Raw genomic sequence first — 72,089 nt, 5'->3', positions numbered from 1 at the left:
AAACACAGTTTTTGACGCCAATATCAGCCACAACCAACCTGCCATCTGCCTCCCTATAAACAATATCGACTAACAAAGTGTGTTTCACAAGCAGGGAGACACCTTACCCCTGGGGATCCCCATATGCTAAAAAGACATCAAAGTCTCTGGTCAGCACCTGGGTATACCTAAATCAAACAAAATGCATCTCCTGGACCACAGCCACATTCACTCCCAAGGCCAAGAGTTCTGTCCAGACTCATGGCGCCTGACCTGTAGACCTCAAGCCCATCACATTTAGACCAGTCAAGAACAGAGACATGATCTTACCTTATTCAGTGTCGCAACTAGTTCCAAAGTGAAAGGATGCCAATGCTATATGGCATGCTCAAAGTTACCAGAGCCCTTGTGTCCTAGCTGCAGCATACAATAACACTGACGTTTTGGGGAAATGTTAGTTTTAAAGCCCTATACATACTCAAATGGACCAAAACTGGAACCCTTCTCTTGCACTGAGGCAAAATTTCATTCAGGGAAGGGTCATTCTTTTTAACAAGATCTATATCTGGGAATAATCCTCTGCAGCCTCCAGTATATTTCAGATGGAGTTTTTTCCACCAGCTGGAACTCTAATGAAGGTAGTCATGAGAGGGCTATCCAGGAAATTGAATAGTTCTTCTCAATCTGATGGAGGTCTGCTAGGGTTTGTAATTTCCTTCTCTGTCTAAGAGACAGGTCTCTACTGCTAGACAGGAGGTCAACTTTGCAAATGTCAACCCATAAGTTAAAAAGTAGGTATGTAGATTATATAAAATCAAAAGAATGCAATCAACTATAAAAATCAATTATAAAAATGATGCACTGTCTCATTAATGTATTTATATATATATTGTTTAATAAGTTGGAAATTATATATATATATATATATATATATATATATATATATATTATACTATTATATAAAAAGAACTGTGTGTGTGTGTGTATGTGTGTGTGTGTGTGTGTGTGTGTGTCTATGGACTCGGAAACGGTTGGGCCGATTTTTTTTAAATTTCACATAAAGTTACTTGATGTGTTTGGGAGGTTTTGTATTGGAATGCATCTGATAAGTATCGAAAATCAATAATAGAAAAAATATGATTAAAGAAGGAAGTTTGATTTTGACCAGAGTTTACATTTTTTTTAGTAGTTTTATCACCGCACAAGCAGAAAGGCCCAGCCTATAAAATCAACTATACATTCTTTTATAAGACAGGGGTGCGTTTGAAATGAATGTTTCTTTTTAGAGTGCAATTGAACCTTGAAACTTGACTTTTGTACGTTTAACTTCAAGTGATTATTTAAACGTTTAACATTCAAGTGATAATTTAAAAATAATTTCATAAAATCAACAGTTAGTTCTTTGATAAGACAGGGGTGCATTCGAAATAAGTGTTTCTGTTCAGAGCACAACTAAACCATGATACTTGAATTTTGCATTTTAAACAAGTGGTTATAATGTGATGATACTCCAGAGGGCCACACCATGTACCAAAGATAACCTGGATGATGCCCACGAGGTCAATCACTGTTATATGACTTCGTTTTAGGCCTTTTTGATCATGGAATTCTCCAAAAATACTTCACCAGTTATTTTGGTCACCCAGAACAACTCTCACAACAAAATAGCTTGATCTTGATGTCCAAATGGTGTTGATGAGGAATCCTGGTTATTCTGTTTCAACAAGAAAAGACTGCCAATTCAGGGAGAAAGGCGTGGACACATGCTATGTTGTGATTTCTTGTTGATCTACAGCCCTCTCCCAGTGCTGAGGTAGGCACTCCTCTTCTGATAAATAACTCCAGTTGACCGTCCAGTTCGATAGCAATGTTAACAACCTAGCAGAGGGAATAAGTAAAATCTCCGGTCGTTGATTTTCTTTTTTTATAAAAATTATGTTAACAGAAACTATATAACTACAAAGTTCTAATATAATACTGCTGTAGAAAGATGAGTGTATAAGTAGTTAAATCACTTCAGGGTTCACAGGGTTCATCTGTGACTGATAGCGCTTTCACCAGGAAAGAGTGTCGGCCATTATTTCGAAATAAAATTTTAATGTATCATAAATCTTGATAGTGGTGGAATAGTAAATAGTCACAAATAAGTGTTTTCGTCTTTTCTGTTTTTTTTCCCCACCAACAGCATGCTTATACAGGGTAAGAGGGGGGGGGGTCTTTTGTCAGCAATAGCGTCAAATTGATGAATTGTTCTAACAGCAGAGAAGTTTTAGTAAGCCATAAATCTATTTTTGTGTAAGTGCTATATATGACAAAAGTACTCAACCAGGGGTCTTTCAGCTTGCTAGAGGGAAAAGAGTTGACAGCGAAGGCTCAGCATTCAGACACTTTGAGATCTATTCTCTAAAACTCAAACTCAACTCTGATCTCCTCTCAACTCCACTGATCTAAAATCACTCATACATATGCTTATATAATGAGGAAATGGAGTTGGGACTGGAGCTCCCAGGTTCAATTTAGCTAATTGGTGATCGCTGCATCATATCCCTTTCTCTTCTGATTCGTCCAGTGCTAACTGTACATAATCGCTTATCAAAGTAAATTATATATATATATATATATATATATATATATATATATATATATATGAGCAAACAGTTAATAAAACATGTTAAAATACACTTTGAAAAAGAGTTAAAAACATATTTAATCGGAAAAGGAAACACTTGATAAGTGGATAGTCCTTAATCTGTGGAGTTTCAAAGAAATACTTTCCTTCTCATCAGAGGGTAGGAATTAGCAAAATGCAGGATCGGATTTTGCATGCAAAAGTATTTGATGAAACAACAAGTAAGTCAAAGATCTTACTTGATAACAAAAAAGTGAAGCCTATATATATATATATATATATATATAGCGCTTTAAATAAGGTTGGGAAGACTCTAGGAGTTCCTTTCATCAATAAGCTCATCAGGAATCAATCGTTGAATTTCTATCAAGTATAAAACAAATGTAACGCAAGATAATTTTTTTTTTTATTATTTCGTCCATTCGTTATAATTTTATAAGTAATCCCCACTTAAGTCTTCACTCTTGCGTGACATTTGTTTTATACTTGATAGAAATTCAACAATTGACTCCTGATGAGCTTGTTGATGAAAGGGCCCCTTAAAGTCTTCCTGACCTTATTTAAAGCGCTTTATAAGTTTTGTACCATAAAACACTTATTTAAATTCTTTCGGGATTCGGTACAACAATGAACAAATCAAAGAAATGAACAAACTATCTCGTTACAGGAGCAAAGTAAGATCTATAAAATTATCCATTCGTTTTCTTTGCTCATGCCTTGCAGAAAACGTCTCTCCATTTTATATTTACAAAAGAATTATCTCTTCTAAGGTAACACCTAGCCTCAAAATTGAACGATGAAATAAACAAATTATGCAGACAACATGTCTCTTATATTAATTTAAAGACTGTCTCATTTTCTCAAATTAAAAGTTTTTGTAGCTTTTATGACTTGTTTCGATTATCAAAGTCTTTGGCAAACCGAGAGGAATTTTCTGGACAACCTATTTCTATTAAATTAAATAAACAATTGGATTTACTTGTTCAGTCTAGATTTGGACATGACTCTGGTTCTGAAGGCAAGAATATTTTTAATTATTCAAATCTTGTCCTTTCTAAAGTTGAGACTGTAGTGTTGTCTAAAGGGTTGAATTTTTGTGTTCCCCGACTCATATAGATAAAGAAGAAACACTTGCAGCATTTGAAGTTTTATTTTCTCAGCTTAAACACAACGATCCTCTTACACCTAAACATGTAAGCACCGTGAAGGCCAGTTTGAAGGACTTGGCTCTTCGTTACTCAAATTCAAACATTGACTCTGAAGATTTTGTTTGGTCCAGCACACACTTTAAAACCATTAAAACACTTAAATCTAACAAAGATATTTATATTTGTAGACCTGACAAAGGTTCTGATGTGGTTATCTTGGACCGAGTGGACTATGTCCAGAAAATGTCAATTATTTTAAATGATTCTGATAAATTCCTTTGTATTAGTCCTGCCGATATTCACGATAGCACCTATAAAAATGAAGTCAAAATCCAGAAACGCCTTTTATACCTCTAAAACAAAGGTTATTTTACAAAAGATATATATGAAAAAATAAGGCCTTCTGGCTCTCTGAGACCTAGACTGTATGGCCTTCCTAAAATCCACAAAGAAGGTATTCCACTTAGACCTATTTTATCTATGGCAGGGTCTGCCCAGCACTCCTTAGCCCAATGGCTTCTAACCATTATAGAACTGGTTCAGGCTCTATATACTAAACATTATATTAGCGACTCATTTAAATTAGTTGATTACTTACACGAATTGCAACACAGTGTTGAGAACAGCTTTATGTGTTCTTTCGACGTATCCAGTTTATTTACCAATGTCCTGCTACAAGAGACTATAAACCAAGGCCGCCACCTCCAATATTTCCTCCTGTATCAGAAAATACGCTATGTGATATACAAATATCTGTACGTGATGTTACCAAGCCAATCAAAAACCTTGATTCCAGTAAAGCAACCGGCTCTGACGGTATTCCAATTATAGTACTCAAAAGACTTCAACCAGAACTAGCGCCCATACTTACAAAACTGTTTAAACATTGTCTTAAGGAGAATTGCTTCCCATCACACTGGAAAATCTCATCAGTATGCCCGGTATTTAAGAATTCAGGTGATTGCTTATCTCCCTCTCAATACAGACCAATAAGTCTCTTGTGCACCATGAGTAAGTTGCTGGAATCTGTGTTAAATACAGAAGTAATCAACCATCTCAGCAAAAATAACCTTCTTTGTGACACGCAATATGGTTTCCGTTCTGCTAGATCTACAGCAGATGTGCTTACAGTTATATCTCATAGTATTAGCAAATCTCTCGACGGAGGCTACCTTTCTAGGGCAATTGCTCTTGACATATCAAAGGCCTTTGATAGAGTATGGCATAAAGGTTTACTTCACAAGATCTCCAGCTATGGTATAGCTGGAAATGTCTTCTCAATTATTAAATCATTTATCTCTGATTGGTTCATAAGAGTAGTAGTTGATGGGCAGAAATCAGAAGCTCTCAGTATTAATGCTGGAGTCCCTCAGGAGTTCATCCTGGGCCCAACTCTCTTCCTGATCTACATTAATGATCTTCCAAATTACATCCTTACATCATTCGTTGACATTTATGCTGATGACACTACTATCTATGGTAGCACATCTAAGACCGTAAATGACCAAGTTCTTTCTGATTCTTTCTCCTCTGATCTTGAGCAAGTGGTACAATGGGGAAAGAGGTGGCTTGTTACTTTTAATGCATCTAAAACTAAGCTTTTATCTTTACATTATTAACGCTCTGATGCTCATCTGGCATCAACTGAAATGAATGGCTCTCGTCTTGGGGAGGCCTCATGTTTTGACAAGCTTCTGGGCTTGAACTTTACTCCTGATCTTAAATGGAACACATACATTAAATCCGTTGCCAAGGCCACTGGAAAAATGGTGGGATCCTTCTATCGATCCAGTAGATATCTTACTGCTGATGCAATTCTCTATCTATATAAGAGCCAGGTACATTCAAGGATGGAGTACTGTTTAAGTTTTTGACGACCATTCCATGTAAGTTAACAAATTTACCAAATTTCCATTACTTACGATTACTATATTGTCCAATTTCTACTGTACACTCTTAACCCTTATCCTTGAGTTACCTCTTGGCCTTGATAAGTGGTGATGCCTATGTAAAAAAACAAAAAACAAAAAAAACCCCAGGAAACTTCAATTGTAAGAGCATGTTGAAAGAGTAGATGAGAGTTTTCTAATTATTAGATTTAGTAGAATAGCTTAGGTAGCAGGTTCAGTTAGAAAGGAAATGCCAAGCTAAATATGGAAGCAAGTTATTGAATTGAATTGAGAGAAAGATGTATGACAGAGACCTGCAAGCGAGAAGTTAGTTTAAAAATCAATTTCTAAAATCGGTCATGTAAAACGAACATTAAAACAACAATGATGTGTTGTATATTGGTTTATATTGGAGGCGATGATATATTAAAACTTGTCATGTGTTATCTAGTGGATGTAAGATATTGTTCTTTTAACAGACAGATAATAAACGTATAAATCGTATGTATGTTGTTTAGCTAGGAGGACATGATATTGACATGTAAACTGAGTCATGTTGTATCAGACTTATCACACGGGATATTTTTACAGTTCATATGTAAGAAGAATAATATATGCCTCATACCTTTTGTTTTCTTGAAGAGTTCTTCTGTATCTTCCTGCTGCTACGTGATGAACCATGAAGCGATCAGCACCATCAAATTGAGACATCTGTTCTTATTTGCGAAACTATTAAAACAACTCTTTATATTTTTATAATATAAATTTATTACAGTTGTCTCAAATGGTTTTCACAGGATCTGCAGTTTGTCTACATTTTCTGTTCATACAGCTCACTCCCTAGGTGTCTGTCCACCCCTGCCTAGACGTCTGTCTGCTCTGGTGGTCAATCCTCAACTCTCTGAATCTCTCCAAACTACTAACTACATCACGTGTTCTCTTACGTCACCTAATTACGTGTCTCAGACCAACCTAATCCACAACTAGTTATTTGTTTATTCAAAACCCCAAAATAATGTTTACACATATTTTCTATTTTCACATTCCTTTTGGGATTCACACGTCAATCATTTCTTCCACAATTTAATTGTTTATTCTTCTAATCATAATAACTGATCCAGCGATCATCCGTTGCTCAAATCAATTAATAAGAATACAATAACAATAATAATAATGTTTTGACCATTGACCCCGCTTGCCACAGTTAACAGATACTACGCTATGATCACAGCCTAAAGGGTCAGAACATTACAGATGATGATGATGATGATGATGCAGCAGCAGCAGCAGCAGCAGCAGCAGCAGCAGCAGCAACAACAACTATTTCCCCAGGAGGCACTTTTGAAGTTTAGCCTAGATTCTCTGATATTGGTTTATCAGGGGATTGGCAATAAACTAATCTTGCCTTTCAAAAGAAAATGTAATGCTTAAAAGGATGGCCCCCTGAAACAGAACACTAATACTCTGATTTTAAGCTGAAAAACTAATCACAACACCAGTTTCTTTCAATCAATTAGGACAATATTCAAGTCTCCATGAAGAAGTTTTTCTCACATGAAGCCAAAATTATTTTCAGCCACCTTTCACAAGCATAGACCTAGGCATGTGTTTAAGTCTGTAGCCAATAAGTGTAGCTTTCAAAATCATATCGGGTTTACCTATTTCTAACTTACATTTTTCGAGCTAAAACATCATTTGGGTGAAAAATTAGCAAAAAATGGGCCTAAATTTGTGACAAAAACTTTTAAGGCCGTCAGAAAAAAAGTCATATTTCAAATTTCACTTTCCCAAGACAAAAATAAGGCATTAAAGCAAGAAATTACCATATGTAGATTGAATTGAGCAAAAAAAAAAAAAAAAAACTTGACCAAAAACGCTTATTGAGGAATTCCCATGCAAGAATGCACATTTTCTTCTGTGACAATTTTTTTTCAATTTTTTCTAAATTTGACTTTTGTTTTTAGCTTTAAAGGCCCACAGAAGCTCTAATGCATATATGAAGTGTGAAATATGAGTTATTCCAATACAACATACCATCCACTAATCAGAAAATACCAGTCATATCAAAATCTGATGGAAGCAGGTAAAGTGACATCTAATTTTGTAGAGAACGTTGGCTTTTGAAGCCGAAAATAATTTTTTTTGATAAATTAAATAACAGGCTCTAAATAAGTTTAAATAAAAAATCCAACTCATAGCAAAGTTTCTTACCGGCATTTATGACAATATGTACGAGTCATTTTTTTTTTGTATTAGTATTGAAATTCAGACTACACATTAAATCATCGTCCAGGTCAAATTTTCATATTTTCTGAAAAAGTGCACTTTTCATGGCATGTATGCTAGGAAAATGCTGAAACCCCATGAATTATGTCCGAAAGAATGTAGCCAAAGTACACAATCACAGAATTGAAGTTCTGGGAAATTGCCACAGTATATACTACTTTGACATATTCATCATTTTGTTCTAATAATGATGTTAGATTGTTTTACTACATTGAACACAAGAGTTGAATTGTTGTTCCTTTCACTTCATGCTGTTGTTGTGGTACAACATTATCAAAAAGCCATTTTGATGGTAGTTCACATTCAAATATCGTATGAAGTTCAATAGGATCAATTAAGTAGCACTTACAACACTGCTTCTCTGGGAGGAGATATAAACTGATTGTGAAATGGGTTGGTGGGAATAACAACAACCAGGAGCCTGTTCATCATATCCAAGAACTCGGTGAAAACTGAAGTGATGCTGCACTGGCTTCAAAATCGAAGCATATCATTGCCTGAGGGATGAGATTGTCATACATTGCTTGATTAACGGTTTTTCTTTGTAAAGTGACTTATTTTGTTTGCCATCTGTATAATCGTACATGTTATTTCTGAATTTAATAATCAGTAAATCTTCCAGCCTCTTTAAAAAAGTATCTTATTTTCAACTTCAGTTTTAGGTTCCTAGTAAAAAAACAGTAAAAAGACTATGGTTTTATGTTAGGGAAACCGGTCAAAATACTAATTTTCAATTTAGTAATCTGACACACTTTGAAAATGCTAGAATATCTCTAGAACTAGGCCAGATTTTGTATTTTTGACAGTTTTTTTTTAATTCCCCATTAAATTTTGACTCAGAAAAATGGTATGATGAGTCATATAACCTTACTTTGAAAAATGACCTAAATTGGCCTCCATGAGAAAAACATCTTCATGGAGACTTGAATAGCATCTTAAAATGCAAGAAATATTCAGCTGCGAATTCCAGTGTATACTATAAAAACCTAAACACACAGATTTTTTCTTTTTCTTGTTATCTTTCAGACAACAGACATGCATGTCTTATCCAGCCTAGCCCTTCTATGGGGAGACGCGAATGGCCTCTCAACAATAGCACACACATGATAAGAGACATTCAGGAATTACTGCATGACCAGCGAAGGCACACACATACATGCTATTCAATGAATACACATGTACATAAGTTCATAGATATATACATTATCTTACTAAATATATCTTGTTGAATGTATGTACACTTAAATTCATACATACACACTGTTACTAACAAAACATGCATGCTACTATATGTACATATCACCATGTTCATTTACACATACATAAATGCAGATGCTAACCACTTTTATCTCACCAGAACGTTTTTGGGACTCTTTAAACTTTCATATTTTATAAAATCTTATAATATATTTCATTATATTGAGTTGTCAACAAAAATAATTATTTTCTATGGATAGTCTTTGTCATTCTTTTGATGACTTATCCTCAGCAGGAAAATTATAAGGATAGTTTTTATAGGACCCACCAGCATTAGAGTTGATGATTCAATATAATAAATCAATGTATCCTCCAAAAAATGAGTTAACACTTGAAAGACCTATAAGCATTCCCTTGTAAATAAGCTAATGCCTGGGAGAATGTCCTCCTGAGATTGAGCAGGATCTCATTGATTTTTTAAAGTAAAGGCCAATTTTAGTGTGATGGCTATGAACCACAGAGATTCCTCTGAGGTTGAAATGGTATTTACTTTTTCCTACTAAGGAACTTGAATGCGACACAAGGTCAATTGTTTAATGTAAGTAATTCAGCTGCCCTGAGGTGTAATTCTGAAAGGTTATAAAAATAGCCTAGCTCTTAGTTACCATCATTCTTAAGTAGAAACAGTTTAGACAATAAGCAATAAATTAATCATCTCTCCAAAAAGAGTGCATAATACTTGTGAGGGTGACCTCCTAGGATCTAGTTAAACCATATTTAATTTCAACCCAAATTTCAGATCACTGAGCAAGCCTGACCCTTGCGGCAAGGTTCAGTTTCTCAACAATTTTCACTCTTATCATATACTAGCCTGGGTGCCCAGCATCGCCTGGGTGTTTGGAGGTGTGTGTTGAGCAAAAAAAAAAGAAAAGTGGTAGTAGGCAGGCAGTCTCGAACCCGTACCACGAAGGAGGAAAAGAATGTGAAAAAAAAGAAAAAAAGTAATGTCTTTGGTGTTGCGTCCATTGCAAAACCAGAAATGACGAATGTTTAAATTAAGGCTAGTCAATCGAAAAGAGGGGATGACTTTTAAAAATATTGGCGGAAAAAGCGACCCCTCCCTGTAGAAAAGTGCCCAGTTGAGGGTGAAGGAAATAATGCTTTTAACCAATTTTTTGATATTTGTCGCCCAAAGGGTCGAGCTTAAAAACGATACCGATCTCATGAAAACCTGTCGCCTCTGTCGAAAGTTTTGCGAAATATACAAACATACATACAAACATACATGCATACATTTAAAGACAGGTGAGATTTATATTATAGATGTTGATATTTTAAATAATGAAGGGTTAATTTGACTATCAAACTGTTTTTACATTTATTAAAAGTAACAGAAAAGAATTTTGTTAATTTTGTCTGCTACCCTCTTTAATGAGAGTCTACTTTTTTAGACCATTACATGTAAACATCCCGAAAAACTTGGCAGAGAGTAGAAAAACAAACAAACAAACAAAAAACAGCAATTATTTTAGAATTTAGAGCGGGGGTTTAGAGTTAGTTTAATATATAGATGCAATGATGACACATTTCCAAGCTCTTACTTTTCAGGACAAGTAACTAATTTTTTACCATGAACCCTAAGTCCGTGTGGCAAGATCGTAAAACATACGTAAGTGTATATATATATATATATATATATATATATATATATATATATATATATATATATATATATATATATATATATATATATATATATATATAAACACTAAAAAACGAGCAGAATTTAACTCCCTGAAATTGTAAACATTGCTTATCTGCCCTAGTGAATGACTCGGAAATGAGGGAGGGGGTTATTTAACGTTAAATTTATATGCAAATCGCTCACTCTAAATTCTAAAATATTTTTTCGCCAAGTATTTTTCATACGTAATCGCCTAAAAAAGTAAAAGCTCACCTTACTATTTTTCTGAGATGGAGAATTTAAGTGAGAGTGTTAATCTACAATAATACTTTTTTTTTTTTAATAAAAGAAGTTAAGATTTTACATCAACTCTGCATTTTGGCACAATTCATCATCATCATCATCATTGTGATTATTAACAAAAATATTTAATGTCTAACTTTTACTAAATGGTGACGTATTTCTGAAATAAACTAAAATATAAATAATAAAAAAAAGCAAATTGTAGTCCATTAATTGTTTTGCTTCGACAAAAAATATCTAATAATAAAAGAAGAGAGTAGCTGTAAAAAATATACCAATTCTTTTTACTTTTTTAAACAAAGAAATCAGAATTTGTGTCTGCCGTAATTTTGAAATATACATAAACACTACTTTTCTGTTTGTTTTAAAATCTCATAATCTGGTTTTGAACTAAAACTTCATGTAAGTTTATTTTAAAGGTTTTCATGTATGACGTCGAAATAAGCTGGAAAAGGAAAAAAAGGGATAACATTCTTAATGGCAGTTTTTTCCCTTAAAAAATATGCTAAAGGTTTCGGAGAACATATGCACTTTTAGAGGAACCTTAAGTTCTCATGGGAACGCTCTTACAATATCAGTTATTGATTTTGGAATTCAATGTTAAATTATTTATAATAAAATTGCACTAATAATCCAATAGATTCATTATAGAAAGGAGAGGGCGATTTTAATTTAAAATAAAAAAGGTTTCCATATTTATTTATTTATTTATTTATTTTATTGTGTGTGATTATCAATAAGGAAAGAAAAATAATGAATGTACAGAGCTAAGCACAAAAATACGAAACAAATACTAAATCAAAACACAAAGTTTTGCCTATTTCATGAGTAGATATTGACAAATTTAAAATTAAACTTGCGAAAAAGTTATTTTTCTTTATGTTAAAACGATTAAAATTCATATACATTTAAAAATATGACCGATCTCGAATGCGAAACTACCTTTTTTAAAAAAGCGGCCATAACCAACGTCAGAATCGGAGTACGATCTATAATATGGTTACCTCAAACTTGAATAATAAGATATTTATATTCTATTTTCTTTATTATATTAATGTTTTCTTTCTGTGTAAAATTATTATTTAGTTATAAATTTGTAATTTTTGTCTCTTGGATGAGCTAGTTTTTCCCAGGAGAAGAATGATCGAAGGAAATGATGTAGTACGTTGTAGCCCATTTGTAACACCATATCCTTTGTATAGTTCACGTTGAACTCATTCACTGTGGCTAGCTTTCCGTGGTCGGAATAAGCAAGATGGCTAACGAGGTGGTTCACGCTCCCAACAAAACTTGGGAATTAACCCTCTATGAACTCCATCGGACACCCCAAGAGCTCATCACGGACTGTACGGAGATGGCCGTATCTCCAAGGAGTCTACACAACGAGTTAATGTGTCCGATCTGCTTAGATATGCTCAAAACTACGATGACAACGAAGGAGTGTTTACATAGGTTTTGTCAAGAGTGTATAATCACGGCTCTACGTAGCGGTAATAAGGAATGTCCGACCTGTCGCAAAAAGCTCGTCTCCAAGAGGTCCCTCCGCCCGGACCCAAACTTCGATGCCTTGATCTCTAAAATCTACCCGAGTAGGGATGAGTATGAAGCACACCAGCAACGGGTACTCGACAAATTAAACAAACACCATAATCCGACAGCCCTCACCCATAGCATTGAGGAAGGTCTGAGACGTCAGGCCGAAAACCGGGTCCAGAGGGCCCGAAAACTGCCCGTTGAGGGAGGTGGTGGTGGTGGTGGAGGCGGCGGCGGTGGTGGCGTGACCCCGGGTTATGAATACGGTTCCCAAAATCAGACTCCTCCGTTGACGCCGTCCACGACTCACAACAGTAACACAAACAACAGCAACAATAACAGTATCCAAAATAATAACAGTCACCATCATCATCACCATCACGGATCACAACAACAACAGACATCCACCACGTCCAATTGTGACGTGGGGGCCCCGGCCAACAGTAGTGGCACCCCGAGGAAACGACCCAAGACCTACTCGGACGATTCCAGCGCCGAGAATTCAGTCGGAGAGGGAAGTTCCGAACAGCACCAACTCCAAGAGGCCACCGTCAGTGATATCGAGCTCGTGTTCAAACCTCATCCACAGGATGGTGATGTTGTAGTTGATCACACCAACACGAGATACATCAAGACAACAGCCAACGCCACAGGTATACAACTGATATATTTACTTTTATTATTTGGTTTATTTTTAGAAAAATAAAACGTGTTGTCGCTGTTTCCTGGTGTTTATTTGCATGCTAAAAATTTATCTCCCCTCTCTTGTAGCGGAATAGTCATCTGCAGAAATAGTTTAACAGTCGATAACTCGTAAACCCCTAAAATGATAACATATAATGTATATCAAACAGATTAAAATGAAATTTTCTGACTAGTTTTAACGTTTAGAACGTATTTTGGGTTTGGATTATCTGGACTACTGTTTTTAGTTTAATTATATTTACCACGTTTTATCCGATGTCATCTCCGACATTCTTCGGATGCATCTTTTCGAATTTTGGAACCAAACAATCGACTTTCGGAAGTTTTGATTTGGCTTGACAAAGTACAAAGCCGACTTCGAAATTTAGTGGGAATTGTCTTTTCTTCCCTAAAGCCGCTTTCTCACAGATGAAACGTTGCTAGTTTTTCCTACTCTATCATTATTTTTTCATGACGAATTCTCGACTGGTCTCCAATTTATGCCCCCCCCCCAAAAAAAACATTCCCAACAGACCTACAACGATTGTAAATACTTTTCCTTTTCAACCATTTTTAAACTCTCTAACCCTTAGTCTCGAATGGCCTTTAAGTCTTGATATACAATAAATCATTAGTACATAAAAAAGTAGTTATATTAAAAATCTAGAGAATATTTTTAAACACCAAAAATTCATACGAGAATTTTTTTACCTTGACCCATGGCATAACGGATAAAGGCGTTAACAACCAGTTTTAAATTTAATTGACGCTATCATTCGTGCTGGCTTACATAATAAGAACAATCTACCCTCATGAATTAAATGGTGTAGTTTGAAATCCATACAGGTTACCGAATTAGACTTAAATTTCCAAAGTCACTCAAATGGCACTCGAAAATAACCACTTGGAAAACCTCGGAAACATTGCGAATAAATATAACTATTATCATTTATTATGTGAATAAATATAACTATTATGATGTAAATAATAGTTCGGATAATCAATCCTTACCTAAAAAAAAAATTTCTAAAATAAAAAAACATGTTGTAGTCAAGCTGATTTTGTTTCGTATAAAAAGTTAGTGGAAATGCTAGTTATTGTTTTTTCGATTACAAACGCTATAAAAGATTTTATAATTTCAGTTTAAAAAACTTTATAATTTTAAAAGTTTAAAAATATTTGATTGTCAACTCAAATTTGTAATATTTTAATTTTGCTGTTTGTTTTAAATCGTTTTGTTAAAGTGATTGTGTTTTGAAATGGGTTTAACTTTCAAAACGCAATCACTTGGATTTTTTTTTTAGCCCAACACGATTTTAACGATTTTCATTTCCATATACCATAAAATAGTGGGACCAATTCTGGTGTATCTTTGTAATTCTCGTGTCAACGTAAACCGAATATTTATTAAAATCAAAAACGGGTACTTAATCAGAATATAGACTGTGCTAGGAGATTTGGGGGCATTTTTCAGTATAGACAACAAACCGAAAAAGTAGTCAAAAAATAAATAAAAATAACAAATGTTACCAAAGGTAAGATAAATTACCCTTCTATCTACCTGTTTTTTGTGTTTTAACTTATTTTAAAATGTTTATTTACTTTAAAACACTAGTAGTGCTAGTGATCAGTTTTAAATTAGAAAAAAAAAATGCTGACTCAAAAAATCAAAATACTGGTAGAATCCCATTCAAAAAATGTAACGCATTTTAAAGGTAACTTTAATTTTTACGGTATCTTTTGATTATTCAATTGTTAGGTGAAATTACAGAATAGTTGAAAACGACCTTTATCACCATGTTATTGTTAAGAATGGGTTCCTAAATAATGTTATTATTTTAGCACAGCCCGTATTCTACATGATTATCCAAAAATGCGATAGTTTAAAATGAAACGAAAATTTTAAAATCGGATTTAAAAAATAATTACGAATGCATTTTCGTTTCTTCCCTAAATAGCTGACATTTTAATGTTGAAAAAGAAGAAAGGTGAATTACTTTGTGACCCTTTGAAATTTGAAAGATTTTACATTCTTGAATTCTGGCTTTAAAATTCTTCAAGATTGAAAGTTTTGGAATCTATTTGCATGCAATAATTTTATAAAAGGATTAAAACAACATTTATATCTCACAACATTAGTTAGTTTTATAACAAAACGATACTATAATAATTAGGTAATGTCACTAAATCTAGTATTGAGTTGATTGCGAGAAAATTGTGTAAGCATTAAAACGTTTTTTATGTTAAATATTATTGCATGAGAAGTCATTTCGAATATAAATTTATTCTTTAAAAATAAAATAATTTATGAATTATTCAATTTTTCAGTCATCAAAAATGAATATGTAAATAAAATATCCCCAAATCAAAATAATGGGTTCTTTGATATGACGGAGGCACATGAGAAAATGTTTTCTTTGTAAAGCAAAGTTTAAGAATATAAAGCAAATTTCAATACGAACCATCATACTTAACATTTACCTTTAAACTTTAATTCTAAATATAATATCGGCACAGTTGTCTCATCTTGTTTGGTCTTCGGTGAGATGTTATGCCAAAACACTGCCTCTATGGGTGATACGTTGCTTTTTTTCCGCAGCGGCTTTAATGGTGCGATGATTCCTCTCCACTATTCCGTTGCCATTCGGCCGATACGCTGCTCTGAAAAATTGCCTTACTCCCCACTTATCGCACACCCCTTTAAAGGCTTCTGATCGGAAAGCGGGGCCATTGTCCATTAAGAGTTCCTCAACCGGCCCTCTCTCCAAAAATATCTCCTCGATGACCCCTCCGATCGCCCATGCAGCTTCTGCCCTGATCTCTCTCCAGATGGCAAACCTTCCCGGTCCACAGTCGACCATCGACAGATACAATTTGTGGCGATAGTGTGTCACATCAATGGCCAATCGCTTCCAGTCCTCCGCAACGTGTAGCTCTCCTGCTTCATGTCTGGACAGTCCAGGGTCAATTGATTGGCACTCTCGACAGTTCTCCACCACCTCCCTAACCTCCTCCTCGGTGGTCTCCGGGTAAATCTCTCTGGCTAGGAATAACGTTCGTTTTCGACCAAATTGGTGCATTTCGTGTGACTCTTTGACTTCTTCCCCTGCACAGCATACCGAGGAGACCTCCTTTCCCTCCTGCAGCCAGGCCTTCTTCACGCGTGTCATCGAATCCGCCTTGTTTTTTTCTGACGGGACCAACACAACAGATACTCTCAACTGGAATTCCGCTATCAGGTCGGTGAGCGCTCCGAGTCTGCGCTTGATCAGCATTTCCGCAGCACCCCTGGTCTTAACTCTCTTATCGCCAGTTACTGCCGATCGAATCCACGACGCTACCGTTGCCGAATCGGTTTGACTTCAATTATTTTCAATCCCCATTTCAGGGCCAAATTGATTCCTTTTATAGCGGCATCTAGTTCTGCTACGTTGATATGGGAGAAGTCGTTGTTTTTTCTTAGCCATGCCGCATCCTCCACAGTTACACCTCCTATCTCTAGTACGACGCCCAACGCCAGGTTACTGGCATCGCACCAAACCACACCCGCGTCTTCGTCGCTGACATACCATTTCCCTTTCACTGGGTCCTCATTCCTCACTCTTGCAATGACTTCTTGCAGCATGTTCATGACCTCCTTCGTCACACGGCCCTCCCAGCCATCAGTGCCTGTTTGTCGTTTAATAAAGCTGCATGCTATCCTTAGCCAGCCAGCGATAGGATAGTGCCCGACCAGCCTCCCGCAGACTGAGAAGAGTTCTCGCCTCGTCAGCTCAGATCCGACTTCGGGTATTGCATTCCCTCGTTCGAAGACAAGGCTTTCTTTTCCATCTCGCCTTAGTTTCAACCCCAGCACCGCTCCTCCATCTAGGGCCTCCGCCGGTTTTGCAGTTAACCCATACTTCTCGACATGGCTTCTTACTTTCTCTGCTGTCACCTCTGCCTCCTCCACCAGGATGTCGTCAATGTACGAACTAGTGGCCTCCTCCACTGTACAGTCTTTGCTCAACACTGTCTTCAGCACGGCAGTCATAATTTTGGGGGCTGAACTCAGCCCAAAGCCTAACCTCGTCAGACAATACACCCGCCCTTTGTACCGGACCAGTTGGTACTGCCAGAGTTTTTCATCTACATGGATCTGCAGATATGCCGATTTCAGATCGACAATCTTAGTGGCCCGCCCCATTCTTCTCCATTTCCTCATGACCTCCTCACATACGTCGATCCCCGTTCCAGTGTGGCAGGCTACGTGTCTGTTCAATTCCCTAAAATCCAGCACGGGCCTAATCTTGTTTTTGGTAGGCTGAACAACCGCCAGTAGTGGCAACACTCCTTTTTCTTCCCCTGTCCACGGTTTCAGAATTCCTTCTTTTATCCACCTCTCCACTTCTTCCTCGAATCCTCTTCTTATTTCTCCTCGCAGGATGTTTTCGTAGCAGCCCACCTTATTCTGTAGTTCTGGGGGCCCGGAGATCCATTTCCATTCCACCGTCCACCTCACGCCATCAAACTTCGCCAGGAAATCTTTGTCCTCAATGCAGCAAACCTCCGGTTTTGGGGTTCTGACGGTTCTATCACCTTCCACTCCTGCCATCCCCACTGTGCTGAGACGTCCAAACGTCACTTGGCCCCCTCTTAACGTAGCGCCCCCCAGTCGGTTAATTGCACTCATACCTATAATCACGTCGACACCACCGACCAGATGATTCAACACTAGGGCTTGCAGTCCAATGGGCACCCCTTGCACCATTACTTCCGCTGTCGTCTCTCCTAGGCATTTCACATCCCTGCCATCCACGGTCCTAATAATCCTGGTTCCGCTCCATGACCTCGCGACATTCCTCGCTAACAACGTTGTAGTGCAGCCTGTGTCGACAAGGGCTATGGCTCTCTTCCCATTGACTACCACCGGTAACCGAGGCAATGTTCCATCATACGCCATTTCCACACAGAAGGGGTAACCACTGGCGCAATAGCTCCCCTTCACTCGTTTCCCTGGTCCCGTGCAGCAACACAATAGCGGCTAATATGCCCCACTTGTCCACATCGGCAGCACGTGATCCCCGGTCTCGGCTCTTTGCAGTCCTTGATCAGATGAGGACCCTGGCACCGGAAACACTTGATGGCAGGTCTCCCCTCCTGTCACCTCGCCGGCTGCCTCTCATTCAAGTGAGGCCTCATGCACATATTTCCACTCACAGCTGCAGCCACGATTGGGCTTTTAACATTTTTCACTAGGACTCTGGCGTGGACCAAGAGGTCGTCCACTTCCATAGAATGGATCCCCGTGATTCTCTGCATGTTCGCAGAGATTTCCTCTGGGAAGCCGTTCACTAGGTACAGCTTTACCGTCATCTCCAGGCTCCTCCCCACGTAACCAGCCAACCCTGCCAGTCTCCTGATCTCTGCCGCAAAGACGTCAACGGACTCGCCGGTCCACCTCAAACTTGACAGCTTGCCAAGTGCTTCAAATGGGCCCTCAGCGAAGGCCAATTTCAGCCTTTGCTCCACTAAGGCAAGGTCTTCCTTGTCTTCATCTCGCATCTGCTGGTAAATCGTGAGGGCTTCCCCTTCTAAGTATAGCGGCAGCAGGGTGACCACATCTTCTATCTTTTGCAGCTTCGCCACCATTTTTAATTTCTCCAGCCACTTAATCAGGTCACTCTCCCCAGTAATGGATCTCAACATCTGAGTGCTCAGTCTCCACTCAGCCATGTTAATTTGCTCGATGAGCCGAAATAGCTTGTCGTTTGCGTGACACTGCTGTCCCAACTTTCACTTTCTGGTTACCACTTGACGCGTCTTCTCTCCACTCCAAGACGAACTTCTGCAACTTTAGCTTTTCTCTCCCTGAATCCGACTTTTCTCTTCTACAAATACAACTTCTCTGCTCGTAATCTAACTTCAGAATGCCTTCCTTCCCCAAATCACTCCTCTTTTATCTCCAATCAGGAGCATCTCATTTGCATACCTCGTGGTCACCCTGTAGGCATATAAAGAAACAGGGCAGCCATTTTTGTTTCTTTCTTCTTCATTATGAACACGAGGTAAGCCACACAAAAACGCGGTCGGTCGTTCTTGTTTCTTTTTTCTTCATTTACACCACAAATTACAGCCGTTTGAAGGGGAAGATAAGATGCTTTCTAATGAAAGATTCAATTCTCAACTAGAGTCGACATCACAGAAGTTCATAAGGAATGTTCATTTGAAGGAAAAGTCATTAATAACAGGTCAATAATTCTGTCTTTGGGAGACATATATAATAATAACAGCCTAATCAGTTAGGCTTAAAAATAAAGTCTCAAGGAGTTGAAGAGTAGAGGCGCCCAAATGCCTCATATCAAGAGATCTTTTTTCTACGGCTGCTTATCTGGAACTGCCTGAAAAAAGAAAAGGCATTCAAAAATCCACCAAGCCCATTGCTCGGTGGTTAAAATCTCAACCAATCTGATTGATCTAAACAAAGACAGTGGATGGCCACTCAGCCAATGAAGGGCCTGCTTATAATTGTAGAATTTCTCACAGATCTTGTTGAGCTGTCTTCTTAAATAATCAAACCACATAAGTTTCACAGTTATCGATCATTATGGCGCTGTCTCACAGTTTACTTTACACTCATCACCCTTTATCCTCAAATAGTTCTTTGGCTTCGATAAGCGATAACCCTCTAGTAAAATAATCTGAGTTAACATAACATTTATTTTAATTGTGAACGTTTCAGTTTTTAATTAGTTTTTGACCTTAAAAGTATTTTTTCTTTATTTCACATTTTCCCACTTCAATCTTTTTGTAATATTTACAAGCCATTTACTAGTCAAACGAAAATTTATTTTTATTATTTATAAAATCTTTTAATTTGGCGAAATCGATCTTTGCAAAACATAAACAATGATACCAAATTTATTTTGGTAGTTTGATTAGCCACCAAATTATGACTATTTACAGAAATTATTAAAAAAAATCGCTGTCTCTGGCTATTGGTCGAGAAACTAATTTTCAGTGTGTAACTTAAAATACAAACTTTGAAAAAGTGAAAAATCTTTGAAAATTTAAGGTCATCTTGAGGTAAATAAAATTTAATTATAATGGAAGCAATAATTATTAGACAAAAACAATGTAAATATTGGGTAAAGTTCCATTATCTTCCTGAAAAAAAAAACAAAACAAAAAAACAATGTGCAAACTGATATTAAAGCAGAACTTTATTTATAAAAGTTTCATTTCAACAGCTAATACATCAAATATTGAATTTTCTTAATATCATTCAAAGTCTATTAGAGATCAAGATAGGTTTTAATGGATGATGTCATCACTTTTTTGACATCATCCAGTGTGCACAGACACAAACATACAAGATATCAAACAACATTCATAGAGTAATAGTAATATATATATACACACCTTATTTGCTTTATGTGTTTGTGTTGCTTGATTAAAAAAGTGATATTTGTATCTCTTCTCTAAATAATGGGCTACTGCATATATATACAATTTGAGTGTAGAATAAAATACATATATATATATATGATATATATAATTTTAGATATATTCAATTTGAGTATAGAATAAAATACATATATATATATATGATATATATAATTTTAGATATATTCAATTTGAGTATAGAATAAAATACATATATATATGATATATATAATTTGAGATATATTCAATTTGAGTGTAGAATAAAATACATATATATGATATATATAATTTGAGATATATTCAATTTGAGTGTAGAATAAAATACATATATATATGATATATATAATTTGAGATATATTCAATTTGAGTGTAGAATAAAATACATATATATGATATATATAATTTGAGATATATTCAATTTGAGTGTAGAATAAAATACATATATATATGATATATATAATTTGAGATATATTCAATTTGAGTGTAGAATAAAATACATATATATATGATATATATAATTTGAGATATATTCAATTTGAGTGTAGAATAAAATACATATATATATGATATATATAATTTGAGATATATACAATTTGAGTGTAGAATAAAATACATATATATGATATATATAATTTGAGATATATTCAATTTGAGTGTAGAATAAAATACATATATATGATATATATAATTTGAGATATATTCAATTTGAGTGTAGAATAAAATACATATATATGATATATATAATTTGAGATATATACAATTTGAGTATAGAATAAAATACATATATATGATATATATAATTTGAGATAAGAATAAAATACACATATATATATGATATATATAATTTGAGATATATTCAATTTGAGTATAGAATAAAAAAGAACATACGTTTTGACATAATAATTCCAAGTTCTATAAAAATTGCCCTAAAAATAAAGAAACAGTAAAGAAAGTACTGAAATTATATTTCAATATGATGTAAATTCCTATAAGTTTTGAACAACTAGGGATATTTGCATAATCCAAACAGTTTGAATTCACAGAACTCTTTATAGCACATCACAATAGGCCTCGTGCTTGACATACAGATCGAGCTACTAATAAAAAAAAATTTGTCTTTTTTTTTTTATTAGTACTAACCTTCAAATGGCACATATGAAAATTTGAACCCAATTGGATTATTAGTTAACAAATTAGTTATTCAAGTGAAGCTACTGTGGTAAATTTTCAAAACATTGGAAAAAGTCTTGCTTAATAATGGTGAAAAATTTGTTTTAAGCAAAGCAATGTTTGATAAGAGTTATTCAGATGCTGCTCTGTCAGAAACAATGGTCAAAATGGATGATTTTAATGTAGTTGTATGGACACAAATGATACTAAACACTCACGTTATCCAAATTCAGTAATTGTCCCTGAAATCATTAAAAAGTACACAAACTTGTTTTAACTAGCAATACCACAATATTTTTTTCTTTGCTTATCTCAAATCAATCGTTATTGAAAAGGTGATAAAAAACAAGGACATTATCTTTAGATTTTTAAAATCAGTCCATTAGAACTGGAGTTAGGACCATTCAAAGTATAAAAAAATGCATGGTTCACTGGACATTTTGTCTTAAGTCAGTCCTATTCAAATGCATATACACTTGTGACTGAGAATGGTAGGAAATTTGCACAATTTACAGACTAACCCATATTTAAAAAGCTGTATCTTCAGATTTTTTAAGATATTATGATAGAATTTTGAACATATTATCATGATACCATGAAGGTTCATTCAGATGGCTGTATTTATGACCATTTCACTTGGTAACTTATGGACTCATTGGCATACTAGTTAGCATATTTTAGTTTCATTTTAACAGTTAAGTAAAAAAAATAATAAAAACAGCTAAGAAAAATAGTAAGGCTTTATTATCATAATATGAAGTATTATTCTGATGGACGTTATCATTTGTCATTATCACATCATGAAATATCCAGGATAGCAACCAGGAAATCCAAGATGGTGACCACAACATGATTCAAAGAAATTATTAACAAAATATGGCTTGGAGCATATCAAATTAAAGTAAATTTGGTACAGATCAGAATTAAAATGTTTTCAAGTACATTAAACTAATTGGTATAATTAAGTTTAGTTTTAACGGCTTTATGTTGCTGTGACAATTATTAAGTGGGTTTCTACCACTATTTTGTGTAATTTTTTATTTTTAAGTTATTGATTTTAAGAGACATCACGGCCATTTTTTATTGTTCTCAAGTAACACTCGGCACTACTTGTTTTTCGAACAGAATAAACATTTACAACACTAAATATTTATTGTGATAGGTAGAAAAGTAACTTGCCTTTTTTAACATTTATTTGTTATATATTAGTTTTTTGACCACTTTTTCATACCTCTGTGAATTGTAAAACAAACCTTATAAATATTATTTGTATAGATTGGACAATTGTCCTCATCTTGAGTGTAATTAGTGCAACGTTTCGGTCTGATTTTCCTTTGAAAGAAAGGAGAAAAGTTTCTGGCTCTGTATAATAATTGACAGGAATACAAGATGAGGGTCAAGGACTCAAGAAGGCAGCACATATGCAAAAAAAATGAAAATAAAAATTACTAAGCAGACCAAGCCTAGAATTCAGTAACATTTGGGAGCCTCTAATTATAGAAAAAAACAGATATTGTACACCCTTAAAATTTCGGTGATGGAAAGGAGATAATCCTTCTGTCGATCTTTGTAAGAGTTACCTCCACTTTGCTAACCAATTTTTTTTCTCACAAATTCGAAATAATTACCAAAAAATACAGACTGACTCACAAAAATGCAAAAATATCTATGGAGCCAGTAACTTTTCTTCTTTTTTTCCAAACAACATCCGTCATGCCTGATGATGGTCGAAGGACATTCCGACCAAAACATTGCACTAATAACACTCAAGATGAGAACAATAGTCCAATCAATACAAGTAATATAAACAATCAGCCCTCATCTCAAAAATTCAGAATTTTAAAACCTTATACATGTTATCATAGGCAAGATAAGTTATTCTTTTACTGGATAAGTGGTTTGTTTATTTTAACTCATTTAAAGGCGGTTTTTACATAAGTAAAAAAAAGTTGTGTCGAGTGAAGCCATTTGAATTAAAATTCAACAAAAACAATTTTTTAACGAAATAAAACAAAATTACAGCATTATTTTTGTAAAATTATTTTCAAGTTAAAATCCGTTTTTACAGTATTCTTTTTTATTACATTGCTAGGTACAGAATGATTACAAAACACCTTATCCCTGTGCTGAGAATGGGTTTTTGAATAAAGCGTTTCAAAAGTTTGGAGGACTCTGTTTTAGAGTCGCAGACCCCACCCCTTCACTTGAAAATTTACCAAAATTTAGGAAATCAACTAATTTTAATGAATTTTTCAGTATTAATTAACAGTAACAGTAAATATATTTAAAAATGATAGCTACTTTTGGATGTCTTATTTGTTGTATTTAAGCATTCTTATTCCATTCAACATGTTTTTCATTTATCAATTCTTTTCAAATTTTATAACAAAAGAAATAAATGTATATTGGCTATTATATACTATTTGAACAGATTTTCTTGATTTATTTTTGTACTAGAAAGCCTCAACTTCAAGATGTTTTGACTGGAAAGTCGCACGTGTTTTGTTCAAATTCCATAATAAAAACAATTCTTTTCTCTTAGTTAAAAATATGAAGTGTCATTGACTAGTAGAACTTTTGTGTCGAGAATTTATATTAACAGACCTTAAATGTGGCGGCGTGTTTCGAATAGGTGGAATTATATTGCAATTTATTTGAATATACAAATGACAACAAAAATATAAAATTACCGTTTTAAAGAAAATTTTATTTTGAATTCAGTCATATGAGTTTTATATTGATTGACAAAGGAGAAATCTATTAATTACTGATTTAAAAACTGTCAGATCAAGTAGCAGAATGTGTGTTATCCAGTACTAAAGGGTACGTCGTTTAGTATTACTATTTTAATCTTCAAGGAATAAATCCTAATCTACAAAAAGATATCATAGGCCTGGAACATGTTCAATCATTGGTGACAGTGTGACAATGTTGATGGATTAAAAAGGGTTGACATGCCATGCAGGCAGATGTTGGAATTCAGATGGTGGAAAGTGAGAGAAAAAGAAAAGAAAGAAAAGGTTTGAACTGTGTTAAATTAGCAATGCACATGAAAAAATTGAAATAGCTTAAAATATTTCAATATTGATACCTATAGAAAGAGCTTGATGAGCTAAGAAAGAATCTTTTTAAATTTTTAAAATCCAATTAAAATTAAGAAAATGACTATTTTTGTGCCTAACGCGTTTGGATATTTTAAGACTATGCGTTTTGTCACATTTTTTACACTACTTTTTCAGTAAAAATGTCATATCTTTGTTAAAACAGAAGATTAAGCAATGAAATTTACCATATAAGTGTATTTTTGTGCTAGGAATTAGACTATGCTACAGAAAATCTCCAAAAATTAATGGTTTCCAAATAATCTGCAGTAAATGCACATAAATATGCTGCAATTCCTTAAAAATGCTATGTATTCATTAAAAGAAAAGAAGTTAAAGAACTCAAAGCTGAATTGTAATGCATTATATGTACAAATAACTGAAATCGAAATTGAAGGAATATATTGCAATATTTCTTTGGTATTGTAGATGAATACCTTCTATTAATAGTAATACACACGGACGAAAAAAATGCTTTGGATAATTACAGATTTCAAGGTAGTTCTACTAAAATAGCCATATTTTTCAAACCAAAGCACTTCAAGTCTTCAAACTACTGCTGCTTTGTTCGGAAATGAATATACTTTCAAATGAATTAATAAATATGAATGTACATTGCATATTTTAAGAGTTTTAAGCAAATAAAGTGATAAAAATGTGAGCGTCATAAAATGGCGTTTTCGGTAAGGTTTTATAATGACCCTCCCTGTTTTCTAAAGGCCCGTACCATGATTGTATGAAGAATTTCGTTATGAAATTTGGAAACTAATCAGAAGAGGTGTTAATCTTAATACTGTCAAGTGTCCAAAATATTTTTGACCATTTCTTTTTTTTGTTGGGTTAAAAATAAGACTTTATTTAATATGACGAGTATCAAACATTTTGAAAAAAAATTTCATCGGACACCCACTAGTAAATAAATCATTCTTTTTACTATTTTTATCAATTAAAAGTATTATTTTTATGTTGAGTAGGATCGCGGTAATTGATAATAATTTAAAAGGATCTACCCGAAAAAAATGTTTATTTTTCGAGTTTGGTCAAATTAATTTAGTATTAGTAGCAGCAGCAGCACTGCAGCAGTTGTAGTATTAGTCATAGCACAGTTTAAACAATACGCGTTCTTTAATTTTTATTCACGAACAAATTAAGAAAGACATAAAAATATGAATATAAATGTTCTGATATGTTTAATTAGAGCTATTTTGTTATCAGAATAACATTAGTTTAGAACTATTCGGTTTTCAGAATGTATAATAACAACAATCCCAACCAATTCGGCATTATGAATCCATTATAATTTCTCACATTTCTAATAAAATTTAAAAACATGGTTAAAAAAACAAAATAAACTTTTTTAGATATATAGCTTGCATGCACTTTTATTCATTGCATTAGTTTTGAACAGCGAATTAAAACAATGTTTTACTGCGAACAGCCACAAATGTTTTTTCAAAATCAAAAGATGTATGAAAATCTCGTTTGTATTACTATACACATAGATTTGAAAAAGTTGTCAAAAACAAATATATAACAAATAAATGTTATCAAAGGCAAGATAAGTTACTTTTCTACCTAACTGGATATGTTTTTAGTGTTTATATTTAATGTAACATGTTTATTCAGCTCGAAAAACATAGTGTTTACCGATGTATTCGAAAATTTAAAATGGCGGCCGACTCTCTCTTTGAGGTGGTAAGTTTGGGAAAATTAGTTATAAATAAAAAAAAACAGACAAAATACTGTTAGAAACTCGCTCAATATATGTTACCGTGACATAGGCGGATATATATTCGGCGGGTTTTAAACAGTATTTTGTCTAGTTTTTTATTTTTAACTCATTTTCCCAAATTTATCGGGTGAAAGAGATAGTCGGCCGCCATTTTTAACTTTCCAATACATCGATAAGCACTGTATGTTTTTTGAGCTGAATAAACATGTTACATTAAATAAAAACATGCTTTGCATAACATTTATTTGTTATAATTTTATTTTTTATTTTTGGACAACTTTTTCGTACCTCTATGGCAAGTAATACAAACGCACAAATAGTGTTAACTGTTGAGCATTTCCTGAGAACAAGACAAATGTCAGTTAGTTGACACTTAAATATTTGAAGTCTTGATAATGACTTAAAAATAAATAGTAAAACAAAATACTGTTAGCAACCCACCTACTAAAGTTATGTGGCAAGTCTCCTCCTAAAACACTCTTTAACCCTAACACTAAGTTCGAGTGCCCCTCCCCCAACAAAATACCTCTGTAAGCCACATACAAGCATCTAAAACAAACAAACAAACAAACAAAAATTGGATCTTTCCTTAAAGAAAAATGCACATAAAAAATAAATTGGTTAACTGTCCTAAAATGCTGGAAATGGTGAATTATTTTACATAAATTTTTCTGAAACTAACCGCCCCCCCCCCAATATTGTTTTTGTTTCTGTCAAGTCTTCAGTATGTTCACACATAATTTTCCTTAGCCCTACAATTAATTCAAAGTCCGAATGGCAACCCTCCCCATATTCTCATTGCATAGAAACCCTCTTAAAACCACACATGATCGTCTTAAAAAAAATAAAATAAGAAGCATACAGGATTTATCTCCCATAAAAAACCCCCAGTTAACTGCCCTAAAATGCTAGAATGACCTGTAATGGGGAATTATTTTACATTAAATTCTGAAATAATTTGTTTATCTTTCATTATGGCATTTCATACATAATTGCCTAAAAAGGTAGAATCACATTTTGGAGGAGTGGTCAGAAGGGGTTGGGTGTTTTTTTTTTGTTTTTTTTACATAGGCATCACCACTTATCAAGCCCAAGAGGCCACTCAAGGATAAGGGTTAAAAAGTGTACAGTAGAAATTGGACAACATAGTAATCATTAGTAATGAAAATTTGGTAAATTTGATAACTTAGAACGGCTCATCAAGAACTTATTTACGTTAGACTTGAACACAACCATATTGTAGTCAGCCGGAAAGCAGGAAAACGGAAGACAATTCCACAGGCGTGCAGTTCTAAGAAAGAAGCTTTGTTCATGGAATCTATGTTTAGGTTTAGGCACAGATAAAGATAGTGTGTATAGCTAGATGAGTGTTTCTTGTGAATGTTTGGTGAGGGGGACCATAGATTGAAGCTCAGTCGAACACTTTCCATGAAAATAACGATACATCAGAGACAAACTCGCAACATCTCTTCTCTTGCATTCTTTATTACTTTCTTACAATGGTTGCTGGCAGTCCTGAAAGTGGCTTTAGTTTCCATACATCTATTACGTTGGAAGCAGTGGAAAAAGTGATTTCTGTGCGCAATGGCAGCAGCACATTCTGGAGAAAATCATGACTGGCTGTTAGGTTTTTGCTGGAATTTTTTCGAGGGTATGAAACTGTCTATACCTACAATTAACCATTCCGTCAGGTCTGATACTATAGAGGACACATCCTTTTTAAATATGGAACGCAGAGGTAGATCTGATATAAATGTGCAGAAGCTATCCCTGTCAGCCTTAGTGTATCGATATACTGTTCGATGAAGAGGTACGTCTGGGGACATATTACATTTCATTTTTATCTTAATTGATACAACAGAGTGGTTGGAAGATCCAAGAGGCAACAGAACAGAAACTGAACATAGTTCAGGGCAAGTTGTGAGAAAAAGGTCTAGTAGGCTCGCATACTGGCCGTCATTGTCGGGCATACGGGTGGGTTCCTGAACAATCTGAGTGAGGTCATAGGCAATGGAGAAATCATGACAGAACCTCCCCTCATCATCGGTCTTGTTTGAGTGGGTCAACCATTCGACGTTGTGAACATTGAAGTCTCCACATACGTGAATGTTAGCTGAAGGATTAGCAGATAGGACTTGGTCAATTTTCTCAGATATGCTTTGAAAGATAGTAACTCCGCTGTTGTGGGGGCGATACAGAGTAAATATAAATGCAGTAGTGTGAGCTAAAGAAACCCGGAAGCACATATAGGGTAAGTTAGGATCTTCCCTGGAGATGTCCCTACCACATGGAAAGCTATCTTTAATATAGGCACATATTCCATGCCCATGGCGATCTTGGTGGTCAGATTTAGAAGTTAAGTTAGAGTATCCTTTAATTGCGAACTCTTCTAGGGAAATAGCCTGTCCAATGCCAGTTTCACTTAAAAATAAAAGGTCTGGTTTAGTCTCCTGTAATTGGGTTTCAACCTCTGGAAGGTTAGAAGTAGACCCCTGATGTTGGAGAAGGAGACATGGTAGTAGGGGTCTACGTTGGAAGTTGGAGAACCGGGTTTAATCATGTATTTTTTCTTGAAACTTGTCATGATGAAATTTTGGAATTTGTGGATTAGGTCGTCAGATTTACTTAGAGCAGGACAGAGAGGGGAAACTAAGAGAGAAAAAGAAACGAAGAATTTTTTAATTTTTTTTTATTTGTAGCTAATGATAAGGTAAAGCCATAACAATTACCCACTAGTATGGCATCGAAAAACATCGTTAAACAGAAGGTGTTAATCTACAATAATACCAAAGAAATATTGCAATATATTCATTTTTAAATGGCCCTATGTTTAGATTCAAGTTTTTTGTACATAAAGCACATTACAATTCAACTGAGTTCTCCAACTTCTTTTCTGTTTATGGATACATGGCATTTTTAAGGAATTGCAGCATATTTATGCATATTTACTGCAGATTAGTTGGAAATCATGAATTTTTGGATATTTTCAGTCGCATATTCTGATTCCTTGCACAAAAATACACTTATATGGTAAATTTCATTGCTTAGTCTTGTGTTTTAACAAAGATATGACATTTTTACTGAAAAAGCAGTGTAAAAAATGTGACAAAACGCATATGGTCTTAAAGAGGGGAAAATATCCAAACGTATGAGACACAAAAATAGTCATAACTTCCTTAATTTTAATCAGATTTTTTAAATTTAAAAAGATTCTTTCTTAGCTCATCAAGCTCTTTCTATGTATACCAATATTGAAATACTTTAAGCTATTTCAATTTTTTCATGTGTATTGCTACTGTTAGCCCCCCACCCCATCTGACCACCTCTCCAAAATATGTGATTTTACCTTTGTAGGCAATTACGTGTGAATACTTTAAAAAACTTTAATGAAAGATAAACAAGTATTATTTTAGAATTTAATGTAAAATGATTCCCCATTTTGGGCCATTCTAGCGTTTTAGGGCAGTTAACCATTTTTTTATCGGAGATAATTCCTGTGCACCTTTTTTTTTTTTTTTTTTCTAAAGACAATTATGTGTGGTTTTAAGAGGGTCTTTGTGCAATTATGAGAGGGTGGGGAAGTTGCCACTCTGACTTTGGGTTAATGATAGAGCTAAGGAAAATTATGTGTGAACACCCTGAAGACTTGATAGAAACAAAACAAAAACAATTTTAGAATTTAGAGTGGGGGTTAATTTCACATAAATTTAATGTAAAATAATTCATCATTTCGAGACCATTCTAGCATTTTATGACAGTTGACTAGTTTATTTTTTTATGGGTGATAAATGGTGCATTTTTCTTTTAGAAAGGCCTTTTCTTTTTCTTTTCTTTTTTAGACACTTATATGTAGCTTACCAAGGAACTTTGTTTGGTGAGGAGCTTGCCACTTAGACTTAGCCTTATTGTTAGGGCTAAATGTTTTAAGAGGCGGAGGCTTGCCACTTGTACCTAGGGATAGAAGTAGGACTAAGAGAGTTTAAAAAAAATTTTTTTTTATGGCATTTGACCCTCATATTTACGGTTAGCGGGTCATAATTATTGGCCTTTGAAAATGTTATGCCTTATATTTTGGACATCAAATTACTTTTAGATATGAAATTCATTTTTGTTTGTTGTAATTCTTAAGTGGTGTGAAACTTAACAAGAATTACGACAAATAGTGACACACAATATGGTTTCCGTTCTGCTAGATCTACAGCAGATGTGCTTACAGTTATATCTCATAGGATTAGCGAATCTCTCGACAGAGGCAACCTTTCTAGGGCAATTGCTCTTGACATATCAAAGGCCTTTGATAGGATATGGCATAAAGGTTTACTTCACAAGATCTCCAGCTATGGTATAGCTGGAAATGTCTTCTCAATTATTAAATCATTTCTCTCTGATAGGTTCATAAGAGTAGTAATTGATGGGAAAAAATCAGAAGCTCACAGTATAAATGCTGGAGTCTCTCAGGGTCCATCCTGGGCCCAACTCTTTTCCTGATCTACATTAATGGTCTTCCAAATCACATCCTTACATCATTCGTAGACATTTATGCTGACGATACTACCATCTGTTGTAGTACATCTAAGACCATAAATGACCAAGTTCTCTCCGATTCTCTCTCCTCTGATCTTGATCACGTTGTACAATGGGGAAAGGAGTGGCTGGTTACTTTTAATGCATCTAAAACCAAGCTTCTCTCTTTACATCATCAACATTCTGATCCCCATCTGGCTTCAATTAAAATGAATGGCTCTCGTCTTGGGGAGGCCTCAAGTTTTGACAGGCTTCTGGGCTTGACCTTTACTCCTGATCTTAAATGGAATACGTACATCAAATCTGTTGCCAAGGCTACTGGAAAAATGGTCGGATCCTTCTATCGATCCAGTAGATATCTCACTGCTGATGCAATTCTCTATCTATATAAGAGCCAGGTACGTCCAAGGATGAAGTACTGTTGCCACATCTGGGCAGGAGCTGCTAGAAAAGACTTGTCCTGCCTTGATAGGGTTCAAAATAGACTTCGTGGCCTGGTGGGAGATGTCCTTTTCTCTTCGCTGCAACCTCTATCTCACAGAAGAGATGTTGCGAGTTTGTCTCTGATGTATCGTTATTTTTATGGAAAGTGTTCGACTGAGCTTCAATCTATGGTCCCCCCTTGCCAAATTTTTACAAGAAACACTCGTCTAGCTGAAAACACTATCAATAATTCCCCCATTCTTTATCTGTGCCTAAACCTAAATGTAGATTCCATGAACAAAGCTTCTTTCTTAGAACTGCATGCCTGTGGAATTGTCTTCCGTTTTCCTGCTTTCCGGCTGACTACAATATGGTTGTGTTCAAGTCTAACGTAAACAAGTTCTTGATGAGCCATACCACTTAAGTTAACAAATTTACCGAATTTCCATTACTAATGATTACTATATTGTCCAATTGACTACTGTACACTCTTAACCCTTATCCTCGAGTGGTCTTTGGGTCTTGATAAGTGGTGATGCCTATGTAAAAAAAAAACATTTCAAGAAATTTGGTAATTTCGCCAGCATTCATTTATTTTTCAAGCTATTCTCATGAAACTTGGCACACTTATGTAAAATTGTGTGCTCTTTCTGATTATGCAGTCAAATCTGATGTATCTCTTTACCATAAGACATGAATTATAAATTCAGATGTACAAATTTCAATTTTTTTAAAACTGGCACATGGTATCATACAGTGGGTGGCTATTCATGAGCAAATCTAAGTATTATAGTGGTATTTAAATATAGCTTTATTGAGAATAGGCATTTTCCTGCCTTCTCACCAAAGGAGAGTTTAATCTTGGGTGTAGCCTAAAAAGCATTCATAGCAGGTATTTACTACTTCCCTCAAAGAAAAAAAAAATTAAGTAGATATGAATTAATCTCAGAAATAAATCGAAGAAACTTTTTCATATAGATTTTGAATTTCTGTAAAAGATGGAAATTTCCACAGTCGACCATTATGCATTTTGGGATCAGTCCAATTTTCAATTTTGTAAATCCACTCTATCTGGCCCAAGATATACCCCTATTTTCTGAGATGCAACCATAAATTGTACTCTACATGAATCCTTGATGTAACTTTCATAGTACCAGGATACCAGGAATCCTGATAAGCAACAAGCATATATTCACCAGTTGATGGTAATTTTTGTCATTTCTATTCTGTTGTTTTCCTGAAAATTCAACTATGTAAACAAAGAAATAAAAAGGTAATTTTTTGCCTTGTTTCCACCTTACCATTTGAAATGATTACTTCTATAGGTTTTAGGGTATGCTGAAAACGAATATCGCATTAAAATTTTTTGCAAATAAGTAGTTTTCCGGATATTAAGCAATGTCATTTCTTATGTTATCACTGGTGGCCATTTTTGTACGTGCGAGCGCAACCCCGAAAAACTATGCATAAACGCGCGTACCAAGATGGCTACCAGCAATAATGTAAGAAATGACATTGCTTAATATCCAGAAAGCTACTTATTTGTGGAAAATTTAAAATCGATATTCGTTTTCAGCATATCCGAAAACCTTATAGGATAGTCATTTTAAAGAAAAATCTTAAGTTGGAAACAAGGTAAAAATTTACAAAATGCATCACAATGAGATTCTTTATCGAACCGCCTAATTATTATTATTATTATTATTATTATTATTATTATTATTATTATTTAGATATCCTCAGTTAAAAAAAAAGTGGTTTTGTTTTACAGATTCGAAAAAATGGACTTGACAATAAGTTAAAAATAAATTCAAGTTTCACGATATCTTTTTTATTTAATTGTTAGGTGAAAGTACAAAATAACAAAACACTCTTCCTTCCCTATGTTAAGAATGGGTTTCTAAATAATAACGTTATTATCTCAGCATGGTAGCATAAGTGCACAAGTACCTTATATATATATATATTTTTTTTTTTTTTTGACAACTAAAAAACAATTCCACCTTAAGTACAATGATAACAGAAACACATGTACTCAATACTATTTTGTTGTTTTTTAATGCTTTTAGTACATGTGTACTAAAAGCGTTAAAAACAACGAAATAGTATTGTTTGGAAATCAAATTTGAAAAATGTGAAAATAAGTTTTTAACGTTGATAAACTCAGAATAAAAAATGAAACTGATTTTTCCGCTTTCGTTGTGAAAGTGGAAAAAACAGTTTTTTTTTAATTTATAAGAGAATACAAATGAAACTCGTTAATGTGCTGGTCAGCGCATTAGCGCATAGCGAGCCGTTTTCCCTGTTAAGCAGATTTGAATTTCTATAAAAGATAATAGTTTAAAGAAATTTCTGCACAATTAATAATTATCAAGTATTTACATATATACATGAAAATAATTCTGAAACTATTATCTATATGAAAATGAATGATATATGCAGATTTATCTTATCAATTTTTAAATATTCTTCGTCAAATTTGCTCGGTCGTAACTTTGCTTCCTGTAATCATAAAAATATAAATCAAAGTCCAGTAGAGATGGACTTCTATGCCTGAAAAATTTCAGCCATATCAAATCAAATTTAACCCTGTGCATGTGTATCCAAACGTAACGTATAAAATGTAAATATTGAAAAAAAACTTTTCCTTTTTGTCGTCATTTTTTACCGTTTTTTTCATTTTTAACTTGGAGCATAAAAATATTGAACGCATAAAAGAAAAATGAATTAACATCATTGGAATGCTTATTCCAATGATGTTAATTTTTTGTATGGGCACTTTTATTGATAGTACATACATAAAGCTCCTCTTCAAAGTAATCTTCTCCGGCTGCAATGTACTTGTTGTACCATTCCAACAACTTCTGGAAGGCCCTGTGGAAGTCCTCTTGTGTGAGCGTGTCAATGATCCTCGTCACAGCCGCTTTCATCTCCTTCTAACAACACCCTCTAAAGTTTTCCTTCAACTTAGGGAATAATCAAAAGTCTCAGGGAGCAAGGTCTGAACTACGAGATCTGAATCGATCATCTTTTTGCTGACAACATCTTTCTTTCTGATCTTCTCTGAGCATCCTTGGAACAAGCTTCGTGCAAATCTTCCACATCTTCAGTTCCTTGTGAATAATTGTGTGTACAGTTCCCACAATGACATCAAACTGAGCACATTGTCTCTATAGACACATGATAGTTCTTATCCATGAAATTCTTTATTTGGCCAATCAACTCTGGTGGTCTGACTTCCTTACTCCTCTCACACCTCATCATCCCCCACAGATTTGCTGCTTTCCTTGAATCTCTTATGCCACTCAAAAACTGATGCTCAATTCATGCAAGATGGCCCAAAAGCAGTCTGAAGCATTCCATACGTTTCTGTGGCATTTTTTCCAAGTTTAAAACAGAATTTTATTGCATATTGTACTTCTAAAGTGTCCTTGCGTTCAGATTGCATTTTTGAAATTCGCCAGCTTTAGTAGGGTGTTTCCAATTCTTGCTGTAGCTGTTCATTTGAACCCGAAATCATAAAAATTGGTCAGTCATGTGTAGCAATAACATACTGAATTTTCAAGAGTTTATGGTAATTTTAAATGTCTGTATGAAAATGTCTAGAACCTTAATAGTTATATTAAGATTATTACTTTAACCATTGCATTCATTGGAGTGGGGCATGGTAAATGATGAATTCAAGAACCTTCTGCTCTCAATTTTGAAAGCTATATATTTTTTTTAATTCTTATATTTTAAGTTGTGTAATTATTAATTTTCAAGCTATTAATGAAATTGCTCTCTAAGGGTTTTAAAATCACATTTATCTTTTGTTGGCATAAGAGCATAAATACTCGGCTATAAACTTTAATTTGAACTAAAAATTATTTTTGAATTCACAATTTAAAGATTCCAAAATCATTGAAAACATGTTTATCGAGGTTCCATTAACATTTCTGTTTCTCTATAAAAACTTACTAAAGATCCGATGTTGCTTTTTATATCAACAAAAATCTATTTTAAATAAGTTTTAATGGAGAAAATATTTAATCCAGATCTGGATTTAATATTCTCATATTGATACAATGAGAAAGTAGGAAATACATTTTTCTTGCGGAAAGAATATTTTTCCAAGTTTAAAACAGAATTCTATTGCATATCGTTATTCTAAAGTGTCCTCACGTTCACATTGCATTTTTGAAATTCACCAGCTATGACAATCAGGCTTTAGTAGAGTGTATCCCAATTCCTGCTGTAGCTGTTCATTCGAACCTAAAATCATAAAAATTGGTCAGTCATCTCATAAGATGTATAGTATTAACATACTTAATTTTCAAGAGTTTGTGACAATTTTAAACAACATCATTGTGTTGGACATGTAATAAACTATAACTTTACTAAATACACATTGAATTATTTTTTCATTTTTTATTAATCAGATACTTATTGAAATCACAAATTAAGAGAAAACTCAGACAAATTAAAAAAAATTCTGTTAATCCAATATAAAAATAATCCTTTACTGATCAAGATTAATTGATTATCATCTATTGTATTTTTAACTAGAGCATCAACTTCTATAGATGTAGAGATCAATGTGGGAATGACAGTCTCTGCCACAGAGGTTGCATGTGTGCTCTTTGGTCTATTAGAGTTAATGCATTGCTTTCTGTGGGCCCATTTCTTTGTGGCAATATGTGTCAGATTCTCCTCTTTCGACTTGAGGTTTTTGGTTAGGCTTCACTATTTGGATTTGTTGGAAGCCATGCTCTCCCAATACTCTTAGTCCACAGTCTCCATATTACACTTGACAACATTACAGTACCACATCTACAGTTGTCTAGTGGGTCTCCTTCCAGAGGCCAGCCCCCCATGCAAAGATATTTAAGGATGAGGACAAGATCCAACCAATATAATCTGTGCTGCCTGAGCAATGTTACCATGCTGGGCAGACCTGTTCTAGACAAGACCCAAGTAGTGTTAAGCAACCTGTCTCTTCTTATGGAGCGTTCTGTTTACAATTTAAATAAAACACGAAATGAGTCATGATTTTTTTATATACATGTAGTTTTCTTTTTTTTTTTTTTATGAGGCAAGTTTATTTAAATATTGCTGTTTAAAATGAAATGGATTATTGCTATGTAACCTGTGTATGCATGCTCATCTTTCCCCTATAGAAATATTACAAGATTGAAATAAACTTGCAATATTTGTTGAAACACCTTTCAGATATTTTTTCTTGTTCTGTAATAGGCTCTAATGCAAAATATCTTCCAAAACTTCTTTTACAATTTTGAATTGAACAACAAAAATAATTTCCTGACATGCAATTTCTTTCCTATTTGCTTTTCCTTTGAAATCTATAAAATCATAAAACTCAAATGACCTTGTAATGAGTGTTGTAACCACACATCCGGTTTACGCCTTCCGGTTGCACATGTGTACATAAACATAAACCCATAACAGCGTAAACAAATAAACACAAATTGCTACTTTTGCAGAATTTGATCTGTGCACTGAAATATTAACGTTATTATTTAGAAATTATTATTTAACATAGGAAGGGTGGGGATGTTTTGCAACTATTCTGTATTACAACTATACTATCGCAATTTTCTTACAAATAAATCAACTTTGACCTGTTGACAACTATAAGAACAATTTACAACGGCGATTTACTCACGTTCTTCCTTTTTTTTAAAATTTATTCTCCATTTTTTAATACACATTTATTGAAAACATTCATACATTTTCTTCTACACTACCAACAAATAAATAACCCCGAAAATTGTTTTTTTTACAAATAAATAATCAACACAATAAAACGTATTGTTTTACTGTGTACATTTTCAGCGTCCCAATTGTTTTTTTTTTTTCGTGTTTAAATTATCCAAATAAACAATTGTTAATACTTTCTGCTTTTTGAAAAATTTTTTTTTTTTACATCGTTCATTTCCACATTGTCTTAATTAGTTTTATTGACCTTATTATTAACACAAATTAAATATTTGACCCAATTGGGTTATGAATGTTTGTTTAAAATAGATGAAAAAAGTTACATTTTATTTTCATTTTCTACTTAAAAAGCCATTCTTAACATGGGGAGAGTGTTTTTAACTATTCTGTATTTTCAACCAACAATTTCATTTAAAAATGATATATCAAAATTTGAGTTTAACTTGAAGTATTATGGTATCTGTTCAGTGCACATTTACCTATAAGTATGGCAAACCACTTATTATTCAATGGCTGTAAGTTTTTTGTTTTCTATCCAAAATAAACAACTGTAAACAGAACGACTCATAGAAATCTATCTATATTCTTTTTTCATTTTAATATACTTTCATAGAAATGTTTCTGTTATGTCACAAAAACTATTTTCTTTACGTCAGAAGTGTCACGCTCATACATTAATTTTATAGCTAATCTGACATACTGACCCAACGGGTCACGGGTAGTCTAGTATTCTATAAAATGCAAATAGATTGCCATTTTTTTTTTTTCTAAAAAAAATCATTAAATGTTATGGATTTGTTCAATCATTTTTTGTACTAATAATACTAAATATACTATTATATATATTATGAAATAAATTTAATTTTATTAAAACCACTTTTTCCATTGGCTTTTCTTTGGATATAGTCATTTAATAGCTATGGCAGCATACTGAGTGTTTTCAGTTTTAAAAAGAATTTTTGGTACAGTTTCTGATATCCAAATGAAACTGAAATACTATGTTTTATGTTTTGGAAAAACCACTTATCTTATACTACCGCTAGTTCTCTACATTTGTCAACTGATTTTTATGCATTTCATCCATTCATGCACACTTTTCTGATTTTAACATTTTCTTCATTTTTTGCCTTTCTCTATCAACATGATTTTCTTTCTCTTCTTTTTCTTTTTAAACTTCTATTGTTAGAAGATCACTTCATATTTTCAATGTTGACCTTGTTTGTAGCATTCCTTGTTCCCTCTTGTATCACTGTTGTTTATGTTTAATTATATTGATTTCTTTTTAGAATATTGATATCAACTAGCGAGACTTGTGGAAATTCCACAGGGGACTCATTCATATGTAATATATTGATGTTGGCATTCTGTAGATGTTCAGTGTAAATGGAGATGCTCTGATATTATTGTACTTTTTTTGTTAAAACTGCAAAAGTATTTATCTAAGCTAGCACGAACGCCTGGTAAAGCTCGGTTGTCAAGTACGCTTAAATATGATATTTTGATTCTTGCAGATTTCGTATATATTATTATAGAGTTAATGTTCTATCGATTTTTATAAAATATATATCCATATGACTCTGGTGCATTAGCTTGAATAAAAACCGAAATAAAAACTTATGAAAAAAACTATATGTATAAATATATAACTTGATTTTCTTCAGCCATAATCAAAACCGAAACCAAAACTTATGATGAATTCTTGATAAAATTGTTTATAAAAGAAAATAGATGATTTAAGTGCCATCAGCTACAGTCAAAATCGAAACCAAATCTTATGAAGAATTCTTTGTAAAATTATTAATTACAAGAAATAGAAAAACATAACAATTAAACGACCCAGATGTAAGCGTGACACACAAAAGAACACACACGCTATCGTATTAATATATAGATGAATGTAAAGTTATTTTAACTTATTAGTATTCTGTAAATGTACAGCATTTAAATATTTTCCCATTATTTATGAAATTGTTTTTCAATATCTTTTTATTATATTATTATTATTATTTCAATATCGTTTTTATTATTTTAAATTATGAATTCTTGCATTAAATGTTTTTTTTCTCTTTTAGTTGATCACCTGTCCAAGTACTTAGCAATCAGGCTGTCTGTGGAAAATGGTCAGTGTTTTTGATATTTTATATTTTGTTTTATATTAAATAAACTAATGCCAATTGCCCCCCCCCCCCTAGTTCACACTGCAGTCATTTTGTAGTTTATCTTTTAAGATCCAAAGTATATTATGTTGTGAATAAAAAGAAACCAAATTTTGTCTAAGGATATTAGTATAAAATGAATTCAAACAGCATTGATAAGAATTTGAACTTTGTTTACCAAATTCATTTTGAGTATAAGTTTTGTTGGATTTGTCAAATAAGTAAAAATCTAAATGGATTTTATTTTATCCACATATTTATTATGCCCATTTACACATTTCATTCTAACATTGAATAAGAAAATGTAATTAAAAAAAAACAATTAAGTTTATTCTTAAAATTTTCCACAAATATATTAATCTATTATAAAAAAAAATGTAATTGTGTGGTTGATTTAGTTTTTGGAATATTTTCTTGGCAATAAATTTCTAGCTATTACTATTAACCAGGAGAAAATTATTATCGTCGATCAAGGGAAGAGTTCGCCAGGCATGTGTATGCAGTGTGATGATGTGTTAAAATGAGACCTAGCAAGTGAAGGCTAAGGATGAACATTCTATGTATAGAAATGAGACAATGGATTTGTAATGTGAATCTTGAAGACAGCTTAGATCATCATGAGCTCAGAAAGTTAAATTTCGACAGTATAGGGAGATGTGTAGAATAGGAGATTTTGATATGACCATGTTGAAAGAATGGGTGAGAGTTTTTGATTTAGAATAATACAACTAATGGGGTCAGTTCAAAGGCGAAGGCCAAGGAAAACATAAGAGGAAGTAATAAGAATGAACTTGAGAGAAGAGGGATAAATAAAGACCTGGCCAGAGAGTCAGTTTCAAAAAACTGTAAAGTAAGATTTTTAATCAAATATGATAATCAATTATTACTAAATTCTCAATTAAAAGAATAATCACTCTTGGAAATTTTCAGTTGCTGGAATAGCATTCAGATTATGTTCTAGAATCCCCTTTTTCTTTCAAGAAATTCACTTTCTGTTTTCTTCAGTATATTTTCTGGAACAAATATTTTAAAAACCTTCCTTGTACACATTATTTGGATTAATTGGACTAATGTTTTCATCTTAAGTGTATTTGCACAATATTTCCATCAATGTAACCTCCGACCATCTTCAGGTGTATAAGTCACCATGTTTGGTAAAGGAAATAGCGGTAACTCTACACTTCTGAGATTTTGTATTTAGGTTCTAGTTGAAAATAAATTTAAAAAAAAATATAAAGTCAATAAAATATCAAGCAAAATACTAGGAAATATTATTTTTAAATTATAACAAAAAACAGGGGTGCTAAAGTTTAATTAGATCCATTAACCAATTGTAAGCTTAAACTTTAAATTTACAAAACATGGTGACTTATACTTTTGAAGGTCGGCGGTTACATTGACTGAAACCTGCAAATAAGACTCAAGATGAGAACATTGATCGGATTGATGGAAATAATACAATCATCAATCATCTCAAAAATTCAGAACTGCCATTCTTGTAGTTTAGTAAAAACATAAATAACATAACATAAAAACATAAATAAAACTTTATAATTGTAAATAAATATTAGAAAAAATGAATGTGACTGTTTAGGTCATCCATTTAACTTGAGTTAGATTGTTTGAATTTGGAAAAAGTATGTTTTCGAAATCAATTTAAAAAAAATGACAAAATTAGTATTTTTTACTTGTGTTCACACCAACCACTGAGACATAAGCGACTAATTATGGACCATTCCTACAGAGATACACTAAGTAGGGAGTTGAGTCATGAGATTTTTGTTCACATTACATTTAAATTTTGGCATGTTAGAACAATCAGGAAAGCAGGAAACTTGTTGGGTTAGTTGGAAGTATTTACATTGAAGGGGCATCAGTGGTACGAGTTTGTTAAGGCACATTTCATTAAAATACTTGTAAAAGAAACAGGATGCAACATTGTGGTGATGGGGTTTGAACTTGGTTGACTGTGTTGGATCTATTAGATTGAAGACTCTTTCTTGGACCCTATCCAATAGAGAGAGACTAATGGTTGATGCACTGGTTCATATGTGGCAACAATGTTCCATGCATAAGCGAATGGTAGCTTTGTAGAGATAGAGGATACTGTCAGGTGTGAGTACTTTTTTAGCATGATAGTGGCACCCATCTTGGCAATGTCTTCTATATATTTGTTTCAATTCATATTACTTGTGAAGGCTTGAAGAGTTTGAATGATGAACAGCTAGCGTGCTAATAGCCATGGCAATTGATGTCTGGAAAGGGTCTTTGTAATTGTTGAAGATAAGGAGTTTCATCTTAGTAGCATTAAATGTTACCACTCATTTACGTATTCATTCTTATATAGAGTGGAGGTTATTTTCTAAGGTTTCAGACATTGCTTTGTATATGTGTAAATTCGTTTTTCCCTCATATAGAATTTGTTGTCATCAGCAAATATGTCCATCTTGGATGCAATTTAATTAAGGGGGTTGTTTATGAATATCATGAACAATGAAAACCCAAGGATCAGTCTCTGAGGCACACTTGCATTAATGTCATATTTGGAGAACAATCTGAATTTTTCTCTTGTTTAAGAATGATTTGATTATATTAAGTTAAGCAACATTGAACTTGGTCACTACTAAATGGATGACTGTTTGTGACTTCCAAGTGCTGTATGTGCTCTCCGCTTATCTCAGCATTGTTTCCAGTCGTCCTGGACTTCTTGCCACTGGACCTAAGCAGTGCTGATTCAGGAGAGGTTTGGTTGGAGATTACACAACTCTTGCCTCACAATTACACGCACAACTGCCTCTACAGGGGGTATCATTTGTCTTTCGAGACTGAACGGAGACATTGATTAAGTATTCATCTATTACTACTGTACAATTTAATTTTCATGAGAAAACTTTCATGCCAAACTTTGTCAAATTCTTTGGATATATCAAGGGCCATCATACTTGCTTCCCTCACCTTATCCAATGCATGATGTATTTGTTCAGAGATGATTGTTAAAATATCCGCAGTAGAACAAGCTTGCTTAAATCCATCTAAAATTTTTTAGCTATTAGGGAAGTAAGATTTTGTAAGTCATTTGTTGTAAAGTTTGGAGAGAACAAGGGCTTGCTCAGCAAAGCATTTTTTTTAGTATAGCAGGGATAAGATCAGACCCATAAGTGCCTGGGTTATATCACGGCCATGGGGAGGAATAATTATCGGATCATAGTGTGGCTTCTGTTTGCAAAGAGAAATTAGGGACAAAGTGGTTTGTCGTGTCCAAGGCGGACTTAGGACAAGCAGTTTAGCCTTCTTGAATTGTCACACAGCTAGCATCATGGCTGTTGGGCAATGGGAGAATTATTGATTCATTATGCTATTATAAATTTTCCAGAAATTGTGAGTTCCTAATTTCTGCGACTCAACACGTTTCCTGGTTATTTTGGTAAACCTTCTTTTGGCTGTTGCTCTTTCAATCTTACAATGATTTCTGGATTCTATAAATTTTTCCTATTTGTATTTGACTTATGGTGTGTGTATTGGTAGGACCCTTTTTGCTTTTGTGCAATGGCAGCCGCATAGGTTAAAGTGAACCATTGGGGAAAATGGGACTTGCAATAAAATTTCTTTGTGAGAACATATGCTTCAATGCCTGCTTTGACTCATTTAATTGTCCCATTTATGCACTGTTCAAAGATAATATTCTATAAGGCATTTCTGATGGATTCCCAATCAGCCTTTTTAAAGTATCTAGTTATTTTGAGCAATGACTCTTCAGCTTGAGGTTGAAAGTTAAGGGGGATGTCAGCGTCCTCAAATGGGCTGTGGGCATTCCTCAGGTAGTGTAGTCAAGAATAGATTGAAAAGCGAGGCTTACTGATCCTCATGATCTAGAGGTGGGTTAATGTGAAAGGGAATGATATATAGAGAAACTATATGTGCTGTTGCCAGCTGCTGCTGTGTAGTGTAGGAAGCTGAGCTAATTATTGTGGTAGGCATTAAACTCGCCAAATACATGTATATGGGGTGATAGTATCTAAAGAATGTGCTGCATCTATATTGTCAGAAATTTAGTCGAATAGAGTACAGTCTTGGGTTGAGGGAGAACAATAAAGGAAATGTAAGTAACGCAGTGTTACAAAGTTAGTTTAAATCACATGTAGGTCTGATCATCTTTGTGTTCACTATATTTCTCTCACTTTCTCCAGCTATAGAATGTTAGTAATAATTTTAAATACAGTCAAACCTCAATTCATGAACATCTTGGAATTGAAATAATTTAGATTTTGAACAAAAAATTGAAAACCAAAACATTTGTTAGAAATGTTTGGGTTTTCTAATAAAATTTATATTCTTGAATCCTGCTGATGGCAACTGAGATATATACTGATTGATAAAATGTTTAACAGTTCTGTGCAGGGCTGTTACTCTTAGTTTTTAAATTCAGATTCGGGATTTTTTAAATTGATCTGAATTTTTATTTTATTGAATCTGGGGTTTTTCTTAGGAACTATATATTTTTAAATACTTGTTAAAATGAAAAAGAAATAATATTCATCTGCTGCTTGGGAATGAATTAATCTCTTTTACATTATTTTTAATGGGAAAATATAGTGTGTTTGAATAGTTTTGTTCTAGAACAGATTTTTAGAAAAAATTATGTTAAAATATTGAATAAAAAATTTATGAAGCAAAATCGAAAAAATATATTAATGAGTGAAAATTAATTAAAAGTAATTCATGTATAAACGTGTTTCTCAAATAATTTGGATTTATTGTATTTGAAGACATTGTAAATAAAATTTTTTGAAGTAGAAATCCTAAATTATAATATTCCTTTTTTATTATTAAAAATATTAAACTTAAAAATGGGATATGAAAAAAGTAAAATTCTTCTGATTGGATAAAATTTTTGTATGCATCCTTTACATGGTTCATGTTTAAAATAGTTCCACCTCTTGTAGCAACTCCTAAGGCATCTGGATATCTCGATTGTTAGAGAGCATGGGAGACTGAAGAAGATTTGGTTTGAGTGTGTAAGAGATGCAACTGCATGCAACTTGACTGATATTAATCTTTGGGATTGGACCATATGGAGAACGGATATGAAATGTTATCTGGTGTTTCTCATCCCAGAGTCTGGAACACTTGCAGCATTCTAAGTAGCAAAATTGAATGGAGAAACAAGCATGCATACCTAAGAGTTGAGCTAATTTGTTGATAATTGTTGTTTAGGTCACTAGCTGTCCATCTGATTCTCAGATGGTCAGCTTTCAATGGTGCAATTGCAATTGGTTTGCAATCTCCGTTACTTTACTCAGGAATGCTGTGCATGGACCGCCATGTTTTGAGATGTGGTGCAGGCCAGAGAAGAAGCTGGCTTAATCCAACCAGATTGAATGACAGCATGTAACAAAAACAAGCATGCAACATACTGCAGTAGACAAAAGATTGTATTCAAGAGAAGAAGATTTTGGTATAGGTCTTTGTTTTTAATCACGTTTTCAATAAGCCATAGTTGGAATTGTTAATTTGATGCAAGTGACCTCAAATGAAATTGAAGATAAAAATTTTGAGTGCCAATTCCTTGAAAAATGTAAGCATTATTGAAAGTTAATTTGGATTTTTTTGTTAAACACGTTCTCTATTTAGGTTAATTAGAAATGTTTTATTTCATATCAATTTGTCAAGGTTTATAAAAACACTTTTCAATATTGTCTACATCTGATTACAAGTAAAGTCTTTTAAAATCATGTTTGTTATTTTATTTTTGTATTATAAGTTCATAAAATTTTCGTAAAAATTTATTTTTAATTTTACAATCTTTAATTAAATTTTTTCATTCTTTTTTCTTTCTTTCTATAAAACCCAAAAAAACCACAGGTTCCTTGACCACTCCATCAGAAATCAACAGATATATGATTTTTATTGCCACCTCCCCTGGCAACTTCGCTCATCTAAATGGTTCGATGACACTGGACCAGGTCAACGAGAAGTACTGGAAGGTCAACAAACCACTGGAAATGTACTACTCGCTACAAAAGAAGACTGGAATAGATGCAGCTTCTGGCCAGACCCAGTCGTCATCACAGAAGAAAAATGGGGAGAAGTGAACTGTTTCTTTAGCTCGGCTTACTGGTGTTGATCAGTCATTATCCAATCTTCCTCATCGTCTCGTTCCTCAGTTCACTTTCATCATCCTCGTACCCCTTATGTCAACTCTCTTTTTTATTCCTACTCCCCCACCTTTCCTGAGTTGCATTTTTTTTATTATTTTATATTTTCAAACTGCAGGTATTGGACCAAATATCCAGTAAGCTTGGGGCCTGAAATGGTCCCCATTTTTTCTGTAGTTCAAATATCTGGATGCGACATATTTCTATATAAAATATAAGAAACAATGAAAAATAAAGAACCAAATTGTATTTATCATATACAAATGACAACACTTCGAAAGCAGATTTCTTTAGTCTGTATTGATCCATTTACAATTCATAAAAATATATACTGTACACTACAGGGATGTGAGTTCTCTGGGTTTTAGTAGAAATCTGCTTTTTTAAATCTAGAAAAAGTGAATTTCTGCTTAAATAAAGTCTCTCATAGATGTTATTGTCAACATTTGTATTGAAATTCATTTTTTTTTCTTTTTAAAATAAACAAAAGCTGATTTCTCCTCTTAGAGCATTTCTCTTGGAAAACTGCAAATCTTCATTTTGCTGTGAAGAATAAAACTTCAAGCAATTCATAATGGGGATAGGAGAGTTAGATTAAGTTTATTTCATCAAAGAATGACTTATTCCTCCTCCCCACATAAACATTCAGTGTCTCTTTCTTAATTTTGACTTTGTTGAAATTGAGTGGAGTTGTTTAAAAAAAAAAAAGTTGTTTTTTGTGATACCCTCTTTCCACACTCACAGGGGCGGGGGGGGGGCATGATGTTACAGGTTGGGAAATTCATCTTTTTTTTTTTTGCTATTGTCTACTCACATCCCTTAGAGTAACACTGTACAATGTATGCAACATAATGTATGGATCGTAAAATCCATCTTGTAGATGCTTTAAGATCAGTCATTAGTGATGAACCAGTTTCACAGCATCTTTCAAGTTTTAAATTGTTAGGTTTGCCCCATCGGCAACTCGAGCATTTCTCAAAAAAAAAAAATGCTTCCTCTCCAACTATAATGCTATGCTATGCACTACATAGACATTGTATAATTAAATAAAAGTAAAGAACATAATTTTATTTAATACATGCAGTTATGATACATGTTTAAAACAGAGAAAGTTTAATGTTTATCAATGGATTTAAAAAAAATAAAATTTGAAAACCAAATAAAATAGTTTACTTGGATGAAAAGTTCAGTACTTGTATTTTATTGTCTTTATTTTCATCCATTTTCCTTCTCTGTTATTAGCCCCTCTCTCTGTATCTTCGTTTTGCTCCCTTTTTCTTTTTTGTCATCTTCCCCCTCTCTCTTGTTTCTTTTACTTTTTTACCCACCTCATATATGTTTTCTTTTCTCTACTTCGACTCTCCTCTTTCTGATGTGTACCGCCTACCCTCATTAGTTTATATATATTATTGCATCATCATTTTTATTATCTATTTGATTGAACAATTCTTTGTATAAATGTTGATTGTTACACAAATTAAAAAATAGCCAAGACAAACGGATGATTCATCAGAGGTGTGTCATCAGAATCAATTTACCACAAAACCATTGAATATCATAAGAAATCCTATGAAATGACTACATGAACATTAATAGAATATTTTGTTAACCACAATAATGTTAATATAGCATATTAAAACATTAGCTTTTTTTTTAATGAAGAAGAGGTACATACACACACGCACAGATGTCATTTATATATTATGTAGATTAGATAAAATATCTGACAATAAATATTATTAAAAGGAAAACGAAATATACAAATCGGTAAATCTTTTCATTGGCTGATGTTTCAGTTAATGGGACTTTTCGCATGTTGAGTGGTGTGAGTCAATTTAAAAAAAATGAATTCTATTTTCTCACTTATTCATACGTTAGCTCACACCACTGCATCCTGAGGAAGGTTTTGTCAATCAAAACCTCAATTGTATCAGACAATAAAAAAGATTTAGAAATTTGCATATTTTGATTTGATGTATGATAGTCTTTTGATAATAGCAATGAGTCTGAAACATTCTAAAACACTACCCTCTCCATGTTATAACTGTTTACAAACAGATACCTGGTCTCATGTGCTATTTCCAAGTTTTTTTTTTCTACTAGATTAGTTTTTATACAAAAGCCAAAGAGTCTAATGTTACCCTAATATTTATCCCATAGCTGGAGGAAAAACAGTGATTCATACCTTGCCTAAGGTTATTAGTAAAAGTATTATAACAAAACTCAAGCATGACACACAATCTATCCTGCTAATTACTGCACTATCACCATTTACATATATATTATATGTGTATACATAATAATAAATGTAGCTTTACTGCAGCTTCATGGTGTTTCTGATCATCAGAAGTGTATTAACCCATTAGTACCCCAAATCTTTTTCTCTTTAATTTATTACCAAAAATATTTTGTAAATATATTTGATACTAAGATTACTTTCAAACATTTACTTGGCTTTATAAGATGGAGCATTTATTTATACTATATATAAATGTGGTTGGGTTATAAGGATCACTTACCAAAAATTTTTTGATTGAATAGCATAAAACTGATTGTATCCTTATAGTCTAGATTTGCACAATATACAATATTTATGTTCATGTACAGTTGTGTAGCTACGAGACTTGAAGTGTTAAAATGATACAATTCAAGTTACAGGCCTCTATGAAAAAGTATCTTGTACGATGACATCTTAACTGTTACATGTCATTCACTGTCAGCCATCTAAAACACTTGAAAATGTGTTCCACATTTACTGACCTAAAGACATGTGGTAGGCTGCTTAAGACATGGAGGGGATCGGTTAACAATGATCGTGTATGCTTGTTTGAACAAGCAAAATGGCAGCAAACAGGAAAAGTTGAAAGTCATTCACAAAGCGTATAACTTCAGCATTGACTATGAATATTTTTGAAAAATACAGATGTTGCTGAAATATTTTTTCATTATCTTTCTCTTCCTAAAAAAGGACTATAGGTGTTAATGGGTTAATGAATTCTTCTGATCTGTTTTCATTTGAATACAAACAAACTGAGCAAAAAAGTGAACTCTAATTGGAAATCGTTTTAAACTGCAATAAAGTGTTAAGCGATATTATTGTTAGAAAAGCTGTATCTTAAAGGATATCAAACCTGTTTTGATTTGACTCGCTTCTAATTTTTAGAAGTTGATTTTCATTTGATTATTTGTTCAAACTCACGCGCTTAAAAGCTACACTGTGAAATAAAAAAATATATTTTAAAATAATAAAAACTGAATTTTGATAACTATACTATTTATTGCAGTAAACAATAAAAACTATAAAATATATAAATATCACATAACAATTACATTTTATTTATTCAATCTATCATTGCTGGCACCAATGTCTGGTCAGCACAGATCAAAAGAACAACACAGTACCATCTGTTATGTCCCACGTTTTGTTGCTGATTGGTTGAGTCGGTGCTTTATATTTATCCGTAACTTCATCATCTGTGTCCATTAATTAAATGTGAAATCAATTATCACGTTACAACGTAGAATGTATATATAAAATAGCAATCTATAGCATGTCACCAATGCTGCATTAGACAGCTGCAGTTGAAGTGATTGTCAGCATTAACATACATGTTACCAACAAGGTGGTCGTCACAAAGATCAAAGTCCCAGGTAATATCCTATTCATTACTGTTGAAGACTCTCTTGTCAGAATTATTTGGTGAACATTCAAACACAACCATTCACTATTTTTTTTTTTTTACATAGATGTAAAGAGGCAATTCATCTCCATTTTGCTCCCAAATAAAAATATTACATCTTTTTTGTATATATAAATACAATATGTTTTAGAAACCATATTTTAAATTAAAAATGAATTTTAATAAACAAGAGCCTTCCATTTTAGAAAGCTGGATTATCTCCACATTAAAAATTGATCTTAACTTTTTTTCCTGTGGACTGGCAAGTAAATAGGGACAAGGAGTTAAGATGTTACAAGTAGACCCTTATCTTACCTAGAAAGTTGACTTACAGGAAGTGCCTCTCAATTTAACTGTCTTCCCATGAAACCCGAGTTAGACACAGTTTCTTTTTTAATGTGGGTAAAAATCCAGTTCCCCAAAATGAAAACTCTGGATTGAAACAAAAAGAAATTGCTGCAGTTTAGAGGCTTTCTCCATTGACTAAGAACAGAACAGGTACTACATTAAGTGAATAATACAATTTTAACAATTTAGGCACAAGACCCTACACTTTTATGGTCCTCTAAAGGCCAAGTTGGGTACATTACTTTCTTTTTGATGTTATCTGATTCATAGTCTGAACGTATGCACACCTACTAATATTCTATTTCAATGCTATTTACTACAACTCATAGCATCAATTGACACAATTTACTTTTCAAAGCATTACTAGCTCGTTCAGATTTGTTCTATTTGCATCATATCCCATTTTACAAGCATTCATTTTAAGAAAAACTTCTGGAAGACCTTAATAGCGGTCAGTCTTGTAAGTTTCTTCATCTCTCCCGAAAACTAACCTAGTCTTACTAAACTAAACTATAACCAATGACAATGGCATCTACGTACCTCTTAATGTTTCATTCTTGTCCTTTTCACATGTTTTTCTCTTTATTCCTTCTTCTGCTGGCTTCTTAACACTTTTTATATCCAACATATTCACAGATGCCTATTTCCTTTTTCTATACTAGTTGTCATTATTTCAATCTATATTTTATATTATATTCCCTTATTGTCACTGTTGGTTTAATATTATTAGGTTTTGTCTAATAATATTGTCACTGTTGGTTTAATATTATTAGGTTTTGTCTAATAATATTGTCACTGTTGCTTTAATATTATTAGACCAAGTCTAATAATGATTCAGGAGAGATGGAAAAATCTAAAAGGTTATTTGGATCATCCATAAATATGAAAGTGTCATTTTTATAAATGTTTGTAAAGATTATTAATATTAGACTAGACTAGTTTTCAGGAGAGATGGAGAATTATTCTAGATTATTTAATTTTTGTAAAAATGTTGTGTACTTTATGAAATTACATCTAAATTTTGTTAAAAATGTCTGCAAGGTGGACTTTTTTAATTGGTAACTTAAAATCTGGTTCCATTATGTGCAAATAACAACCTGTAATTGTGTTTGAAACAAGAGCAGTGTCTAGTCCTAAATGATATCGAATATCGAAAGTCAGTGAACCCATGCAAATGTTGATTCATTATACAAGAAAATTCTCAAAATGGAGAAATTACAAGTGGCATACTGAAGTGCCTATTTCTATTAGGTAATATATTATGAGAATGATCTCAAATATTATATCCTGTACTTACCTTTATAATAATTTTCTAAAAAGATTTCTTTTCTTGTTAGTGTCCACCCACCCTTTCTTTTCACCCAATTTAAAGTTGGTAACCCATACTTCTCCAAGCAATTCTCTTATTTTTTCATGGCAAAGTTTGTAGAAATGGCAGTTCAGAAGTGAGCAGTGGCTGAGTTCCCTAAATTGATTTTATTTTGAAGATTTTCCTTTTCTATACTAATTGTCATGGTTTTAAAATCTAATCGAGGTGTAAACAAGCAGCATGAATCTGAATAATTGACTAAACAATATCTCGATGAAAGGCCATTAAATATAATTTCAAAAAATCTGAATAATTGGCTAAACAATATCTTGATGAAAGGCCATTAAATATAATTTCAAAAAATCTGAATAATTGGCTAAACAATATCTCGATGAAAGGCCATTAAATATAATTTCAAAAAATCTGAATAATTGGCTAAACAATATCTTGATGAAAGGCCATTAAATATAATTTCAAAAAATCTGAATAATTGGCTAAACAATATCTTGATGAAAGGCCATTAAATATAATTTCAAAAAATCTGAATAATTGGCTAAACAATATCTCGATGAAAGGCCATTAAATATAATTTCAAAAAATCTGAATAATTGGCTAAACAATATCTTGATGAAAGGCCATTAAATATAATTTCAAAAAATTTGAATAATTGGCTAAACAATATCTTGATGAAAGGCCATTAAATATAAATTCAAAAAATTTGAATAATTGGCTAAACAATATCTTGATGAAAGGCCATTAAATATAATTTCAAAAATTTGAATAATTGGCTAAACAATATCTTGATGAAAGGCCATTAAATATAATTTCAAAAAATTTGAATAATTGGCTAAACAATATCTTGATGAAAGGCCATTAAATATAATTTCAAAAAATTTGAATAATTGGCTAAACAATATCTTGATGAAAGGCCATTAAATATAATTTCAAAAAATCTGAATAATTGGCTAAACAATATCTTGATGAAAGGCCATTAAATATAATTTCAAAAAATCTGAATAATTGGCTAAACAATATCTTGATGAAAGGCCATTAAATATAATTTCAAAAAATTTGAATAATTGGCTAAACAATATCTTGATGAAAGGCCATTAAATATAATTTCAAAAAATTTGAATAATTGGCTAAACAATATCTTGATGAAAGGCCATTAAATATAAATTCAAAAAATTTGAATAATTGGCTAAACAATATCTTGATGAAAGGCCATTAAATATAATTTCAAAAATTTGAATAATTGGCTAAACAATATCTTGATGAAAGGCCATTAAATATAATTTCAAAAAATTTGAATAATTGGCTAAACAATATCTTGATGAAAGGCCATTAAATATAATTTCAAAAAATCTGAATAATTGGCTAAACAATATCTTGATGAAAGGCCATTAAATATAATTTCAAAAAATCTGAATAATTGGCTAAACAATATCTTGATGAAAGGCCATTAAATATAATTTCAAAAAATTTGAATAATTGGCTAAACAATATCTCGATGAAAGGCCATTAAATATAATTTCAAAAAATTTGAATAATTGGCTAAACAATATCTCAATGAAAAGCCATTAAATATAATTTCAAAAAATTTGAATAATTGGCTAAACAATATTTCGATGAAAGGCCATTAAATATAATTTCAAAAAATTTGAATAATTGGCTAAACAATATCTCAATGAAAGGCCATTAAATATAATTTCAAAAAATCTGAATAAATGGCTAAACAATATCTCGATGAAAGGCCATTAAATATAATTTCAAAAAATTTTCTTGGTTAAAAAATATTTTATTTTTTAAGGTATTAAAAAAAAATATTGAATTTAATTTTATTTTAAACAATTTCTACTATTTTACGACAGGAATAATAGAAAAATAACTATTAACAATGCTAATTGGATAGTCAGAGTACAAGTGTTAAATTGGTGGGCTGGAGAAAATAACTTCACTGCCAAATGTGGCTAGTGGGCTGGAAGTTGCCAACATCTGGCCGCGTACTATCTTAAAAGAGTAATAGTCCTTCTGAGTCAACAGTCCATAACAGTATCCCTGAAATCACAACCACTTCCAAAAAGCCTGAATCTGGATAAGTAATAGTTAGAATAACATTTCATTCTGACATTTAATGATTTTATATCAATTAGATTCTGACCACACTCCTCTGATGCCTGTGAATGAAAAGCTTCTATGGAGACAGTTTTATTAACATGAATCAATTTCTGTTAGCTATTTTCAAATTCTTTGTATGGTCCAACTAAGAAACTCGTTGTCAAAGATTTTTGTAAAAATGGAAAAAAAAAACAAATTCTAGAAAAGAAGAAGAAAGAAGAAATCAAAATAGTTTTTTTCCTTCATTTTTTCCCCCTTCATTACAAGGCCTAACCCAACTGTTATGTTCATGCCTCACCAGCTTCATTTTCACACAAAACCAAAAATCTCATTCATTATCACATTTTTAGTCTCACTTGAAATATTACATGTTCTCATTCCTTGCCATTATAAAAATATTCTAATTTTGGGGAGAAGAATATTGGTTCTAAAAAAAAAAAAAGAAAAAAAAAAGATGCCAAAAAGATTGAATAAAAGTTGAATAATAATAATGAAAAAGTAAACAAAAATAAAACAACAAACCACACAAAATAATTCTTGGAATAAAAGCTAATCTGGTACTTTACAATTACATCACCATGAAAATGTCAACTTAGTTTTTTTTTTTTTTTTTTTTTTTTCTAGATGAAATTGTATTTTGATAACAAATAAGTTATGGCTTTTTCTTATTTTTTCTAATTAAAACTTTTTCCTTAAGTAAATGGTATGACTTTTTTGAGCAGCTTAATTCTGCTGTTAGCATTGGTTTCCCATGCATACAAGAGAGAGAGAATGAGAATGTTACCAACGTCCATAATTGAAATTACAGAATCTATTGAATTCAAACAAAATTTCATCCATTTTTCACCATGACTTTTTACTTGAGACATAACATTCAGGTTTCATTTGAGTTCAGCAATACAAAAGAAACAACCATTATTTTGATGGTTTGATGCTAAGTGATCTTAATTTTCAAAATGATGTAATATTGGAAATGATTATAAAAAATGTGACAATTTAAAATAAGTTATTTAAAAAATGACAGTATTTTGGAAATATTGAATGTTAATAAAATCTGAAAAAAAAATAGGTTCATCAAACAACTGAATGTGCAGAAAGTGATCGTTTCTTTAATATAGAAGTAAACAACAGTTGAAACCATAATGCTATCGGATATCAAATCATGTGTTTCTTGAAACTATATGAAATGAATTAATATTATTCAAATTATTTACGAGAGTTATTGAATTAATATTAATTGAAAATTTATTGGAATCAAAGATGTCAAAAAAGCCTAAAGTAAACAAAATTAAAAAAATAATTATCAAATGAAATATCTGTTAATAGTTGAAATAAAAAATACAGTAAAAAATGAATTACTTAGAAACTTGAAAAGAATTCAGAAGCATTTAAGCTGTCGAACAGAAGTTATTTTTGGCTTTAAAATTCTTAGCAAATTCTTGAGTATGAAAAGATTGAAAGTTTTGAAAGCTAATTACATTTTTAATAGATTAACAAATAAGTTAACAATTTTGTTTGATTAATAGTTAAATGAGCTAACAATCCTGTTGTGATTTAATTGAACCTTCAAAATTTTAGTGAAAGCTGTCATTTGGTAAAAGGAAAAGTGAGGCAAAAATGAGAGGAAAATGTCTTAACCAACACCGTGTGCATACATCTGTTTGAAATAAGAATAAAAAAAAAATCCTTTTTTTTTTTTTTATTGAAACACATATGACAGTCTCTGACTACTGGGAGCACTCGTGTCAAAAAGTTGAACTACTTGAAAAATAAGTTTAAACATTTTTTTTCTAATGATCAGTATAAGTAGAAAGAAGGTCCGGATTATTTCCTAAAATAAATAATCCAATCTGCTAATCCCACGCCTTTCCACATGACAAAAACAAAAAATCTTAATCATTGATCAAGTGAATCAAGCAAGAAAACAACTGAGAAAAGAATTAAAAGGACTTTCCTTTTTTTCAACAATTACATCTATATTTTCTGAAGAATAAGAGAAAAGAGAAAAAAATATTCTGTTCCATAAAAAAAACCCCAACAAATTACCGTTTCCTGAACCAAAATTTAAAGGAGAAAAGCAAAAACGTTTCTTTTCTTGGCCCCTTTCAAGAATTTTTTTTTCTGTTTTCTTCATTTTTTCTCCACTTTTTCATTTTGAAAAAAAAAAGTTCTGTTTTTATTTTTTTCTATTAAATTGCATTCATTCATTTCATCTCCGTGTTTTTATTTTATGTTTTCTTCATTATTTTTCATTTGGCCCTATCACTCTTTTTTTAATTCTTTTTAAATTTTCATTACATGTATCATGTTTCAATTAAAACAAAAAATGTTAAACATCAAGTATCAATTGTAAACCTTCTAAACAAATAAGATCATTGTTTTGTTTCAAAATTACATGTACTATAGAAATATAATAATTCAAATTAAAACTATTTCTGATCTATTTATGTTTGCGTATATATATATATATATATAAATATATTCATTTGTGTATGTATATCTATATACGTGTGTGTATATGCATATGTTTTATGTATATATATGTGTATATAATAATGGAAATAGTATTCCGAAAAAATAGAGAAATAAAAAGGAACAAGCCAAGTTATGTGTTCATCGTTTCGTCTTTATTTTTAGGAAATCTCGAAATAAAGACAAAACGTTGGTGAACACATAACTTGGTTTGTTCCTTTTTATTTCTCTATATATGTGTATATGCAAATATAAGTTTCGTGGTTAAATTTAAATTCTGAAAAAAAAACAACATATGGAGACATATTCGATTTAAGAATTTATTGTTTGACAAAAGGAATATATAGGAGTTATTTTAATTTCCTTAATCCATGGATTTTCAACAATGGCTCATATCATCAGAGGAAATGAAATGCAGTTAGCAAAATGTTCAACTACGAATGGACGCTATTTTGCTTTTCAGCACAATTATTGAAAATAGTTTTTTAAGTGGTTGTGGATAATTATATGGAGAAAATTATATGAAAAGAGAAGTTGATACAACCTGGGTAATCCATTATCGGAAGGAGTCCAATGTCGTTCAGGGTCAAGTTTAAATATGCACTCAAAATTAAAAGAACCCAGCCTTAAACTCGCTTAATTAAGTAACCCTCCAAGCATTCCATATTTTCACACCATGACTCCTCTCCATCTCCACCACATCTGCTCACCCATCCGCACAGCAAAAACAGCACACCCAACCCTTATCACGCACACCCCCTTTGGAAATCACAAGAATATCCGTTTCCCACTTAAACTTAAAATCAAGAGGTCAACCCTTTTAAAGAATACTAAAATACAATTCCTCCCTCCCCACCGAAAAAATTCCATTAAGAGCCTGTATGCTCGCCCAACTTTAACCCTCCCCCTCTCTCTTTACCCTCTCTACTTCACCCCACTCTCCTCTTTCCCTCATCTAAAAGGCTTCCCTCACCCACTATATACAAGAAAACGAACTATCTTTCTACAAAGACTCACACCTTAAGCAAACCGTCCAATGCAATGTTCTGAATATTATATCGAGGATTATTTTGCTATTGCTACCTACACTATTGATTTCGAGGTCCATTGCATACTTAACTCAATGCTCAAATTCTATTACTCACGGGGATAATTACAATTGAATGGTATATCCACCCAACTTCGGGTACACTTTGTCAACACCGAGAAAGCATTTGGACTACAGCAACCAACACACACTCAACGCAACAACGAATAAGGCTACCCCGGATACTTTACAGAAAAATCAATAAGGAACAATACACTTTTGCTATATGTGAATATCACTTTTTCCCATGGGCTGATTTTCTGCCCACCTGGATTTATAACCCTGAACGACATTGGACTCCTGATAATGGATTACCCAGGTTGTATCAACTTCTCTTTTCGTATAATTTTCTCCATATAATTATCCACAACCACTCCAAAAACTATTTTCAATAATTGTGCTGAAAAGCAAAATAGCGTCCATTCGCTGCTGAACATTTTGCTAACTGCATTTCATTTCCTCTGATATGAGCCATTGTTGAAAATCCATGGATTAAGGAAATTAAAATAACCCCTTCTATATATTCCTTTTGTCAAACAATAAATTCTTAAATCGAGTATAGGTCTCTATATGTTGTTTTTTTTAGAATTTAAAATTTAACCACGAAACTTATATATTGCTCTATTCTTAAATATTGAGCTTTTCCTTTTTGGGTAGGATAATCTTGAAAGTATTACTTTAAGTAATATCTATCAGGCTTTTTCATCTGAATTCTATCAGTGTCTTATCTCGCTTATATATGTAAATATATATATGCAGTATGTATGTGTGTGTGTGTATATATATATATATATATATATATATATAAAGTGTGTTTGTGTGTGTATTGTATTTAACCTTTTGTCTACTGATTAGAGTTTCAATTCTCAGTGCAAATCTGAACTTATAAGAATCTTGCAGGCTTACCTGGCATTATCCATCAGCAATGTACACATTTACTATGAACAGTGAAATTTATCAAATTAACAGCTGACAAGATTTTAATTTTTCATCCAAATTAAACTTTAAAACCAACAAAAAATAAACACAATAAATTATTTAAAAAAAATGTAATTTTAATAAATGAAATATTTACTTAGTATTAAGCAAAAGAACTCTAATGGCAATGAAGGTTCAGTAAAGGCATAGGAGGTGATGGCTGGGAGAAGCTTAAGATCAGTCTCCTTTTTTAATGATGCTGCAAAGCAGATATAGTTTTCATTCTGGACAAAATCTCTCAAGGAATTGATATCTGGAAATTCTTGTTGCTGTTTATTTGGCACGAAGATGACACTTCCAAGTGCATTAGAACATCATCTGACAATATTTCGAAGATGAACGATTGTTATTTCCATGTTTAGCACTGTTTTATGCATCTTGGTTGCTGGAATTTTCCAGACATTTTGGCCATTGTACTTTTATAGTGATTGGAAACTTTTATATTGTGAATGGAACACTTCGGTTTACAGTTACAGTTTCCACTTTACTTCCAGTTGTCCCTTCCCATGTTAAGAATATTTTTTTTGCTTTAAATAAGAACATTATTTAGAAAAGCCCTTCTTATAATGACTTGTGAGAGGGGGGAGGTACCTTTTTTTGTACTTTCATCTAAAAATTTAATAAAAGATACCTTAAAATATCGATTAAAAACGAAGGAGCAATCAGAAATGGATTGTAAAGATAATAAAGACTTCATTTAATCTACTTAGTTCGACCTGCATTTCATTCCTTTTAGATAATGAGTAGCTGTTAATTTTTTGATGAAATTCATAACCACGAGGTCGAATTCATTCTGAAATATCTTTTAAGCAACATCTTTATCCACTTGATCATGGATCCAGTAAAACACTTTTCTGCTAGACATCTAAAAAGCATGGAGCATTGACTGAAAATAATTTAGTCTTGTAGATTAAATAGTTTAGTTAAAAATTTGTAGATTAAATAGTTTAGTTAAAAATTTTCAAAACATTACAAACTATAACAACAGATCCATAAAAAAGGTCTGTTTAATAGGTAAAATTTCTGCAGAAATGCATTGAAGATTATGCTTCATGATTGTCTGATTTGCATGAACTCCTCCTCATTGCTTGCAGTTACTTGTTAGGCCTGCTAAATTGCAAATTCACCCCCAGAACTCAAAGTAGTAAAGCTTAAGAGTTGCATACAAAATCGGGGAAGGCTTGGGCCAGAACACAGAAAGGAATGTTGATTACACATATATGGTAGCAATGTTGTCACTTATTCTGCATGGGGAAAAGATAGAACAACTTATCCAAATGCTGACTTGTGGATTTTAATCAAAGCCAGTTAGCTAGATTATTACTCTAATACCTCTGGGTGATAAATCTGTCAACTATTGATGTGCTGCACACTTAACCTTATGCCAAACATGGAATAACCAAGTTGCTGTAATCATTACAGATGCATTAAAATTTACAACAGTTACTTATACCAACATTACTGGTCATTCCTCTTGCATGTGCCCCCGACATGGCAAAATGCCTGTTTTGTAATCAAACCTTATTATTTATACCCTTAAAAAGATATGCAACATAATTATGTTGACGCATTGGATTTCATTAGACCACTGAAGTTAAGCAACTAAAAGTCTGGTCAGCAGCAAATGAGTGACCATTTAGGAATAGTAGGAGTTGTATGTAGGAGGATATTGACATCTCCGTGCAAGAACTGCAAAACCCTTACACCCCTGAAAACTCTAAAAACTGTTTTAAAAGAAAGGCTAATTCTCAGCAAATCTGATGAAAGAAGAAAGTGAGTTATTTACTCAATGTGATTTTCATTACAAATCATTGAGCAGTGGGAGGGAGAGAAAATGAGAAATCAAAATCAGTAATTAGTTCTATCTTGTTAGTCTATGACTGCCTTGCTATCACCCTGTCTCTTTGAGCCATGTGATATACCGTTTTCTCATTCTCACAACCTAAGTAATTGCCAGTGAATTAGTGGTTACATTTTCTGTTATTCTCAACTAAATTATATACTACAGAATCTACCCATCCAAGCAGTTCCAGATGGCATAGTTCTAGAACTACGACTGCCACTACTGCAGTAATGCAGAGTCAGACTTTAGAGGAGTGAAGAAGGTCAAAGAATACAATGACCAAATACTGAAAAATTGATGAATAGAAACAAATAGAATAATTGTTGAAGACAAAATTAGAACAAAAAACATCTAATACAATTTTACAGTTTGTTTAACATGTGAATTAGAGGATAGAATTTATTTTACCAGCCAGAAAATCAAAAAGTTAGAACGAATGAATCAAGCATCATTTTAAAATCCAACCACTGAACTGATTGTCGGCAATTAGTATAAAAGTTGCATTTTGTCGTACACATCAAGGAATGAGGCATTTTTGTTAAGGTTGTGTCGTATGCTTGGATGTTACCAGTTTCTTGAAGTGGTCCAGAATTGTCGGATTATAAATCTTTCAGCAATTCTTTACTTACCTCCTCATGAAGGACAGTTTTTAATGTGAAGAAAATTTAGCTTCCCCAAAGGAGCACTTTGGATTGGAACAAAAATTGAAATCACCTCAGTTGGGAAGGAATTATCCTTTACTAAACAATGATACAAAAAAAATCAAATGTAGTATTAGAAAAGCTACTACACTTTACTCCTAGACAAAACAATTTTGTATGGATCTACTTTCAACTTGCCATTTTCAACTACCAATATGTTGGTTTCTGGCCAGATTTAACCTCCAAAAATTGCATGCGATTTCCTTCTTTTCTAGAATTGTTTTGACACTATCAATTTTCAAACGATGTAAACTAAAAGTATGTAGGGGTTTTAGGGTTTCGTGTTATCAAATGACAACACAAACATGCAGATATGCATTTAAATTGAGTGCCAAATGAATTGAATTATACAGAAACCAACATTTTCCTATTGATTTCATATTTTGACTAAAAACAAACAAAAAAATTTAATTCAGATCTCAGTAGACAAAGGAAGGCAGATTGTCCATTCCTTCTTATTGTGCCATATCGTTTTATTACTTTCCAAAAACCCATTAACGTAACTCAGAATTGGTCAACTGTAGTATTTTCATATTTTGGTTTTAAAAGTATCACTGCCTCTGGTTTTGGGGTGGGATGGGTGGGGTTATTTTAATTTTTGTAAATCTGTTGTAACCATATGCATCTTCATATCTATCTTATTGAATTATGTCTAACAGTTTGTTGAATTAAAATCTAACCCGACTACTAAGTCATCAGTTGTTCACTTCTAATACTTCTGTATTAGTCATCTAGGCATGTACTCAGAATGAATATAAAGTAGATTATTTTAACTAAAGTAGTACACTCTTATTGTTATCATTTTTATGTTCATGTCTGTCTCCAGATACATATGTTTATATTTGTGTGTACAGTTCATTGTTATAGGAGAAATAATAACAGTGCTCAATTACTTGTGCAAGAGCAGATATATTTATATTTAATGGATATGATAGATACATCATTTTGATCATAACATTGGCCAATGAATCAGTCATATTTTGTATCTTTAACATTTTCCAAAATAATGTATAGTCTCCATTGAATACTATACAATTAAGATTTCATCAAATGGTACCCGGATTTCACATAGCTTACCCTCTACTAACTAAAAAAAATCTTAGATCATGGGCTAAAACATTCATTGGTCATCAACATGGAGGACAATCTTAGTTGCTTAGTATGTAAATAAACTACATATACCACTATTGTATTGAAATCGAGCATTCTGCTTTATTTTTCCTACTGACATGAAGTATACACTATATATTTATATACAGTGTAATATAATTAATGACTGGAATATATATTATATTCGATTCATATAATTTTGTTGGTTTTGGTATAATTTTTGTCACTTTCAAATATGTAAAAGCCAAGAGAAAAAATATCTTATTACAATAGAGACAACATTACAAACAAGGAAAATACTGAGATTTTCCAGTCATTATTTATATAGAATATTTCATTAAGTAAGCTATGTTGTTCATTCTGTTCAAAATTTTAACAATGCGTCAGATTGTAAAGTAAATACAAATTTTTGTAAACTCACTTTTTTCAATTAACTTTAGTTATCTTCTTTAGAATTTGTGGACATATTTTGATCACGCTGCAAGATTCAGGGCAAAGTCTGTGCAGACTGTGTTCATTCTATCATGTTGCATGACATTGAGAAATAGCTCCAAACACTCTGATCTGCAACATAATAAGTGCAATGGCAAATGATCAATTGGATGTCAGGGTGAAAATCTCATCAGAAACTTGGTATTGATAGGGTTATGGATGTCTTAACATGCTCGTTGACTCAAATGGTTTTCCCATGTACAGCTGTCATCTCTGGCATCAACTCCATAAGGGATTAGAGAACATGGTTGACCGTGGAAAATCTAGCTCAAGTGTATAAGAAGCAATATGACTGCATATAACCAGCGTGATGCCAACCTTTTAAGTTAAACTGCCTTGAGAGTAGCCATGAGACATTGCGTGGTGTCACTCACCTTGGAATCTGAAACACTTGCAGCATCCTCAATACAAAAACCGTTTGAAGAAGAAACAGGTGACCTTAAAAGCACAAATGAAAAATCATTTAACATTTATCAGTTCAAATAAGGCGTCATCATTTAAGCAATGATCACACAGTTTGGTTCATTTTGAGCATAATGCAATTTTATCCAGAATTTAATGATTTGAATTTTGCTTATTTTCTTTTTATTTTTCAAACTTTTGACCAAATTTACTCATTTTTAAGGGAATATACCTGATGAAATATTGGGGGTAAAAATGAAAGGAGATATTTTTGATGGAGCAAAATTTGAAGAATATCGTGATATAATTCAGTTCAATGTTAGAAAGATCTTTCATCTGTGATTTGATTGGTTAAATATGTATATCTTTAGAGTTTCTTCAGAAGATGACAAAGTTTATTTGAATGCTCAAGAAATAACTGAGTTTCCCATAATAGCATGACAGTTTGTTTGAATTTTGAAAAGAATGATCAGTATATGAAATTGACATAGTTTACAAAATATGTTTAAGTGAATACTGATAAGGTGCGTGTATGTTTTGCAAAAATGGGAAAATGGCGATTAGAAATTGGTTTTTATGTGAAATAAGCTTTACTTTCTAGCATTTCAGTAACGTCATTGCTTTTTTTTTTTTTTTTAGAAATATAAATATTTTCTTTAGTTTAAAACCAAACATTTTTCTAAACTTTCTATATGTGAAAACAAAAATTGAATAAAACCTGCTTGAAGATGTGAAAGATAACAGCAACTAATAAGGTTGTTGAAAAAAGTTCTTTTTGTAACAGCAGATTTGAATGCTTATGTTGGAAAGATCTCTAGTATTTGTATTATTTGGATGCTTCACACTGCTGTTCTCATCTTGAGTGTTATTTTTATGCTTCTGGTTGATGTAAACTCTGACCTTCTTCAGGTGCATCTTGTCAAACATGACTTTTTCTGTCAAACTCGGCAGTCTTTCTGTTAAACTCTGGAATCTGCATGAATTTTCAAATGGAACACTTTGCTTAATTCATGGCTATAGCATGCTCTCATTCCGTCAGCCATGTTGAAGCCCTAAGTAATTCGCAATTGTTTTTTGAATGTTACCTGCTTTAAGACTTGAACCTTTAACCTCCAGAAGGGTAACTTACAATTGAATTTTACCAATGACTTTATCCACTACATTATAGACCTGTGACATAGTGGACAAGGCTCAATCCTCAGTGTGGGTAACATTCAAAATTCAATTCTGTGCAGATTCTCAAGTTTGACAGAAAAAGTCTTCAGTTCAACAAGATACACCTGAAGAAGATCCGAGCTAACATCGACTGAAATGTGAAAATAATGAGAACAGTAGAAACTGAAGAATCGAAATAATATGAATAATCAATCCTCATCTCAAAAATTCAGAAACATGAGATATCTAGTGGTTTGAAAGGGTGTTCATGAAAGAAATAGATGTGGTTATAAAAATACAAAAGATAGACAGAATCATAGAAATTGGTGTTGCCATTAATGATATGTTGGTTGCAAATAATGTTTTAAGCAAAGAGCAAAGCATTTTGTTATGAATTTTGAAAAACAAAAACTCAATAAATTCTAAGCAAACAGAAGCTTTTGAATGATGTGAAAGCAATTCCTGGTGCCAAAATTGTGACAGTACAAGTGTTGTTGCAGAAATGTTTAAGGTTGCAAGTAAAACAAATATTATAGAATTGAAAAATCAGATTATAAGAGAAGAGATCATTCTAAAAGATTGGAATCTTAGTACAACTGTGAACAATAGTAAAAGAAGGGCCTCCGACTAGAGGTAAAAGCAGAAAGTTGATAGATCAAGTCTTGAAAGTAATTGAGAGAATAACTGAGCTTCCTAAAAAAAAAAGTGAAATAAGCATAGATGAAATGCAGTTTTGTTTTATGCAAGAGAAGTATTTTGAGTAGAAAAAGAACCTGTATTTTGCTTCCGTGGATTTGGAGAAAGCTTTTGAAAGATGGTCAAGAGATGTAATATAGTAGGATTTATCTAAGTTAGAGGCAAGTGAATGGTTGGTGAGGATTATTCAAGCAATATATGAAAATGTTCTAAATCGTATGAGAATTAACAGTATATTTATTTTTAATGTTATTTTTCATTTTTATCTTAAAAGCATTGTCTATGGAGTTTTATACAAGTTGTCTACGAGAAATGCAGTATGCTGATGAGTTATTGCATACTGTGAAACAATGGAGGGTCCATTTCTAAACTTGAACACCTTCAGTAAAGTTATGAAAAATAAAGGTTTGAGAGTGAATGCTATCAAGATCAAAATGATGATCGTTGGAAAGTCCCCAAAAAGAAGAGAGTTAAAAGCAACTCGTTTTTTTTTGTGATGCACAAAAAGAATGTTAGAATTACTGCTAGGTTTAGAGATGATAAACAGTTTGTGGGCAATAATGAAATGGATGAAAATTCAAATGTGGAGAAAGGATATTTGAATTGTGAGGCAATTGAGGTTGTTCAGAAGTTTTCTTGCCTTGGTGATAACAATGAGATAAGCAATTACAAGAGTTAGCAGAGAACTTCTGCCATTACTAAGCAGCAGAGCATCACCACTGTTGACAAAAGGAAGAGTTTTTCACGAGTATGTAGTATGATGATGTATGAAAGTGTTGCATGAAACAAAAATGATATAATGTATGCGCAATATGCTAAAGAGAGTTTAGATTTGATAATTTCAGAAGAAAATTAAATTTGAAGACTATAAGGAGATGTGTACAGAAGAAAATTAAATTTGAAGACTATAAGGAGATGTGTACAGAAGAAAATTAAATTTGAAGACTATAAGGAGATGTGTACAGAAGAAAATTAAATTTGAAGACTATAAGGAGATGTGTACAGAAAAAAATTAAATTTGAAGACTATAAGGAGATGTGTACAGAAGAGAAAACTTTGTTGGTTTTGTCACATTAAAAAATGAATGAGAGTTGTGCAAGCCTTTTCTTGTTGCACACAAACACACATGTTCGCATTTCAAACCACTTTTCTTGTCATACACATATGCGCACACATATATACGCGCGCACATACACACACATACATATATTCATGTTCACATACATACACACACGCTAATGTACACACATGTACGCACACATATGCACACGTACGCACACATGGGCAATGTCACTTCCCTTTAAAGCAAATCCACACATGCGCGAAGGACACCGGAAACAACTACAAAAGCAAGAGACCTGAGCTGTTTCCTTCTTTTCGATTCGGCTCCTGACCTGAGCGGTCGATGGACCTACTGCTCCCTCGGGGCACGCTTCACGTCCCCTGCTACTATGTGTGGGGCAAGAGCCAACTGACAGTACGTACACCTTACACGCTTTCTCTCTCTATGGCCTGGATTGACTTTCTCACTATCTCTCTCTCTCTACAACAATAGATTTTCCCTCTCACCAGTTAACAGCGAGAGACGCACGCCAAACTAAACACGTGCTGTACCCTTTCTTTTATTTGTTTCTTCATGAAATAAATTCTAGTTCGTTTATTTCAATTTGATGCGTTATTCATTTCTTTCTCAATTCAATTTTCCTATTTTGTACGACTGGGGGATATATATAATACACTACCAGTCCGCTACAAACTGGTGACACCCGAACGTGAGATGAACACGCATTTCCTTCTATGCCACAAGTCCCGCAACAAATCAGCGACCGACCAACATGGAATGAACATGCATGATGACCCTACTTTTTTTAAATGAATTGTTTTGAGTAAGACATGCGTTTTATTTGATAAACAAAATAACGAACTTTTCAACAAAGAAAAACAACAAGTAAACTACTACCGACAAGAATCTCAATAAGCAACAATGGCATTGAAACCACCTTTTTCCTGTTCGTGCTAACAGACCTCATTTTTCCAGAACTCTTTTCCTTTTCAGACAACCGGCACATCACCCCGTTATTTGACTAAACACAAGCAATGTTGGGTATACAGACGGCGAGGAAAAAGAGAATTTCTCTAGCAGCAGACGAATAACAATGACAAAACCCCTCGTCAAACTCGGCAAAAATAAAAAAAACACGGAGCTGTCGACTTCATACCGAAATTTTAAAAATTCCAGCTCAACAAACATTTTTCACAGTTTCCTGACATTACCCTGCAACAAACGCGATATGCAAAATCACATAGGCCTATACATATTCTCTCCCGCACAGGAGAGGCAACAACAAAGAAACAATTACAGGACATCCCTATCAATGCATAGGAAGAAGTTGAATCAACAATACGAGTTGAGATGCACCACGCACACTGATAAACTCACAACTGGAAGTTGCGTTGACAGCCGGCAACTGAACACCCCCGTTCAACAAACGAATGCGCAACAAGCACCCATACAGCCAATGTACACACACTACCGCAGACTCACTTGCGCAGACACCTGCAACTGCACACCCACCGTTCAACACAAACGAATGCGCAACAAGCGCCCGCACAGGCAATGTACACACACTACTGCAGAACTGCACACCCACATCAACACGAACAAAAATTTTCCTTCCAAACGAACAATTCACTTCACTATCCAAGCAACTCGTTGCACATACCAGCAAAAAAACAAACAAACAAAAAACAAACAAATATCAGCTCTAAAAAAAGAGTAAACGCCTTTTCCACGCATAAGTAAATACTTTTTTATGAACACACTCCGTTTTTGAAACAACCACACAAACAACAAAAACAGGACGAAAAGTCAATTGCCCAAAACATTACTTATTTAAAAAAAAAAATATACACTGCATATTTTTTCCTGGGAAGGGGAGGGAGTATTGTGCAAGCCTTTTCTTGTTGCACACAAACACACACGTTCACATTTCAAACCACTTTTCTTGTCATACACATATGCGCACACAAATATACGCACACACGTACATATATTCACGTTCACATATATACACTCACATTCATGTGCATATGCACACACGCTAATGTACACACATGTGTGCACATACGCGCACACGTACGTACACATGGGCAATGTCACTTCCCTTTAAAGCAAATCCACACATGTGCGAAGGACACCGGAAACAACTACAAAAGCAAGAGACCTGAGCTGTTTCCTTCTTTTCAATTTGGCTCCCGACCTGAGTGGTTGATGGACCTACCGCTCCTTTCGGGACGTGCTTCACGTCCTCTGCTACTATGTGTGAGGCAAGAGCCAACTGACAGTACGTACACCTTACACGTTTTCTCTCTCCATGGCCTGGATTGCCTTTCTCACTCTCTTTTAATGCGTTGTTTGTTTCTTTCTCAATTCAATTCAATTTTCCTATTTGGTACTACTGGGGGATATATATGATATACCACCAGTCTGCTACCGAGTTTATGATTTAGTAGATCTAGAACAGGTGAGGTAGCAACGTCAGTTGACAGGAGAAAACCAATGAAAACATGGGAGGAAATGCTAATTTAATGGATTTGATAGAAAAAAGAGATAATAATCTGACAAAGGATAATTTGTATGAATCAGCAACTTACGAGATTTTGATACGTAAGTTTCCATATTACTGGCATTGGTTTTTCTCATGAATCAGGTACTCATTGTAGAGACATCATAAAAGTTGTCAACATCTCTATTGATAATGAAACCAACAGGACTTGATTCTGGCACGCTAAGGAATCATGAGTCCTTTGATCTTAAATGCAACAGTTCACAATTATCGGAAGAACTCCACACAAACTTCTTTCAAAGTGTAATATGTATTGTTGAGAACATAATCCATTCTTGCTAGTAGGTAAGTGGTGAATTTACTATATGGCAGATGCCTACCTGATTACAAAGGTTATAATTGATTTTTCCTTCTGCTATACACACACATATATGCATGCAAGATTTGGTTATGATATATTTCTTACAATGTCAATGAAACCAATGTATCTGTACTAATTAATTTGTTATCCATACCTTCTACATGCCAAATGAGTGAGAGATTGGTTGGTTAGTTGGTTGTTTTTGTTTTACAGCATATCAACCCTTTTCGGGTTATTTAATGTCGAATGAGTGAGAGAATTGCTAGAGAATGTATACTCAATTTTCATGTTTTCATGTTTCTTATTCAGTTGATAATTCCAGCAATCCTCAAGCCCATGTACACCTTGATGTATTTGCTGCAAGATAAAATGTTGAGCAGCAGTGTTTTCTAGTGTGCTTGCATCCAAGTAACACTTTTTAATGCATATATTCTGTTAAAGTTTATAGCATTTCATGTTGGAAAATTACTCAAGCCACAAGTCGTCCAAGCATGGAGTATTATTGCCATATCTATGCTAGTGCATCTACTACTAATATCTCATTCTTAGATAGCGTCCTAAAAAGTGTCTCAAATCTAATATCTCATTCTTAGATAGCGCCCTAAAAAGTGTCTCAAATCTAATATCTCATTCTTAGATAGCGTCCTAAAAAGTGTCTCAAATCTAATATCTCATTCTTAGATAGCGCCCAAAAAGTGTCTCAAATCTAATCGGTCCTGTGCTATTGCTGAAATGTTGCATCCCTGTGTTTGTTTTACAAGTAATTTAATAGAATGTGTTCTGATGAACTCATAGCTAACCAGACAAGCAGAAAAATCTCACCCCTTCATTGTTGAAGTTCTTAGATGGCAAAAAACGTTCTACTTTAATAGTTTCTTCCTTTGAATTGTTAGACTTTGGAATTCTCTCCCTGTTTCCTGCTTCCCTAACTGAACTAATCTGCAAAAGTTTAAATGTAATGTGAACAGACATCTCATTGCTCAACTCCCCACGGTCACATTGTCCCCTGTTAGACATGATCTTTTTTTTTTTTTACAAAGGAGTCACCATTTATCAAGGCCCAGAGGCCATTCGAGGATAAGGGTTAATAAGTGTACAGTGGTCAATGGGACAATTAGATAGTAATTGTTAGTAGTGGAAATTTGGTAAATTGGATTACTTAAGGAGAACTGCTCATTAAGAACTTGTTTACATTGGACTTGAAGACAATCATATTATAGTCAGCCGGAAATATGCCTTGTTTGGGATGAATGTGTGTGTGTGTGTGCGTGCATATATATATATATATATATATATATATATATATATATATAATATGCCTCCTTTTATTCAATCTGCACTTTTTGCAATTTCTTTCATCTTCACCATCCAATTTCGCAGCATTTGTATTGATAAATTTTGCCTCTTCATTTGTATACTTGTCATTTGCTGCAGTGTTTGGACATAGCAGAAATTCACTGTTTATCCCTCTGCATTATTATTACTGGTTGAAAAGTATCTTTCATTTATTTCTTCTTATTTCCTATTCTTCTTTATTTCTTCTTTTGTATTCTTCATTCATCTTGTTTAGAGATAGCGGAAATTTGCCATTTTTTCCCCACGTCCTATTGTCTGCTAAAACCCTTTTTAGCAGTCCTCTCTCTCTTTTTTTATTCACTGTACATATCTTTGCAAGTGCATGCTGCCTAATGTATCCCCTCTTTCTCTTTTTTAAACATCTGCTCGCCTTCTCCTTATCTCTTTACAGAATCTCTCTCTATCTCTCCTCACACAGTTTTTGTTTCATGTCGACAAGGCAAAACAAAATAATAAGATACACTCCCCTTCAGTTTAAAATTAAATTAAAAATTTCTTTCTTTTTTAAATAAATACATAATCCAATTTTGGGACTATGTGACGATTTCCAGAGACTACATCACTTTCAACAGTGGCTAGATTTACTCATTATTTAATGCCCATAAGAACATGCAAGAAAGTTGCTATCATTTCCATAACTTTGCAAAAATGTTTCAAAATCTTCTTTATTATGTCGTTTTGCACGCGTCTGCAATTGCATTTATAATTTAAAACTCGTACATATTAATCAGACGAGCCTTTTCCAAGGCATTCCTTGTATGGCACAAACAACTGCTGCTATAGGTGTAAACAAATGCAGATGGAGCTTGACTTTAACTCATTTTTCTATTCATAAAGACTTCTTCTGGAGATTTTAATGCCATTATACACAAATTGCTATATCATTGAGAAACTTCTGAATTTCCTTTACAAACCCTTAATAGATTAATACCTGCCACCGTCCTTCTTAGGGTCCTACAAAAAGACAGAAAAAAACATGCTTTCGGCAGTCACAAAAAAGCAGCAAGCATAAAATATATATGGAATGAGAAGCATTTGATGGGAAAAACACTTGAACACTCAAATATAACTCATATCATGTGGAATATGCAGAAATGTACCTATTAGAGGAGTGTCAGGTGAAAATGATAAACCGCAAAAACTGGACAGAAATATGCAGTAAAGTTTGTGATTGTAAAAGAGGATTTCCACCTACTAGTAGGGGCTAATGTCATTCAGTGGATGCCACTCATCACAATCGATAATGGCAAGTTCAAGAGGGTAGCCAAAGTATCTCAACTGGATGAAATCAGCAGCATTATAGCAGAATTTAAAGATGTATTCAAGAAGGAATTGGGTGAATTACCTAGAGCGGTACCTTTGGAGATGGACTCAAGTGTAACACCTAATGTTGCAGCAGCACAGAGAATGCCAGTAGTAATTAAAGACAAATTGAAAACTGAATTGGAAAAACTACTAAAAAGGAGGGTAATTGAACCGGTAAATGAGCCAACACCATAGGTAAGCATTAGCGCTAGTAGTCAAGAAAAATGGACATATATGTAGAGACTCGAAACCACTAAATAAGGCTCTTAAATGGGAACACTTCCAATTACCTGCACTGGATGATTTACTTTCAGAACCTACTGACAGTAAGGTCTTCTTGATCCTAAATCTACGAGATTGATTTTGACATCTAAAATTAGATGGAGTCAGTTGTAGCTTGACAACATTTGCTACTCAATATGGTCGGTTTTGTTGGAAGGTATTACCATTTGGCATTGCTCTGGCTCTGGAGTTATTTCAGAGGGTTCTATATAACAATGTGGTTGACTTGGAGGAGGTTCTCAATAAATCAGATGATCTTCTAGTTGTGGGAAAGGGTAAAACCATGAAAGACGCCCTGATGGATCATGATATAAAGCTCAGAAAGCTGTTGCAGAGATGTCACTAATGTGGGATGTGATTGAATTCAGAAAAAATGAATCTACAACAAACATCTACATCATTCATGATAACCAATGAAGGTTTACTAAGCTGTAAGAGATATGTTTTGCTCAACAGACATGAAGGGAGTGCGATGATTTGGAGGATTCATGAATTATCTGGCAAAGTTTCTACCTCCCATCTCTGACATGATGGCTCCAATTCACAATTTAATAAAGACAGATGTGCCATGGACACAGTTGCGGATTCATGAAGAGGCTTTTGAAAAATCAAAAAGCAAGCGAGTAAAGCACCAGTATTGAAATACTATGATCACAAAAACTGTCGGTTATTCAGTGTGACGCAAGTGAAAAAAGGCATGGGAGCTGCCTTGTTATTAGAAGGTCAACCTTTGACCTATATCAGTCGAGCACATACAAACACATAGACCACATATGCACAGATTGAAAAAGAACTGCTCGCAGTAGTATACACATGTGAATCGTTTCATCAGTACACGTTTGATCAACATGTCACAGTTGAGCGATTATAGGCCATTGGAAGCAATAATGAAAAAAGAATTGGGGAAATGCTAAAAGCAATTGCAAAATATGTTGATGTGGTTGCAAGTTTACAATGTCATATGTATATGTACCATCCTGGCAAGATGTTTCTTGCAAGTACACTATCAAGGGTATACATCCATGGAGTAAATAGTGAATATATAGATGGATGATGTCAGGGAAACTGAGTATATTTCTGTGATAGGGGGAC

General features: G+C 33.2%; 1 protein-coding gene across 2 annotated transcripts; it reads left to right on the top strand.

Annotated features, from left to right (window-relative positions):
• Window positions 1-12,064: 12,064 nt before the first annotated feature.
• LOC145249679 (E3 ubiquitin-protein ligase RING2-like) lies at window positions 12,065-55,398 on the top strand. Of its 2 annotated transcripts, XR_013863562.1 has the most exons (4): window positions 12,065-13,301; window positions 39,498-39,545; window positions 45,444-50,494; window positions 50,538-55,398. XR_013863562.1 is itself a non-coding variant. In XM_080111469.1 (3 exons), exons 1-3 carry the CDS (start codon window positions 12,371-12,373, stop codon window positions 45,671-45,673), a joined length of 1,209 nt encoding a protein of 402 aa, XP_079967595.1. In that variant the 5' UTR covers window positions 12,065-12,370; the 3' UTR covers window positions 45,674-55,398. The 2 variants fall into 2 exon arrangements, 1 of the variants encoding a protein (XP_079967595.1); XM_080111469.1 differs by having other exon boundaries at window positions 45,444-55,398.
• Window positions 55,399-72,089: the final 16,691 nt, after the last annotated feature.

The sequence above is a fragment of the Euprymna scolopes genome, chromosome 28, assembly GCF_053919585.1.
Source record: "Euprymna scolopes isolate OS-2025 chromosome 28, ASM5391958v1, whole genome shotgun sequence".
Classification (NCBI taxonomy): domain Eukaryota; kingdom Metazoa; phylum Mollusca; class Cephalopoda; order Sepiida; family Sepiolidae; genus Euprymna; species Euprymna scolopes.
The sequence above is the reverse complement of the archived record's forward strand: the minus strand, read 5'-3'. Positions and strand labels throughout refer to the sequence as shown.

Excerpts from the sequence above, each read along its gene's own strand:
- LOC145249679 (XM_080111469.1), top strand. The coding sequence starts at position 12,371 with ATGGCTAACGAGGTGGTTCACGCTCCCAACAAAACTTGGGAATTAACC. Across the intron at positions 13,302-39,497 it reads GACAACAGCCAACGCCACAG|TTGATCACCTGTCCAAGTAC; the intron begins GTATACAACTGA and ends TTTCTCTTTTAG. Across the intron at positions 39,546-45,443 it reads CAGGCTGTCTGTGGAAAATG|GTTCCTTGACCACTCCATCA; the intron begins GTCAGTGTTTTT and ends AAAAAACCACAG.